Source organism: Corylus avellana, chromosome ca2 (assembly GCF_901000735.1).
Source record: "Corylus avellana chromosome ca2, CavTom2PMs-1.0".
Classification (NCBI taxonomy): domain Eukaryota; kingdom Viridiplantae; phylum Streptophyta; class Magnoliopsida; order Fagales; family Betulaceae; genus Corylus; species Corylus avellana.
Window position 1 is genome coordinate 12,196,201 of NC_081542.1, and position 68,544 is coordinate 12,264,744.

Sequence of the window (68,544 nt, forward strand, 5' to 3'; positions counted from 1 at the left end):
GTGTTTCTTTCCAATGTGCCCTTGATGTAGCCGTTTACTCCATTGGATAATTGGCGCAGTATGTGATATGGAAAATTAGTATTGTTTGTGTATCTTTAAGAGAGAACATAATTGGGATTAAGCTTTAAAGATTCTGTTTTGATTAAAATTTGAGGACTAATTTTAGCCTGTATCTTGAAATTTGCCCGTGAAATGTTTACTCATCGAAGTGCCTCCTAGGATCTCCTATCTTCATGAATAATCACCTAAGACTTTGATTTACAGGAAAATCGAGCGATACATGGCTTTTTCATGTTTGTTTTCATACTCCTTGGATTTGGAAAATGAAGTCCCAATTTGTTGTTTTAGATTGAAAAATAAAGAAATCCTTGAAAAATAATATTCAAATGGAATAGTGAAAGTGGATAGTTAAAATGGTGAGACTGCAGGGAATACTTTAAAAAAGTTGATAGCTAAATTAGAGAAAAGTGTACTCTTAGTTATTTTGGCTAGTAGAATTTTGTGAGGCTACTAAAGATGCTCTAACACTAAGTACACATTACCTTGGGCACAAGTCTTCGAAACATTTTTGTAACACTTTGTTTTTCCAAAAGGTGTGAGAGTCATCCTCTTAGGGAAAGCTCATCCTACGCTACCCACCTTCTTTGTCTCTCTTTATCTCTGTCTGTAGAAATCTAAGCTGCAGAGCAAATATTTGATTCTCCACTGGGTCTAGGCTTCAAGGTAACACCAACTTGTCTTTCTCCCCCATCTGTGCAAGGCGCATTTGACACAATTAGAGTCATTTTACTTGTATATTTGAGCATAATTTACAGGAAATCGCTTTAATTTTTGGTTCAATTTTCAAATTTATTGACTACCCATGTTTTCTGAGGTCGAATTCCAAGTGGGTTTTATCTTAACGGTGAAGAACTGTAGTTTTTGTCTTCGTTAGAGGATGCTTTCTTTGTAGGCTAAAAGTGTGGGTTTGATTTTCATTCTGTGGCTATGCTTTTTGATTTTCTTGTGTTTGAACACGAATTGGTCAATAAACTGGGCAGCAGAGAGCTTCATTGTGATTGTAGAATTTGATTAACTATGTGCAGCTAAATGAATTCTTGTTGCTTTATTGCCTTTATGTTTCCTTGATTTTGAGTTACATAAGCATAAATGCATGTGGGTTTTACTTGAAAGGTAAGAGCTGTATTGACAATCTTAGTGCTTTGGGCATGGGTCATGTGTCAATAGAGACAGTTGATGTTCTTTAGTCAAATTGTCGTGTTTGTCTCCTTAGGTTGTAAATTTTTTTTAATTTCTGAATGACAGGGAAAAGCTATCACAGATCTCATGCTGTTGAGTTTTTGTTTTTAGCGACTTATACTCATAGAAATATATTAAATAAGTGTCATTTGTTGAATTACATGGTGTGTTCCTCTCAACCCAAATTCTAGTGTCAAATATTGAAATCCCATTTCTGGAAATTTGAGTGTGGAATTTGAGAAATGAGGTTGGCCTGGTGTTGATGTTAGGCATAGTTGTCAAAAGACCAATCATTTCATGTATTGATTTATTTTTTTTGTATTGTGTATCCTTAGATACATGAACGCTCAATAAAACTGATAGAAAAAAGAATATACATGCATACATGAAAGCAAGACATCCAATAAAATTTATGAATCACAAACTAAAAATGAATGGTCCAATCCAAAGTCTCTAGAAAACGCCAAATATGAAGAACAATAACAGAATATCTTCCATCTTTGATAGCTTTTGTTCATGGGACGAGCCATAAAAGATGTTTGGGGACCCTAAAAGATTTAACTATCCAAGAAAAACCAAAAAAAAAAAAAAAAAAAAGATGCATTTTTTTTGTGTGTGGATAAAAGAAAGCCGTGTATCACACAATATGTGATAATTCCCCGATTCAAAACGGTTTTCACAGTACACCTCAGTACGACTCGTATGATCTAATAGCCTTTTTCAATACTCCCCAGTGATTTGGAACTTTTTGCGAACTTTTTGCAAACGAATACTCATCCAATTCGTATTGGATGAGTACATGGTATGATTCATCCAATTCTAATAACTATGGTCTTAGTTTCAGATCTGTACCAATTCAAAAGGGTTTATTGTGACGTTTCTGCAGTCAATTACTTATCAAAAATCTGCAGTCAATTAGCTTTTTCTTCAGTTGGGACTAATGTTTTTGTGGATCGTTATGTAATCCTATGTAAGTTAATACCATCTAAATATCCTTTAATGTATTTATTGGACGTTAGGTGGACAGCCAACATAAAAGTTTTAGTCTGAAAGGCTGTTATAGAATCAACAACTCTTTTGAAAATCATTGATGGGCCTGTTATATATGGATGTTCATCTTCTCATGCCATTGTTACGACAAAAGGATTTTATTCTACACTCTACAGAAAATGTAAGAAACAGCATGTAGGCATGCTCATTTTTAACTTTGTTTCTCTTTTACAAATCCTTGAGTGACTATGACTTTTTAATCGTGACTATAACATCTTTCTTGTTGCTCATTTGGTTGCACAAACGTTGTCGAATTGTGAAAAATATCGGGTTCTTATCTAAAGTATTTGTTGAGTTTCTTTTCTTTTTCTCATCCGTTGTGAGATTTGAATAGAGGGTTAGTAGCATTTACGGTCAATGATTTAGAAGGGTTTGTTGTGAGTTCCTATATATTAATTCCTTGTTCATAAAGACTTTTGACATTTCCAATATGAAATAGAGATTAAACCTCAAAGCTTTCAATTTGAAACCTTCAGCTTAGTTCTGTTATTCAGAGTCTATATGTCATGGGTTGGCAAATTGAGATCTTATATCAAAAGTCACGTTTCTAAACCTTACCCAATGGACTGCTTATTTATCTTTGTTTTAGTTGTTTAGAAATTTTGAAGCCAAAATTGCTGAGATTGGATCCCTTGCTTTCACAGTGATTACAAGATTGACAGGAAGTGTTGATGTATGTGTAGGTTAGTAGATTAATGATGGACTTGGTCAGGACAGTCGTGGGTTGAATTATTTGAAATAAGGGAAAATTTGATTTTCATGCGATTTCAATTTAATCCCTTGGTTTCAATTTCAACAATTAGATCCTTAGGTTTTCCTTTGATTTCAACTCCCAACACAACCCCTTAACACTCTCACACTGAAAATGAAGGAGACCCTTCACATTCGGGGAGGGCAATTTGTGAATCAGGTCGGGGTTAAGTTCTGGGAGGTGGTGTACGCCGAGAACAGGATTGACTCACAGGGCTGTACCTGGAAAACAATGATCTCCAGCTGGAGCGTGTCAATGTATACTACAATGAGGTCAGCTGCGGCCACTTCATCCCTCACAACGTCCTCACGAATCTTGAGCTTGGCACCATGGACAGCATCCAATCTGGCACCTACAGACACATCTTCCCCTCCCCCCTCCCCCTGCTGGAAACAATTGGGCCAAGGGACACTATCGAGGGCACCAAGCCACCTCATGAGGAGAGGGACTACCACACCTCATCTGGTGAGGGGCAGCCCTCCTCAACAGTTAGTGGTAGCCGATCAACTCTCTTGAAAAAAAAAAAAAAAATTTAAGTTTTTTTATTTTTTTATTAAGAGTATATTTTTAATATAACGTAATTGTGCCACATGGCACGTATAGTGGGTACATGACGGGTTAAACACGACCATGTGGCATTAATTGATTGATTTGACGTAGCATATCATTAATTAATTGGACGATAAATTGATGGAGGGGCCTTTTTGGAACCAGAGAAAACCTAATGACCTAATTGTTGAAATTGAAAACCTATAGACTAAATTGAAATCGCGTGAAAACTTGGTGACTAAATTTTATTTTTCCCTTTAAATAAACGTTTGTAGTGTAAGATCACAGATTTGAATCCATAGATCTGAAAGCTGAGTCTCTATCCATAGCCTTTTGGGGCTATTATACCTCTGCTAGTGGATTGTTCTTTTTGTTCTCCTGTTTATGTCTTCTCAACATTCTTTTTATTCAGTGACACTGGTTCAATCAATTTGCTTGACATGGTGCATTTGGATTGAGTTTACTTGGATAACTTTTATGATCTGAAAATTTCTATGATCTTTATTTTGGCAGTAAATTTCTGGATGAGTGTATGATGGTTAGCGTTCATATGTATAGTTTAGCATTCCTGAGTGTGGTGTGTTGGACTTTCAGCCCTATGATCACTTTGTATGGCATTTATGGGTTCAAGCCTCTTTTACTTTCTGAAAGTTTCCATCTCTGAGGACTCATAAAAAATAAATAAAAAAAATAAAAAAAAACTTTCATACTGCCATTCTCAAATATTTTTCATACTACCTTTAAGTTAGTTGTTGCTGGAGATTTTATAATCTATGATGGATGGTACTTGCATACAGGTTTTAGTGGTTGTGATATCTTTTTTAACCCCTGTTTATTGAATGTTGCACGCAGCTGCACATGTAAATTCTTTGCCCAAATTAGAAGTCACACTTGCAAGCAGCTGCACGTGTAAATTCTTTGCCCGAATTAGAAGTCACACAGAAACTAACAGTTCCCTTGCCATTGCTGCAGGACCTTTTCCCCCCCCCACAACACCCCTCTTATTTTATTCAGGTCTCTTTGGATGCCTCATGGATGTAAATTATATAATTGTGTATTTGTGTTAGCAAAGGAATTGGAAAAGTCATCTTTCTTCCCATAGTTGCTTTCGCAGGTTCTTTTCTTTTCTTTTTTTTTTTTTTTTTTTTTTCTTTTTTTTTTGTATTTCATGAGATGGTTCAATCTCAAATATACGTTACCATATTTGTTGGTGATGCCTGGATTCCATTTTCGTTAAAAGTCAGTTGTCCTTGATTTGCCATTAATGTTAAAGTCAATAGCAACCACTTTGTTCTCATATATCCATATCCATATATGTGATGTTTCAGATTGCTCATACGAATGGTGCCTCCAGAATAGAAAGAAAAAACCGATGGAGAATCATATGAAACAGATGAAACAGTGATTATTATGTCTGGGTTGATTGAAGGTCTTCCTGACGCTGTTGCTCTTAGGTGCCTTGCACTGGTCCCTTTCTGCCTTCATCCTAAGTTGGAGCTCGTTTCTCGTTCCTGGCAAGCTGCTATTCGTAGCCCTGAGCTATTTAAAGCTCGACAGGAGGTAGGTGCAACAGAGGATCTGTTATGTGTGTGCGCTTATGACCCCGACAATTTATGGCAGCTTTATGACCCTCTCCATGACCTTTGGATTACACTTCCAGTTCTACCCTCCAAAATTAGGCACCTTGCTCACTTTGGTGCTGTCACCGCTGCTGGAAAGCTGTTTGTGCTTGGTGGTGGCAGTGATGCTGTTGACCCATTAACCGGTGACCAAGATGGGAGCTTTGCTACCAACGAGGTATGGTCATACGATCCTGTAACTCGGCAGTGGTCCTCTCGTGCACCTATGCTTGTACCTCGTTCTATGTTTGCATGCTGTGTTTTGGATGGAAAAATAGTTGTTGCGGGCGGTTTCACCAGCTGCCGAAAATCGATTTCTCAAGCGGAAATGTATGATCTAGAGAAGGATGTGTGGATTCCAATACCTGATCTCCACCGCACCCACAATTCAGCATGTTCAGGGGTTGTGATTGGAGGAAAGGTGCACGTCTTGCACAAGGGGTTGTCGACGGCGCAAGTCTTGGATAATGCGGGGCTTGGGTGGACGGTTGAGGATTCTAGCTGGCCCCAGGGTCCAATGGCAATTGTTAAGGGTGCACTATACGTGATGAGTCATGGAATCATTTTTAAACAGGATGGGAATGCAAGGAAGGTGGTGGTTTCAGCGTCTGAATTTCGTAGGAGGATCGGGTTCGCAATGACTGGGCTAGGAGACGAGATTTATGTTATTGGTGGAGTTCTTGGTCCTGATCAGTGGAACTGGGACATTGAACAAATGTATGATGTTGATGTTCTGACAGTGGGGAGTGAAAGACCAACTTGGCGCCAGGCAGCTCGTATGACAAGATGCCATGGAACTATTTTTGGGTGTACACAGCTAAGAATTTAGTTCTCCATTTGTTGTGTTTTTTGCTGTGAAATTGTACTTTGATCCCTCTTTTTGAAAACAATGAATGAGCTATTTGCTGGCTACCTTGTTTTATTTGTAAAGCCATAATCCTTGGCCTTGTTTTCTTCTGCTGCTTTGTACTTCTGAAGGTCTAGCACCAGTGGAATAGACAAAATATTAGTTTTACCTTACGTGAACACCCCACCCCAAATTATCTGCCTCTTTTGAAGACGTACAATTTGTTTGTTTACTGGATTTTCTTTCTATAATGTTTTGTTAAAGCCCATGACCAAGCTCAAAGAGAGAGAGGAGAGAGAGAGAGAGGGGGATAGTTGTCATCTTCGGAAATCCATTGAAAACATTAAAGAGACTTGCGATACTTTCGCCACTATGCCAAGAATTTTTATTTTTTTTTACATGTCTACACAAAAGGGGGAAGAGAGATTAGAATTAGAGACTTCCACATCATGAAACGTTATTCCCAATCGATTGAGTTATCTCTTGGAAACCATTATACTGGGAATTATATAGCCACTATTGGGGGATTGAAAACCTTCTCCAAGGTGAATTTAGGCTCTTTCCGCATGTTGGCAGCCCGAGTGCACTCGATTGCATGGCCAGTGCACTCGAGCGCACTCAAGCATGAGATTTCCTCCTGCAGTGTAGGCATGCTCGCGCGTTGGTGCCTTATCCTTGGGCATGGGTGCGCTCGTGTGCAACTTAGCTGAGCTCAAGCGCAGATGCGCTCGAGGGTAGGGTTGTGCGCTCGATCCCTTCCTTAGTGGCTTTTCTTCCAAACTTTGTATTTTTCTCCTTAAGCCAACACTTTTTCCTTAACAACCTAGAAAACACTAAAATCACAAACTAAAACAAAAGATTAGATTATAATACGGCTAAAAGATTAACAAATGCAAATTAAGAGGCTCAAATATGCAATATTTAGCATTTATCAAACACTCCCAAACTTACATATTGCTAGTCCCTTACCAATACAAAACAAAAAATAAAATGAAAATATGAAACATAAATCCTAAGTCGTGAGAGAGACGATTGCATTTGACATATGCAACAAGTCTTGTAAACCCCTAAGCATCCCTAGTGGACGAGTGAAGTCTCGTGAGGGTTTAACATAAATGTTACCTACAAATATTGTCAGCACTATGTTATTAAAAAGAATAGAGTTTCACACAAACAAATGGTTCTTACCACTGGGGGACTATAAACCTTCTCCAGGATGGATTCGGGCTCAATCGCATGGCCAGTGTACTCAAGCACACTCGAGCATGAGATTTCCTCTTCCAGTGCAGGCGTGCTTGCGCGCTAGTGCCTTATCCTTGGGTGTGGGTGCGCTCGAGCGCAACCCAACTGGGCTCGAGCGCATAAGATTGTGAGCTCAATCCCTTCCTTAGTGGCTTTTCTTCCAAACTTTGTATTTTTCTCCTTAAACCCACATTTTTCCCTTAACAACCTACAAATGTCTATTATAACATAAACATGTACTTATAATATATTCAAACTCTAAACAAATGTCTATTATACAAATAGTCTATCAAAGATATAAATTATAATACTAACATGTATTCTGCTAATAATTTATATATACATATATAAGCAAGTTTATCAAGCCAAGTCGAGCTTATACAAGCTTTGTCCATGAGCTGAGCCAAGTTTTAGCATGTTCAACTCATTTAATAAACAAGCTTAAAAATATGTTCAAGCTCTGTTTGTTTAATAAATGAACCGATCTCAAGCCGAACTTGAGCATATTCACAAATAGCTTTGCTCGCTTACGGTCCTAACAATAATGAATGGTGGGTTTTGTACATTATATATCCAACGCATTTTACTGAGGGACATTGTTATGTGTGTGTGACATCTATGGCCCTATGGTGGAAACTCCTATGGTGACCATCGGATCTACACTGACGTTGACTTTTTATAGGTGGGCTCGTCATCATGTAAATCTAGACCGTTGGCAATGAATGAGCATCAACGTGCATAATAGAGAATTATTGTGTCGAAAAGTAATGAAGCAAGAAAAAAAAAATAGCATGGAGGATAAGTTAGGATTTATCTAGCTGTAGAGTTGAAAAAAAAAAAAAAAAAATGAAGGTTTTACTTTTCTGTGTGCATTTAATGCAACTGCCAAGCCACATGATAGGTCATGTTCATATTCAGCCTTTTCCAACAACCCAACAAGGGAATCGATTCAGTGTGACTTATTCTTGGGAAATTTTTGTGCATTATTTTTGTGGACCAATGGATTTAAGCAAATGACCTCATGACTATTGATTTCAACCCAAATAAACCGGAGTCAGCCATTTCATAGGGCTAATGACAGCAACATGTGAGAATTTTCTCTTACAGTAAATGCCCTATATGTCATTCTCTTCCCTAAATTTAAGAAAATATTCAAAAAAAAATCACAAAAACCTACTCACATCAAATTCTCTACATTTAACCAATCCTCAATAGTTGCTACAGCGTTTCCCAATATGCAATATACATTATTTTAATATAAACATGTCTCTTTCCTCTCTCATCTTTCATCTTTCATCTTTTTGTCTTTAATTAGGAACTGCATTGGGATTTTGTGAAAAATGTAAGTGTAGGTAGGAAATTTGTATTTTACAAAAAAAATAATATTTTAATAGTATAGGGAAAGGTAAGGAAAGTTATTGTAAAACATATTTTTATAAGGAAGCAAGAAATAGTTTTATTCCCTAAATTTAAGGAAAATCAAAGGGAAGCTATTGTTCGTGCTCTTAAAAAACTAATTTTGTGGGCTACTTTAAAATTAACAATTTTTTTTTTGGTAAGAAATTTTTATTGTTTGATTAGCACTAAAATGTATTAATATTTTAACATGATTTTATAAAAATAATAAATTTTTATTTACTACAAAATATAACATAGAAAATTTAAAAATCAATTTATTGATTGGATAAATTGATTTTCTATAAACAAAAAATTGGTGTTTTGCTATAAATTTGGCATTTTACTGATTGATTTAAAGCAATTAAATTGATATTTTTTATTTGAGGGTATCTTTGTCATTTAAAGAGATATAATGTTTAAGAAGAGAATATTTCATCCGATTTAACGAGATTTTCTAACGGCAGGATTTTTGGTAGGTAAATGGAAGCTTGATGTGGTCGGGTGGTGAGCATGGTAGTTCATGAGGGCATATTGATAGATCGTAGTAGTTTATGAGGTAAAATGTAATTACCACTTAAAGCTCTAAAACTTTAATTTGGGCCCTAAAGCTTTTTTTTACTCTAAAGTCTAAACCATGAAATAAATATGCTTGTCCTCTAAAGTTTAAGATCTTCCTAAATTCACATATCCAACAAAGCCTATTAATCAATTAGATTTGTAGACCATACAAGGATATGCTCCACATTATTTTATGAACCATCGTTTCACTAGCATGTAAAACTATTGGAGATATTTTCAAAACAAAACGAATAAACTTCACTTACTCGAGACGTGTTGTAAGTTTTGCAATGTTAATCTTGAATTATCATTGTGGTCTAAACGGGGTTCATTTCAGGTTTAAACGGGGTTTCATTTGGGGTTTAATCGGGGTTTCATTTGGGGTTTCAACGGGTCTCGGGCAGGTCCAGTCTGGTCCCGGTCAAGTCCCGCTGGGGTCCAGGCGAGGTCCCAGTCAAGTCCCGGACGGGTTCCTGGCAAGTCCAGTCAAGTCCCAAGTAGGTCATGGCGAGGTCCTAGGCAACTCCCGGGTGGGTAACAGTCAGGTCCCGAGCGGGTCCCGGTCAAGTCCTGTGCGAGTTCCAAAAATTAAAGAAGAATTTTCGGTCAAAAGGAAAATATTTTCTGTTGACCACTATTTTACGTAGCAATAAACACTGTAAAATGCAGAAATCATTTTCTGTAAACTATTTTACGTCGAAGTAAACGGAGCCTAAAATCACAAAACTAAAACGAAAGGTTAGATTATAATATGGCTAAAGGCTTAACAAATGCAAATTAAGGAGTTCAAATATGCAATATTTGGCACACATTAACTACCCATAAATTCATAGAGTTAGATCTTGTCTCACCCAACCAAATGATTTTTTTTTTCGTTAAGGGTTCGTTTGAGTTTACGATTTTAAAAAGTACTATTTAAAAATAGCGATTTGGAAACATATTTTAAAAATGCAATTAAGCGTTTGGCAAAATTGCGGTTTGACATTTAAAATTTTGCATTTTCAAAATAGCACCTTAGAGCATTCTTAGCAGTTTCACCAAATTTTACTCACCAAAATAACCAAAGTACAATTTTTTTTTTTTTTTTTTTTTTTCCATTTTAACAACTCACTTTGTTAAAGCACCCCAAGAGTCTTACTATTTTAACAATCCACTTTCACTATTCTATTTAAATATTATGTTTCAAATATTTGTTTATTCTTTTTTTTAACTAATTAACTAATAAAGGAAGAGAGAGAAACAAAAAGCAAAAAGAAAGAGAGAAAAATGAGTTGTTTAATTAATATGTGAGTGAACGGTATTTTTTATATTTGGTGAGTACCATTCACTTCACTATATATATATTTTTTTTTGTTAAAGTAGTGAGTCTGAAAAGTAGAGATTTAAGCCACTTTTGTTAATTTGCTTCACCAAAATAACCAAAAAATGGTTTTGGTGAGGCTGCAATGAGTGCTCTTACATGCAATTTGAAAATGCAGATTTTCTACATTTTCAACACAATTATTTTAAAACACAATCCCAAACAATCTATTTTCTGCAATTTAGCTTAAAATCATACTTTTTGTCTATAAAATTGCAATGTCAAAGGAGCTCTATGAAAAAGTTTACATACCCCTCCCCTCAAATTATTATCTAATTGATAATATTCTTTCCAAACTATCAAAAAGTTGTCAATATTCTCCCTCGATTTGGGAGGGAGGAAACCCCACTCTTTCGGGTTAAGTGTGTTGAGTAAACCAACATACCCAATTGATAATTACTTTTATATATTTTTAAAATAAATTTTATACATATTCTTTGTTATGTGAATACGTAACAGGGATAGATTTTAGGTTTTGAGATAACCTAAACCTTTTAAATTTTGAAGAAACCTAAAAAGCTTTTTCAAACGAGATTAATTTTATGATTTTTTATATTAAAATATCATCATTTTAATAAGTACAACGAGTTAGACTTGGAGTAGAACTCCTATACTCACTTGGACATAAACCCATAGAAATATAATTAATGTAATACTGACTTTAAAATACATAATTAGATAATTGAAATACCATGTTTATCTTTAATCTAAAAATACTGATAACAAAACTTGTTAGAATATTTGATATTATTATATTATGTTGCCTTATTTTGTCTAAGGTTTAGTCTAGGGTTTCTTACCCACTACTTCTTCTCTCTCTATAAATAGAAAGCTATGTAATCATATTATTAACAATCATAATAGAAGAGATGTTCCTATATGCTTCCTCTCTCTCTCTCTCTCTCTCTCTCTCTCTTCTCTCTCTTTCTTCTGCTCTCCACAATATATTTAACATGGTATCAAAGCCACCTTCTGTTGCCTCCAATAAACGTCTTTGACGTTTTCCGGCACTCCCTCCAGCAACTTCCCAATTTCGGTCGTCCACGCGCCACCAAGCGGTTTTTCGTTCAAAATCTCTTCCATGCCTTCATCGAAGCCTCATTGGGGAAAATTAATCCCAGATTTATGCTTACGAGGTACAGATCTACAGATCTGTGGAAGATCCATCGCCATTGGCCTTTCCACGCTCCTCCGGTAGCCCCTGCCCGAGCCAAATGCGCCGCCCGCATGACTCATTTCAGCCAAATAACCACCAAAAGTGGTGTCTCAGCCCTAGATCGATGGAACTGTGCAATTTCAAATCATTCCAGCATTGCACGTGCCACCACGCGCCTCCTTGGTGTTCTACGCGCCTATACGCACTGAGAGATCATCACCGCATGCGCCAGCAGCGCCTCCCACGCGCCGGGCACCTTCTGGCGAATTTTTTTCCCAAACATGAGTTTGAGGGGGGATATTTGAGTATTTGAGAAATCATCCGGATCCAATTTTTTTTTTCAACCCGATTCAACGGGTTAGAACCGAGAACTGCCGTTTGCTACTCTGCCGCCGTCCTCCGCCTTTGGCCGCCACTCTCTGCCCACTTTTCTGCAACTTTCTGGCGACAAAAAAAAAAAAAAAAAAATCATTATTTCCCTTTCTTTTTCCCAAAGTCAAGCTTGCACCTTGAGTTTGAGGGGAAATGTTAGAATATTTGATATTATTATATTATGTTGCGTTATTTTGTCTAAGGTTTAGTCTAGGGTTTCTTGCTCACTACTTTTTCTCTTTCTATAAATAGAGAACTATGTAATCATATTATTAACAATCATAATAGAAAAGATGTAGTCATATATGTTTCCTCTCTCTCTCTTTCTTTTGCTCTCCACAATATAAATGATATCTAATTCATATTAAATATAAGTTTACTATAATATTAAATTAATTTATTACAATATTAAATTAATATTTGATATAATATTAAACTAATTTAAATTAATCTTAAATGAAATCTAATTTATATTAAATATAAGTTTACTATAATATAATGTCTACTTTATTGATGTTACTTCCGTAACATTATTTTTATTCCGTAACATTATTTTTATGTAATCGAATGGGATTTTGTACTAGCTTGTGAAACCCCAACCCTCCATCTTCCAAGTTCCTCCACTTTGTCTCCCCAGTCTCTAATCGTTGCTTTGCCGGCCCCTTGTTCACCGATTACTTCTTAGCTTCTAGAATCATCTTCCTATCTTGCCTTCCCATGAGTAAATATACATTTAATATTATATAATTCATTTACATTAAAATAAGTGATTTGTCACCGAAATTATGCCTACTCCATTTCGAAATAAACAAATTTTTATATTGGCATAATAACAGAGGAAGTACAGAACATGTCGTCGAATACCATGATGTTTTTCTATTACCATAATTGAGAAAGGAAAAACTTTACTGAAGGCTCTTTTTCATAGACAAGTTCCTTAATGATTTACTTGTGGACTTGCACAATTATCTTTTCACCAGTGAAACACCTCAGTGTTTTGCTGTTTAGCAAGTTGCTGGTTAGTTATGATATAGTAATGTTTGTTTGAAAGTTATAAGTCTTTGTTGACGATACAAAGCGATGGACCGATCCCCCTTGTGGCCGTTACAAGGTGAACTGGGATATTGCGATTGATTAAAACAGAAATGTATTGGCCTTGGGGTGATTACAAGAGATGATAAAGGGCTAGTTATGGCGGCAATGTGTAAAACGTTGGAGTCTCTTCAAGATCCAGTTGTGGGTGAAGCTATGGGGGCCCTCGGTGCAGCAGAATTCAGTAGAGATCTCGGGTTCGAAGGAGATTCCAAGTCGTAGAAGCCATCTCTGCCAATGGGCCCATGAGGTGCAAATATGGGAACATCGTGGGTGATATTCATGAGGTTTTGAAAGCTTTTAGAAGGTGAGAAATTGGTCTTGTAAAAAGAACGGCAAATGGGGCCGCTCATGGGTTAGGTAAGGCTGCAATTAGGGAGTTAGGCGAGAGGATATGGATAGAAGAGACCCTTAACACCATTTTTGATGTTGTTAAGAAATTTGCTCTATCTGTTTAGAGTTTTTATAGCTCTAGATTTTTACTCTAAAGTGAATAAATTGAATTTTGTTGATTCAAAGAAAAAAAAAAAGATATTTTAGTTTGGCTCAAATAATTTATTTATGTTATAGTATACTCTTATAATTAGTGTTATGTAGTGACTTTAGCTAAGTATCAGTTAATTAATTTGAATGAACTACAAGGAATATTTTAAGTAAAGTAAATTTAATTATTTAATTTTGGGAGCATTATATCAATAATATTAAATTGCCATCGTGTTTTGTAGATCCTCACTTATGCGAAAAAAAGAAAAGAAAAAAGAATTCGATTACATTGATCGATCCTAACCTTGATCATCCTCTAGCGATCAGTCTTTTTGTTGTTATTGTTATTATGCTTAGCCACAATTTATAAAAATTATCATTTTCTTTGAAGATCTAATAATCAACACTGTTTCTTGGTTTGATTAAAAAATATGTTTTTGGGTAAACCAATAACTTACAATTATAGTTTCTTTTTTTAATAATATATAATAAATGAATAATGCTCGCGGGATCCATATTAGTATATTACTCACGTGGCATGAGCTGGGGTAGGCAAAATAGCTACTAAAAAAGTATTTTTTATTTTAGCTACTCATTTTTCTATACATATTCTAACATATTCTCTATTTTACTCTTTATTTTTTTTAAATATTATTTTCTGTGGGAGAGTGTAAAAGAAATAGGAGAAGATAGAGTAAAAGAAAGAAAGTGAGAGACAAAAAAATAATAAATAAAAGGATTAAATACTAAAAAACCCCTAGGGTTTGGACACTTTATTTTTTTTCCCAAGGTTTTGATTTGTATCACAGGAGATACGTTTTTATAAAGACCAAATTGGTCATTCCATCCATTGACCGTTAGTTGACTTAACGGAAGTCCACGTCACTGACACGTGGGCCAATTAACATTCGACACCTGACATAAGTGGACACGTCATCAATAATGACGTGGCCACCTAATTAAATTTTTTATTTTTTATTTTTTAAAAAAAAAATTTAAAATATAATTTTTCAAAAAAAGAAAAAGAATAAAAAAATTGGGGGTGGCCTGGCCGGATGGGGGTGGCCGAGCCACCCCCAGTACCCACTGGGGGTGGTTTCGTCCACCCCCTTGAGCACCAAGGGGGTGGCTCGCTACGGCCACCCCCAATTTTATTTTATTTTTTTTGAAAAAATATATATTTTTTAATTTAAAATAAAAAATAAAAAATTTAATTAGGTGCCCACGTCATTACTGATGACATGGCCACTTATACCAGGTGTCGAATTTTAATTGGTCCACTCGTCAGTGACGTGGACTTCCGTTAAACAACTAACGATCAATAGATAGAAGGACCAATTTGATTTTTATCAAAACTACATGTACCTCTTTTGATACAAATCAAAATCTAAGGGAGAAAAATAAAGTATCCAAACTCTAGGAGGTTTTTAGTATTTAACCCTACATAAAATTTTATAGTGTGAATAGTGAATATGCTAATATGCCTATTTACTGAAAAAAATAAAAAAATAAAAAAAAATAAAAAAATAAAAAAATAAAAAAATAGTTAAGCTGCCTATTCTATTGGAGACGAAAAGGTACTCATATTGACTATTATTAGGAATTTTACTATTCTTTTGGAGCTGCTCTAACTAGTCATTTAGCTCTTAGAGCACTAACAATGACTGATGTGGTCTTTTTGTGTGCAAAAATATCAATAATAAAAATAACCTCGCAATATAACGAATTCTTGTAGGATATGGCTATATTGAGGGTGTCGAACCTCAAGGACTGCACAAGTGTTGTTATCAAGTTTGTCAAGATCAAATATAACTTAATTAAAAGAAGTTTGTTTGATTGTTTTTGTTTTCTAAAAATAAATGCATAACAGTAAAGATAGATAGTAATGAGAAAAATAATAGGGGGTTGATTTCATTGCTAACCGCATAACAATGGTCAATTATAAATTAAGAAGGAAAATTCAAATTATACATAATATAGGGCTCGTCTCACTCGAGTAGACAAAAAAAATACCATAATTAAGAAATAAACATATCCATTTTCGATTGGCACAGACCGTCCACCTAACTACTAAGATGCAGTACAATTTGTCTCCCCTATGTATGAATTATCTAATTTTTTAATAGGCTACACACAATCAAGGGATAAACATAACCTATCTTCGGTTGATACGAACTGTCTACCTAAATTGCACTAAACTATGGTGTAGTACAATCCGTCTTCCCTAAGCATGGCCTATCAAATCTTATTGATCATGTATCAGTTAAAACCGTTGTATAACAATCATTCATATAATCACAGAAAATATGAAGGATTGAGTTCAATCAATATAAAGGACTTTCTAAGACAATAGAAGAATTTCATAATAATTGAATATAAACATTAAGATCAATTTTCACAGTTATACAACCATCATGCATATAGAAAAACTCAAATTAAAATACAATTAAACTATTGTTACTTGGAAAAGGCTACATCAACGCTTTGTTATAGAATTAGTTGCTTATCCTAGTGCTGGGATGGCCCCCTGCCATGTTCCTCTTATCTTCAACTCTCTAAGCCTTCAACAAAATATTTTCTACCTAAAACTAAGTACATTTTTCTCTTGAAGTTTGAGGCCTATTTATAGGGTTTAGAATAAACCCTAGGAGCCCTAAAAGTCCTAAAAAAATCATAGATAATCTCCTAGTTGGACTATGAGACTGAAAACCCTTTCCTAGGTGAATTTGGAGTTCTGTAGCGTTTTGGAAGCCCGTGTGCGCTCGAGCTTAGTGGAGGGGGTGCTCGAGTGCAGTTGCGCTCAAGCCCTCTTGCTTGCGCGCTCGAGCCTAGTGACTTGTGCACTCGAGCGCAATTGCGCTCAAGCCTAAGGCTAAGTGGACTCGATCCCAGTTCTGCCAGTAGCTTCTCAAAGTGCGTTTTAAGCCCAAAATCAATGGTATTTCTTGTATTGTTCCTAAGAACCTGAAAACAATAAAACAATATAAAATCAAACAAATAATAATGCTAAGGAATTAACATATGCGAGTTAAGGGGTTTGAATGTACTTGTTATGCAAATTTATTTAACTCGCAAGTGCACGAATCAATTGTAGTTTAATGGATTGCAAGTGCGAGGTCGATCCCACAGGGAATTATATTTTTCAAAGAGCAATTTATATCTAAACTTATTAAATCATAATCTAGTTCCAAAAGGGTTTTCATTTTTGCGTTTTAAAAATTAAAGGATAAACATAAACTAAATAAAATAAGTAAATCTAAAGATAAAGGTACTAAGGTTTGGGAATTCACACTCACCAAATCATAACAACATACTTTATGTTCATCAATATTAATCCAAAATTCTCACAAATTAAATCATAGATATGTTTTACTATGCTTCAAATAATTAATCAAAACCATCTCATGTATCCATTCATTGACCAAATCACAAAAGGAATCCAAATTCAATTGAAACACCAGATGTATCCGTAGAACAAATCACAAGGGATATCCAATTTTTATGAGCTAAAAGCCAAGCAATCAATCATATGAAATTATCTCAAATCATCACATGTATCCTTGAATCACAAGAGATATCCAAGAATTACTCCATACAATTGATTAGAAGTAAAACAATTGAAATATAAAACCCAATAAAATCAGAATAATAAAAAACTTACATAAAAGTGATGTTGTTCTTCATCGGTGAGGCTTCATCCCCAACCTTAGTTGAGAATTTAGCTCCACATAAAAATAAAATCTAAACCTAAACCTAAACCTAAAGAAAAACTAAACAAAAGAATTTTGCTCTCTGGGATTGTGTGTCTTTTCTTGAATGCAAAGAAGTCTATTTATAAGCTTAGAAAAGTCCTAGAAGCCCTATTAAACCTAGATAATTCGGAGGTCTTTCTCCCAGTCAAAATAGAAGTCTGAAATCGGAATAGGATTCGTCCAGATTTGTGTCCTTTAATTGCGGGGCGATTTTGGCATAGAAAACGTCCGAATTAGGAAAATACTATTTCATAACAAATTGTACTATTTTGAGTTAGCTTTCCAATGCCGTTTGAATCACTTCAATCAGATATTTGAGCAGAGAGTTATGGTCAAAATACTAAGACGTGTGCAGAATCTGAATTTGAATCCGATCCGAAATCTTATCCAATCTGAACTTTAATCTGATTTAACCTTTTCTTGGATTTGGTTAGACTTAACCACATCATCTAGGTCTTCTCAAAGTATGCTTCCTTCCAAACTTTGCATTTTTCCTTTAAAGCTGTAGTTTTTCTTCAATGACCTACAAAATACTAAAAACACAAAACTAACACAAAATATTAAATAATGACACAGCTAAAGGATTAACTAATGTAAATAAAGGGGTCCAAATATGCAATATTTGACACTTATCAATGTACAACATTCGGCGCTTATTAATGGCTTAGCCATTTATCACTTTATCTAAAATAGATAAGCAAAACACTAAAAAACTCTTTACGTCGGATTATGCATCTCAAATGCAAAATACATTTTTGTTGCATTTGTGAATAGTGCACTGCAACATGTAGTGGGTACTGTTCACACATTCATCTCATTAATATACTATTTCTCTCTCCACATCTCTTTTTTTCCAAAATTTTCTCCTACTATTTCTATCTCCACATTTCTTTTTTCCCAAAAGTTGAAAAATAGGATATTTAGGAAAAATACAATCATTATAAAAATAAAATAAAATAAAATGATATAGATCAGAATAAATAAATAAATAAATAAACAATCAGACGCATGGTGTCTTTTAAAACTCATTAGTTAAAATAGATAAAGTGGGTTTTGATTAGCTATTTTGCATAAAATATATATAAACCAATGTGAATGATAAAATGGGTGTAAAAGTCAAATTTATTCAAAAATAAAAAGAGAAGTGCTACAAACATTTATTCAAATAAAAATATAAAATAAAGGACATAAATTTCCTCTAAATCGGTGTAGAGGAAATATCATCCAATCCATTTAAAATAGTACCAAGTGTTTATAAACATTTAAAATGCACATTAAATTCTTAAGGCCATTAATAGCAGTTTACTAACTTAGACTAATGTTTTAAATGTTTATAGACAGTTGACACTATTTTAAATGAGTTAGATGATATTTTCTTCCGACTTATTTAGAAAAAATTTATGTCATAAAATAAATATTAAAAAGATGATGGCCATTCGGATTCTCTTCACAATAATAATAATAATAGCCCACAACCCCTAATTAGATGGATTCCCGAAGCCCAAACGTTCAAAACCCATTTTATGTTTTATTTTCTTTCGGGTCCCGAACCACAAAACCCTGTAAACTCAAAAACAGCGAGGCGCTAAACCTCAAAAAACCCTAGCGGGAATGGAGGACATTCCGATGGAAGAGGGAGAAACCAACAAAGATATCGAGGTAGCTCCGGCACTTATCGCCGTTCACCCGGCCCAGGAATCCGTCGCTGTCGCCGTCGGGTCGGAACTCCGCGTCTTCGACATTCAGTAAGCTTCCATTAACTTTTGCTTTTTCTCTTAGTCTGATTCAATTTTTCGTTGTTGATTCGGATCTGTAAATGATTTCGACCCGAATTAAATGCATTGCATGTTGGAAGTTTGCAAATTTATAAAAGTTTAAGATGCTGTTGTTTGATCGAACGTGTTAAGCTCTGTTTGGTTGCTGAGACAGTTTATTTTATTTTATTTTATAAGTAATCGCCCCAGCGGGAGGAAAAGTGGAGATTTTAACTAGTTGAATTGAGTTTATCATTTCTCGGGATTTAATTTAAATGTTGAAAATGTTAATACTCAAGTTCAGTTTTCTTTTTGTTTCTCAAAATAAAAACTCTTTTCAATCTTCCCAGCAACCTTATGATGCACTTAAAGATTGGATTTAAATCAAGTGTCCATTATTTTATGATTATCCAAAAAAAAAAAAGTGCCAATTTCTCCCTAAACTTTCATTGCTCAAGTTTTAAAGGTATATAGTGCAATTAAGATAATTTGATGGTCATGTTTGCAGATGTGTGAGTTCAATATTTTGCAAAAGCTTTCAACGAGAGTAAGAATGTAACTTGGGTAACAAAATTTAACTTTTTTATTTTTATTTTTTTCTTACAGTGGAGGTAGTGCAGTTTCTTTAGTGGACGATTCATGTGGGCCATCTCATAAGGATTCAATAAGAGCTATTCGTTATGGTGCAAAGGGGAAGCTCTTTGTATCTGCAGGTGATGATAAACTTGTCAAGATATGGTCCACGGAGTCTTGGCGCTGCATTTGTACTGTGTAGGTTCTTCAAGCCCATGAGGCTTTATCTATAGTAAAAATTTAAGCTTACTTGATAGAGGAGATTTTGACAGTTTTTAAGCTTTCATAGAGTTTATTGAATGCTATGTGTCACACAGGCAATTTGTGCAATATATATCATTCAATGCTGTTTCCCGCTGTCCTCATCTGTGCCATATGTATCATGTAACCATGAGTTAATCTATAGCATTGAACCTGCCCCATGTCATATGAAGTTTTCCAACTTTTATAACAGGTCCTCCGAGAAAAGAGTAAGCGCAGTTGCACTGAGCAATGACGGGCTGTATGTCTGTTTTGCTGACAAATTTGGGGTTGTTTGGGTCGTGGACCTGGATGACTTTGATGGAAATCAAGCTTTAGTCAGTAAGAAGGCAGCACCAATGCTTTCTCACTACTGTAGCATCATCACTAGCCTGGTGAGCATTGCTATAATTGATTTTCTTTTTTGTGATTTTTTTTGTAAGTAATGAAAAAGTTATTGCTTACAGTGACCATATTTTTTCCCCCACTGCTTATTCTTCTTTTTCTAACCTTTGACAGCAGAGTAATAGATTATCAGTACATAAATTTCATGGTTTTTTTTTTTCAAACGTTCCTCATTCACTTTTTTGAGACTTTATATGATGTTACTTTCTTTTTCCCTTTGTTTTTGGATTGATTCATTTCCATCTACTTTTGCTCATGTGTTGGTGAAGTTCGTCATAGATTAGGAGTAGCTATAGCCTTTTTGTCTAACTGGTTACATGATTTTCACATATGAGCTGGCTGTGAATACTTTTTGCAGGAATTTTCACCAGATGGGAGGTTTGTCGTTAGTGCTGATCGGGATTTCAAAATTCGTGTAATCAAACTGTACTACCTTTTGAATGAGTGAAAGAACTAATTTAATTTCGCATCTCTTGACACTATTATTCTTATGATAGGTTACTGTGTTTCCTAAGAAGCCTTTGGATGGACTTCATGAGATACAAAGTTTTTGCCTTGGTCATACCGAGTGAGTGGAATTTTATTGTCACGACTGTTACCAAACAAAGAATGCAGATTGTAATTGGAGTTCTAGGCAAAAGATTTATTCTGTTTTCTTATTCAAATTTCTTCTGGATTTACTGATGATTCATGTTCTCAATACCTTTAAGCATTTTTTTTTTGGGTTATGCTAAGTGTTCTTCTAGTGTTCTCCTGGTGTCTTCTCAACTGTGATGTGACTTTTAAAATTATCGTTGAATTTGAGATTATCATTATTGACTTTTAATCTATTGGTGATTTTAAAAGCCACATCACAATTAGGAGGACACCAAAAGAACACCTAATATTTCCCCGCATTTATGTTGAAACATTTTTGCCACTTATAGGTGGGAATGTAACCCTTTTTGAATCTTGATTGCATAAGTCCTTTATCTTTCTTCATGTGCAAGTACTCTTCTAGCTGCTAAACATTCATTTCTCAAACTTTCATGACTATTGTCAGATTTGTGTCCTGCCTTGCTTTTGTTTATACCTCAGAGTACCCCCAGGGGTTTCTCGTCTCTGGAAGTGGTGATTCAACAGTATGTGATCTTAACAACTTTGCATGATATAAATAATTTGCTTTAAGGTGCTGTTTTGGACGAAACATACTTATCAAAAAGTTTTGGACTAAACGTAGATCCATGTTGATTTTGCAGGTTCGATTATGGGATATTTCCTCTGGATCTCTCCTTGATACTTGTAAAGTTGAATCAAAGGTATTCCACTTGTTCTAAGTATCCCTGAGGTTCCAACTGACCTCTTTATTATTCTGAAATATCACTTGCTTTTATTGGAGGGTTGATGTACATAAGTCATATGATTTTTTAAGTAATCGACTTTTATTAAAAGGAAAAGGGTGCAACTCATGTACACAGAAAGCATATAAGAGAGATACCTTAACAGAAAAAGATAAATGATAAAAAGAAGAGTCATTAAAGCTAGTAATATGAAGGCAAACAAAGGCGGCTGTCCAGTGGTATAGGATTTTGAAGTTATGTGAAATTTGTGTTCAGATATTACCATGCTTATTTGTATCTTCAATATTTCCTTGTTAGGGTTCAAATTCCCAAATTACAACTATAAATAAAGTCCTATTTCAAAATCCCCCATTAAGAATCCCCCATTAAGAATACAGCATGGCATAAAAAATAACAGTTGGTGAGATTATTAAAACTCGGAGGTGGAATTTCCCCCATTAGCCTGTCTGTTTACTTACTTTCAATTTCACTTGCTTCCTGAAGGCAGGGCTTTTAGAGTCTAACGGGAGAGGAGAGGAGTGTAATTCTCCTGTTACCAATCTGTGTACCATCCCAGATGGTACACTAATTGCAGTGGCCATTCAAAGGCAAGTCACCAAGCCTTTCTTACAGTATTATATCTTCATGAAGCATTCTGTTTTGATTTGATGTCTCAGTACTTGTTACTGTTTTTGATTGTAGCTTGCAAGGAATAGTGTTGTTGAGCTGTGACCTTTCTGCTCGAACTCTTTCGATTGCAAAGGTAAGGACCTCAACCTCTTGGCAATATTAACACTTGTATTGTGCAACTCTCCAGAAGAACAGACTGCCCTGTGATCAGGCACTTTCAGATACATTAATTTAGGGATAAATACACATCCCCCTCAAACTACATCGTATTGTCAATGTCATCCCAAACTATAGATTGTGTCAATATCCCTCTAAAATACCAAAAAAGTGTCAATGTCCCCCAATGGCAAAAATATCATTAAAATATTTTTATTTATTTTTTAAACAAAAGAGGAGGTTCCAGATATGACGGAAGGGGGTATCTCCAGGTTTTCGAAGAAAAGGAATCTGTTCCTTGCTTGGCCTGTTGTTTTGGTTGTTGATTGTGTCTAGGCAATGACAGGAACTATCAGCTTTAAAACGTAGTGTGGTACTGTCATTCTGTTTCCTCTCTAAATGAAAATTCTGATATGATTTGTGATGGAAGTTCTGCCGTCAAAATGGTATTATTTGTGTAATTGTTCTATACTGTTCCGCCTATTGGCAATCTTTTTGTTTTCACCTGTCAATTTTAGGACTAGATTCCATCCATCTGTTATGTTAGTTAGCATAATGGATATTTCTTGACTCATGTTGATAATTGTCTTCACTTAGTTTTTATAAACTTGTGATTGTCTCAGATAAATATATGATGAATCATACAAAAGTTGTTGATTTTTCTATTTCCAACCTGTTTGATTCTTCCAGGTGGTCTCAATCAAGGGAGAGGCCTTCATTCCTACAAGCCTAAGCACTAGCTCTTCAGGATTATTGTGGATGGTGGCTGGTGTCTCTAACTTGCGTGGTTGTGATCACCCTTCTTTGGCCCGTGTGAGGGTTATCTCAGGGTTTAGGGAAAGCAGTGCCTGTTCTCCAGAGCATGAACAGACTGTCTTGGGTGATAATGAGATTCCCGGCGGCGACAAACTGCTCGAGAAGTTGCAGGGAAGTTTGTCAGTTGACGAAAAGGTATTCCTGGCTGCTGCTGAAGCAGTGAAAACAGCAATGAGCAATTTGTTAGTTAAAAAACAATACTCTGCAGAGAAACGAGATCTTCGAAAGAGAACCAGAAATGATAGAAAAATCAAACAGTGATGAGTTTCTTGCAGCTCTTCTAAAACTGATTTTTTTTTTGTGTTTTTCTTAGAGCAACCGAAATACTAATTATTTGTAGTGATCTTAGGTTCTTGTAATACTAATTATTTGTGCTTGTATCAACATAAAAAGGCAGGGGATATATAGTTGTGATATTTATTTAGGAGGAATGCAGCCTAAACCCCAAACGGAAATGGGTGCAGGCAGGCCTCGCCGTTTTCTGGCTTCCAAACACTAACTAGAAAATGTAAAATTTGTGTTTCTTTCATAATCCTGCATTCTCTTAGGAAGCAAAAGAGAGCAGAATTTAATTAAGTTATCAACCATCTAGAATTTAATGCAAAGAATGTAGTTAACTTGAGGGTAAAATGGTAATTTTATTTTGGCTATAAGTAACCCGTCCTTTCAGTTCTTTTAAACTCGAAATGAATTAGAGAGTATGGTGGTCCAGGTTAAAGGGGCTTTCGAGAACATGGCTAAAAGAGTTTTGCTACGTGTCTTGTGCATATGTGGTCTATTTCTTTTATAAATTTAATAGTTAATTTGTAAAAAAATAATATATAGATATAAAACAAAAAAAATTTAAAAAATTCATTAATTTACAAAAGAGATAAATGGCTGTGGATAAAGAAATGTAAAAAATAAAAATAAAGAATAAAGAATAATAATAATAATAATAATAATAATAAGGAGAAACTTTACTAAGTTCCCGAAGTTTCAGCCAATTTAATAAGTATCTTCTAAATTTTTAAAACTTTTACTTAGGCTCTTTAAACTTTGGTTTGCTCTAAACTTCGGTATGGGATGGCCTAAATGAGAATTTTGGTAGTTTAAGAGGTGCTTGTCAAATTGATTAAAAATTAGGAGAGGACTTACTGAAATTTCTCCCATTAATAATAATAATAAATATCTCTTCTGGAAAAACGATTGGAAAATAAATAACAGTGCAAAGGTGTTGGTTAGTCACATCAAGTAAATGTTTTGGTTGAGATTTGGTGCAGGGCTGTGTTACACAACTTACACTGTTGAGAACCACGCGTGTTGCCTTTTGACTTTGAGTTTTATTATGCCTGTTTTCCTGTGTTCCTGACAAATTGCTTGGACAAAAAACTGCAACAAATTCAATACTTGTTTTTTCTTCATATATATATATATATATATATATGAGAGAGGATAAACAGCACGCCAGACATGTATAAACAGTCATGTACGTCCGACTAAATTTTTTTTAAATTTTTTTTTTTAATATTAAAAAAAAAAAAATTAGTCGGGTTCATGCACGTCCGGCGTGCTGTCAATCATTATATATATATCTTGAGATTCTTTTTGACTTGTTGACTCGTTCCAATATGTTAAGAGTATGCTATAATGATTGAAATTTTTGGTGATAAATGAGGATTTGTTTTTTTATTTTTTTTTATAACAATGCTTCTTTTTTATTTATTTCATAAAAAATAGAGCATGTTACTTTAACAAAACAATATCATAGATATAATGAGAAATTTCTTCTATTCAAATTTGATTTATGTTTTGTTTAACTCTTTCAGTGTCACCGTTCTAATTAGTTTCCAGATCTGCAGCAACATATTCTGCTGAATCACGTTTCTGGCTATTGCCCAGTCCATCACAACTTTCTTAACTAGACAGTCATTTCTTGGCTTTTTCATCTCCGCTACAAGTGCATTCTCAAACGAAGTTTCCTTTGCTGGCTCTACCATTAGTGACAATTCTTTCATATGCCTAATAATTCATCCGCCATCGATCAATTATTTACTTCCATAAAATAATCAAAGAGAAAACAAAAGACAGACCAGAGATCTAAGATCGTTACTCTTAAGGTTTTGTATAAACAAATCCTTAGAAAAACGACTAAAGGAAATTGAAACAGAAAAAACTTTACCACGTATATCGCTGCTAAAAGCAAATCTAGAAAGAAAATAAACAGAAATTGTACTAGAACTTGAGCATCAACAAATTCATCACTGTATTATTCAGAAAAAATGAAGAGTTGGGAAGAAAGGGAAGATAGGAATAAGGTGTTTTGAGAGATAGGAATAAGGTCATTTTGGGTTATTGTTGATCGCCAGAGTATGGTACACAATCATATTAATTCAATAAGAGCACAACGTAGCTCTATCCAACTCTTATAAGCATTTAACACCAAACTACACATTAATCATTTGTCTCCATTTTCTATTTCTTATGCTTTTCTATTTAATTTTTCATTTGTTTATGAAATTATTGACAATATGGTGCATTGGATATCTGTGGTCGTTTAGCATGCAATTTTCAACCACATACAGTAAGAATGGCCTAAAGACATAAGCAAAAAACTGTGCTCGTACAAATTGTTGAAAAATATTTCAAAGATATTACTCTTAGTTGGGACGAAACTACTTTCCAAGAACCTACTCTAACTACTCCTTTTGCAAACAACCAATGACTTAAAGGTGTACAATTAAAGCACCAAAATTCGAACCCACAAAAAAACAAAACAAAACAAAACAAAAACACCAAAATTCGTATGTTGTCCCATATAATCCCATTTTAACCCTACCCTGAAAATCTTGAGATTTAGGGATCATCCTATAGAGATTCATCCTAAGATTAAGAAAAATGTATATGGGAATGCCTGCCACTATTCTCCAACTGTTTCTGCTATTTGGGTTTACTTTAGTAGTATCAAATTTACTAAATTTATGTTAAATCATTATTTATTCTAAAAGTTAAAGCTTATAGAAAATAGTAGATAATAAATTTAATAAAATATTTTAACACTCCTCTCATTTGTGGGATCATATTTCACTTTAATAAGTGAGGTCAACACGTAAAATATTTAATTGAAATAAGGTAAATTGTGAAGTTAGGGTTTAACTCAGGACCTTTAGGCGTTGATATTATTATGTTAAGATTTTAGAATAAATAGTGATTGAATATGGTCTTAGAGCAAAGGTCATGAGTTCGAACATTATCTTTGTCATTCATCATTCATTTATTAAGGAATAGTTTGAGCCCACACGTGAAAATGAGTATTAAAATATATATTAAATTATTAAATTCACCCATTTTTATCCGCTTAAACTTTTAGAATGCCCGATAATTTATCAACTTAACCATCTTTTCTTAAATCACCGTTTGTCCTAAAAATTTAAGCTGATACAAAGAGATGAATTTATATAATCAGTACTTTAATAGACCCTCTCACATGTAGGCTCAAACTCTCTTTTAAAGGGTGAAGTCCTAACACATTGAATATTTGATTTAATAGGGTGAATTGATAGAGTCAAGGTTTGAACTCAGAACCTTTGACTCTAATACTGTTTTAAACCATCGTTTATCCTAAAAGTTTAAGATTATAAAAATAGATGCATTGAATTATTTAATCAATATGTTAACATCTTTCACATTATTTCAGTGCTTTTACTCCAAGTTCAAACCTTTATACATCAATCTGAAAACTAGTCTACAAGATTAACTTGTTAGAGTGGTCAAAAGAGATGATGATTCAAATGGAGTATTTGGGCCTCCAATTCCATTAATCATTTCCCCTTTTTATCCACTTTTCTTGTCGCTGCAACAATTGGGAGAGATTGATTTGGACAACAAATGGGACAATTTCTAGAGAGTTGAAAACAAACATACTCGTCATTTTCATCCTAATCAGTGCCAACACCAACACCACTCAAAATGTATACGTGTAATTTCAAGGTTTTGAAGGGGTGCCAAAAAGTCAACATTTTATAAATTAAACCACTTATCTCATTGCATTTGATTTGCTGTGACTAAACTTAAATTACGTATATATATAATCTTGTTTGAATCATGAAAATGACACTTGGCACAATGATAGGGACTTCCACTTGTTTAAGGCTACGGAACAGGACATCACAAGTGCTCATCTTATCCGGCTACTAATACTTCATTGCCGTGTGGCAATCTAAAACTATGCCACCTACTTCATTTATTTATTTATATATCCATATATTTATATATTTATATAATTGATTTGGTTCAAAGATGTGTGTCCTAACTGCAAAGCAAGTGATTGAATATGTTGAAATTTCTAATAAAATATAAAATAAGAGAATAGTGAAAGTAAGAGAGAAAGAGAATACATGAATTTTTGGTTACACAATTGTATTACGTGGTTTATTTGTAGAAAAATAAAATATATAGTATGTCAATGTGAGTTAGGTTGGGAAAGATACAAACAAAGAATTATAGTAAATACCTATTAAGAAAAACATATTAGGTTAATGTGATCTATATATATATATATATATATATATAAGCATCACTTAATTAAACCCATGAGAAAGCTTGAATTTTGGATAATCAAATTCTAGAGTTTTTCTTTCTTTCTTTTTTTTTAAGCAAAAAGGATAGGAGATGGCGATCAATTTTGACTATTTTACCTGGGCGTGATAATAGTAGTATCTATTCACCGGGAACCAATGACATGAGAGGCTTAGACGGTGAAAAATTGCAAGTGCTCCTTCAAGCTCGGTTGAGTCATAACTTGACCTACCATCACCAAAGCACTAGTGGGACCCAAAGCAACTAACACTAATCAGACTAGTGTGTGCATTCCCATTGTGGGTTTCGACCCACGTCTTAGTGCTCACCCAACTACTTGAAAGTTTCATTGAGACCACTAAACTACAAACACTAATTGTTTCTTGACATTTGATTATCCATAAACAACCATGATAAATACCTATAAAAAAAAGAAAAAGCCAAAATTAATATGAAAAATATCCTAATATATCCTATATGCCACAAGAAAATGAAGGGAAGTGAGATTTAGATGGAAGAAAATGGTGGTTTAATGTGAGACAGATGTAGATAGAGCTTCGAGTACCAAATGAATGTATAAATCGAGCTAGTGTGAGATGATTGAGTTGTGTAACCACTGAAGCAAAGCATCTTTGTAAGAAGCAGAATTTCAAAGGATTCTTTTCAAAGGAGATGAGAACACTTTATGAAATTCCTGTCACGATAATGCCACCACTACTACACGTTGTGTGTTGGAGAAGATGGTAGAATATTATGGCTAAAAGTCGATTTTTCTTCATCTTTTATTTCTTTATTTATTTTTTATTTTTTATTTTTTATTTTTTATTTTTTATTTTTTATTTTTTCTTTTTGTGTACATGTGTGCATGTGTGTCGGGTTCTGCTTGTGCAGGATACAAGGAAGTTTTCTTCTACTTATCATTCTAAAACATGCATTGCCATGTTCAAAGAACCCTAAAAGCATAAACATCATAATTCAGTAAGTGAATGATGGAAGAGAGGAGAGGATAAGATTGTATAAACTGGCCATGAAATAATGTTAGTATCTATCTACATTCTAATAATGGTAGAATATTGGTTAAATAATCTATTTTATATTTGGTTTTAGGCAGAATTGATAGCTTACTACTTTGAAATTTGAACATTGGTTCATTATTTACTTTGTATTTAAGTATTTAAGTTCAGAATGAGAATATTATCATTGAATTTGTGCCGTTCTTCCTTTCCCTCTTTCCTTGTTCCTGTCCCTCTTTCCTTTGGTAGGAGTGCTTGGTGTCTTCTATGTAATATCTTCTGGACTCTGTTTCTAGCGGTTTTGTTTTAGATCTAGTTTTTCAAACTCATATCTACTCGTCTTAATCACCAGCCAAAGCGTGTATTCTCGATGATGTCTACGATGCCGTGCTCCCCCACTGCTGCTTGTATTGGGGATTTTGATTTTTTAGTTTTTAGTTTTTAGTTTTGATTTTTTTTTTTTTTTTTGTTATTTTTGTCTTGGTCTTTGGGTCGAGGGCGTGAGTTGTTTTCCTAGCCTTTTAGGCTAAGGAGGAGTAGATCGGTGCGGAGATTATCTTTTTCGGCCGGATTTCATAAATGTAATTGTACATGGGTTAATGGAAGCTGAATTCATAAATAGTACTTGATTGTAAGAATTTTCTAATTGTATCTATGATTTTGTAATTGTAACTTAAGTATTTAAGTTAAGAGTGAGAGTATTATCATTGTATGTGCGCCGTTCTTCCTTTCCCTCCTTCCTTGTTCATGTCCCTCTTTCCTCTGGTAGCATTGCTCGGTGTCTTTTATGTAGTCTCTTCCGGACTCTGTTTCTAGCGGTTTTGTTTTAGATCTAGTTTCTCAAACTCATATCTACTCGTCTTAATCACCAGCCAAAGCGTGTATTCTCGATGATGTCTACGATGCCGTGCTCCCCCACTGCTACTTCTATTGGGGATTTTGATTTTTTAGTTTTTAGTTTTGATTTTTTTTTTTGTCTTGATCTTTGGGTCGAGGGCGTGAGTTGTTTTCCTAGCCTTTTAGGCTGAGAAGGAGTAGATTGGTGTGGAGATTATCCCTTACGGCTAGGTTTCATAAATGTAATTGTACATGAGTTAATGGAAGCTGAATTCATAAATAGTACTTGATTGTAAGAATTTTCTAATTGTATCTATGATTTTGTAATCTCATAGTTATTTGCTATGATTTATCAGAGCTTTACGCTTTGTGATGTAAAAGCTTTATGTTCTTGATCTTTTATCAATGAAATCTGATAAGATTCCCGTTAAAGAAACAAAAGAGTATTACCATATTAAATTTATCATTTCTTAAAATCTAACATATACTTTTTTGTTTATACAAAATTTTGGATGGTCATACTGGCGATGGGTTATCTGCGAAACAAATTGAAAAAAAAATGACATGGTAATGTCGGCCACCGGAGGAGAACCTTTGATACTTAGTTAGCAAAACGCCTTTTGAAAGAGAAAACTAAACAAAGAGTTTGGGGAAAAGAGATCGTATTCGTACTCGGGGGTGTACTGTTATGTGAATTATTTCGATGCGTGAGACCATGGAGGAGCGGATCTGACGGACTGAAATTGTACCAGTGACGACGTCGCTAATGCGCCAGTGCGTGGGACCCACACACCGACACATGGCCAGCAAATTGATGTATAACGGCCAACGGCGGGGGGAGGGGGGAGAGAAAGGGTGGTCGGTGAGCACAGTGAGCGGTAGCGTAGATAGATGGAATTGATAAAGAAAACTAGTTCTGATTTTGAAGAAACTAGATATAGAAACCCAATCAGATCCGGTGGGATCAATGACAATGGATAGGAAAGAGAAAAGAAAAAAAAAAACAAGAAGGGGAGGGGGAGGAAAGAAGAGGGTAGTAGAGGGGAGGAGGCTCCTCCCCTCAGGAGCAATAGGTTTGTGGTGCTCTCCAACCTAGTTAAGCCAAATTCAATGTATAATTTCCCAAAACTGGATTGATAACAACGTTCGAGCTCACTCATAATATATACCATACCAAGCCTAATGATTCCTGTTGAGTAGCATCATAACAATGTTGATAGTAAGAGTTTTTAAGGTTTGAATTCAGGACATCAACTCTCATATATACTATATTAAATTATTACTTAAAACAAATAATAATAATAATAATCACTAATTATTTCAAAAATTTAAGTCGATAAAAAAGAATAAATTTAATTATTTAAGTAATTTTTACTGTAAATCTTTTTTTTTTTTTTTTTTGACATGTCTGTAAGAGGGGACATGGGCGAGAGATTTGAACTAGTGACCTCCAACTTCATGAGGTGTAATCCATAGCCCATTGAGCTACTCCTTGGAAACACTCGAAATCTTACGAATAAGGATATAATTGATTTGATTATCTTATCTTAATTTAAATGAATTGTTTTGAAATTATTCAAATAACGTGTATATTTCTATAAATATAACTTTGTTCTCAAATAACCTATTGGAGAAAAGATATAGGTAGTCCTACATCCAAATTTATTTCCTTCTATGCTTTTATGTCTTTGTTATGAAATTCTATGTGGTACTCTTTCAATTATCGAGATTTGGCTGCTCCTATCACAAAATGTGTTAAAAAAAAATAAAAAAAAATAATTTTAAAGGTTAAACTGCGTTTTCAAAAATCACATTTTCAAATCGCAGATTTTAAAATCCTTATTTTAAAATCGCACTTTTCAAAATCGCAATCTTAAAGAGACCCTTAGGACCTGTTTGAGATTGCGTTTGAAGGGCCTAAAAATGCTTTTAAGAGTCAAAAAAGTCCGTTTGAAAAAATAAATAAATAAATAAAATAAAAAAATATTCATTTTGTAAAAAAATTAAAAGCGTTTTTAAGAGTTTAAAAAGTCTAAAAATTGTCAAAACGCACTTTTAGCAAAAACTTCAAAATGAAACTTTTGCTTAAAAACTCTTTTTGACTTAAAAATACTATTTTTCAAATACAATTCTAAATAGGCTATTAGTTTACGTCAAATTTTATCAAATGGCCATTTAAAAAAAAAAAAAAAGAGGGTAAAATTGGGTTTGAAACATGTAATGATGGACCGTTATGAGAAGCAGAAAAACCGAATAGTAGCCCACTTTTTCTGTACAACCCAAACATGGGGCCGAAGGTGGGGCCGGTGTCTAGAATACGTTAACAAAGCGAAAAGGACAACGCCGGAGGTTGGGCCCACAAAGTAGCATCCGGATTATGTTTATCTTGAGTGGAGGTCTGAGTGGGTCCCACAACCCCTATCCTACGTACGTGAAGAGTCTGGGATTGTCATGTGTACGTCTCTTGCGCGGCGGGACAGTCCCGCTAATTTTTTGCTTCCCGTTACTTTCGGTGGACCCCACCACCAATCCCACCCATACACTATTTTTATTCTTTTTCTGGGCCCCACCGTCTCACCTTATACAAGATGATATTGATAGGGATTTTTTTTAAAAAAAAAAATTTATTATTTAGAATTGGAAAATATTAAATATAAGAAAAAATTCTTATTAGATCTTTGAGTCTGTTAGTTCTACCAAATTTGATTCTTAAGGCTTTAAAAATATTGTGAAGATTATTGGATTAACTTATACGATTTAAAATTATTCCTATAGTCTAATTGTTGATTTGATTACAATTATCTAATAAATCATATCTAATAATATATTCTAACATAAGATAGTTAGAAGGACATATACATTTATGTAACATATAATCATTGATTGACGGGTGACATAATTAATGACTCAAGCTTTACTATATAATTGTAAAATTACAATTACATAACTAAATAAAAAATAAAATTTAGAAGAAAAAGAAATGATAGGCGAGGGGAAGGGAATCGCCCATGCTCCTCTTATGACAAGGGGTGCCTCTTCTCCATCCGTAAACTTCTATATTCAAGTACACTTTACAATAATTTTTATTATATTTATATATATTAATTAAATTTTCTTTTTTTATAGTGTAGCTCAACAATATATATCTGATAATAATAATAATAATAATAATAATTTAATATTATTCTTTCTCTTTTTTTTGGAATAGAAAAAGTAGATAAATAAATAATATTTGAAATGAAAAAGTAAAAAATGCTTTGAAAAAGAATATAAGTAGAATAAAAAAAAATGTGATTATTTAGTTAAAATTTAATTGAATATTTAATGAGGTGGACGTGAATGATGTAATTAGGCTACCGATTACTAATGGCTAATCGTTTTTCAATCTTGTTTTGTTGGCAGTCCCCGTCTCAGAAGTCTAACGCGAATTCCAGAGTCTAGGTAGGCCGAAGACTTTGTAGGGTGGCGATGTACTTTGAGCCAAATCCTTACTCTTTTACAAAAGAGTAATTAGAGGGTTATAGTAAAATATAAATAAAAAAATGCAAGCAAAATCAAACCTAATTTGGACCCATTCATCATCATCATCCCTTATACAACTTATTTACGTGGCAAACAAGTAAAACATGGCTTGGGCCCACGATCTCTTCTCAATCATAACCTCTCTCTCATTTTTTTTTTTTAAATAAAAAAATTATCATATCCTTTTATGCTTAATACATACAAGTTTTTAGTGCAAGTCCATTGGCAACTGACAAAACCCAAATGCATTTTTCACCCATCTCACATGCATACATAATAAGTTACAAAATTTATAAAATGGTGGAGGGTAGAAATAACGTATAATGCTTCACTCTATTTTAAGAATAATGTAATTTTTAAAATTACTGTCGAGTTTATGATTGGTTATTATTAAACTTTTGATCAAATAATAATTTTAAAAGTCACATAAAAAAAAAAAAAAAACATAAAATAGACTTTTAAAATTACTCTGATGGGAATAATAAATTCTAAAAAACCCTTCAAAAGTCAAACATTTTTCACGTTTGAAAGCAGGGACTTTGGAATGAGACCCTATAACCACTTAAGTCAAAAGTCAATTTCAAAGAATTATTGAGAGTGGAAAAGAGCTCTTTCATTACTTTTTTCTCACTCAAAAAAAAAAAAAAAAATGTCAAAGAGTTCGTGTAAAAACACGATTTTGCATCTACTTCTTCAACAAAAATCACTTTGTCCAAAGTATCAACTTTACATTTTTTTCTCTCCCAAAAATGACATTAGTAAGGGTTCAATGCTCAATGTGTTAAAATCTTTTGTTTTTAATCTAAAAATATAAATATTAGGAAACAACTCAAATACAAAACTCTTTTAAAAACACGATTGACATTTTTTTTCTTCAAAATTTATTTAAGAAAGCATTTACATCTGACTCATCAAATGTTTAACTAAAATTTAGCTAATTAATCTTCTTCTTCTTTTTTTTCATTTTAACTATCAATTTTTTTTTTTTTTAACACGTACATCCGACTCAATATTTTAGCTATCCACTGTCAATTTCTCTTGATCTATTTTCATTATTTTCAAAGATTAGAGAGAAGAAATTGATTTTATTTTATTAATTTAACTTTTACATTGTTGAGCTACAATTCTATTGAATTTACGTAGCAGCTAGTCAAATCTTTTAAACGAAATCGCTAGTAGGATGGCGAGCTTTTTTGGGTAGGCTATTTTGGCTAGCTAGCTATAGCCAAAATGGTTATAGAGAAAAACATTAAAATATATGGGAGGCTAAAATGATTGTCGAAGAGAATAAAGAAATATTTGAAAAATAATATTTAAATAGAACAGTGAAAGTTAATAATTAAAATGTTGAGCCTTATGTAGGTGTTTTGAAAAAGTGAATAGTTGAAATAAAGACATGTAATTTTTTTATATATAGTTAAAACATAGAGTAAATTTGATGAGCCCAATCTGAGTGCTCGAAGGTTAAGCAAACGAATCTTTTGGCTATTTTGACTAGCCCAATATGAGCGTTCTTAAAGCATTTATATTCAGCTCAACAAATATTCAGCTAAATAATTCTCTTTATTTTTTTTTAATTTTATTTTAGTTACTCATTTTTTTAAAGCACATGCATATATTTAGCTCAATATGTTAGCTATCTAATTTTACTTTGCAAATTAAAATATATTTCTTTACCTACTTTTACTATTCTCAATGAAAAAAGAGAACAAGATTAATTTCTGTTATTAATATAAATTTTGTGTTGTTGATGTACAATGCTCAGCAAATTTGTTATAACAGCAGAGCATTATAAATCTATAATCCTTACATATTTTAACGAGTCGGATAAGAACTTGATATTTTGACAATCCCAATATGAGTACTTCGTCCCGTTAAAATTTTTTGTTTTTTATTTTTTATTTTTTCTTCTTTAAAACAAAAATATTAACCAAATTCAATCTAAAAAATCAAAATAATTTTCACCCTTTAGGTTTATAGATATATATATATATATATACTCTTCGTTGCTTAGAAGGACCCTGATTAGGGTGACCTAAGCATTCCCTACAAGTGCGTGCGTTTATTTCTGCATTAATAATAGCGCAGGCTACAGTAAGAGAGATTTCAGACAGTCCAAGAGAGTCTGGAAAAAAGTAGAATTTTTACGTAAAAAGAGAAAAAAGAAAAGAAACTCCCCACAAAAAGACAAAGAGAGGGATAATAATAAATAAGAAAACCAAAATAAATAAGTAAATTACCATATAATAAGCAAATGTGTGCCTTTTAAAATCAAGAAGTTTGAGGCAGCTGTGTTGTCAAAACCACTGATTATCATGCACATGCCTTCCTCAGTCCCTCTTCATCTTCTTCTTTAAAAATGGCTAGAACCCAACACAACTCTCCTCTTTTGAGTTAAAAGGCCTTCCCTTTGTTGTTTTTTTCCTCTTGCCCACTTTCTCTGTTTGCAAGTTAATTCGTTGCGATTTGCAAAGTACTGAGACTGAATAAAGGAGGCCAGGGATGTGACTTGAGTGTAATTGATGGCAGGAGTGAAAAACCCACTACCAGAAAGCAGAGTCTGAGAGAAATAAAGACATCTTTCATTTGGATTTTACTACACAGTATTGATGATGATTGATGAGTTTTCTTTTTCATGGGGTGTTGTAAATCATATTTATGCCATTTCTTTCTGAAATCCACCAGAGAATAAAATTACCCTTCTCCTGCTCTTCTTCTTCTTCTTCTTCTTCAAATGGCTTGCATGCAAGTTGTTATGATTGGAATTTGTTTTTGATCTTTCAGGTGAGCTCTCTCTGTGAGTGTTATTGTTCTTTCTTTGTAAATCAACTTTTCTTTCATCTAAAGCTTACCCGATTGGGCTGAGAATGCTGAGAAACAGATCTAGAGCAGTCAGCGGCAAGCAATCCTTGATGACTGATCACAGCTCTCAACAGCCATCACCCACCCAGAAACGCAGCAGACCTGTTCAATCTTTCTTTGATTCTCCGAGATTCAGAGCTTTTACAGCAAAGGGTCTCTCTGAAACTGATTTTTTGATTAGTCCAACCTCAATTCTTGACACCTTACCATTCTCTCCTTTTGGGCACCCCTACAAAAGCCAACCAGAGTCACCAAAAACTTTCTCGAGAAACAAACACTGCTCGTGGGAAAAAATCGACTCCAAAGGCGTTGGCCTTGCTCTCGTGGATACTCTGATCGCCGATGGAAGTATTGCAGAGAGTCCTTCAAAACCCAGCAATGGAAAGGTCTTCTTTGGCACAAACCTTCGAGTTCAAATCCCTCCTCTGCCACCCTCTGCGATTTCTCCGAGTGATCAGTCTCCAATATCAACGGCCGAGAATTTGCAGCTATCAGAATTCGGATCCCCGCGTGTTGTTGCGGGTAATCTCTCGGTGAGCGAGATGGAGCTCTCTGAGGATTATACGTGCGTGATATCTCGCGGGCCTATTCAAAGAACGACGCGGATATTTGATAACTGCATTGTTGAGAGTTACTGTTCTTTGCCGGGAGAGCCAAACGCTGCGTTTCAGGACTTCCTCAGCCTCTGCTACACTTGCAGGAAGAATCTTGAACAGAGTAAAGATATTTACATTTACAGGTTTGGTCCCTTTCCTTCTCTTTGTTAAATTACCTCATTTTTCTTATATCTTCTCTTTGTTTAAAACATATATATTTATTTTGCTTTATGATTAAATTAAGCTTCTATATTCTTTTTCTAATAATTTCTCTTTACTCTCTTTTTTATACAATATTTTTTTAACAAATATATATATATAAATTTAATCATTTAATTAATAAAATACTCATTCTCATATATCTAAACTCAAAATCTCTCTTAACATATGTTAAATTATTATTTATTTTAAAAATTAAAGCCAAAATTCTTACTAAAAAACCTTATGCTTATCCTAAAATGCATTCTTCTATATTAACTTCAACAAAGTCTCAGCCAGTTTTTATTATTTTTATTTTTATTTTGTGATAAATCTAATCCCAAGTGTTTGTTCTAACAAATATTTCAGGGGTGAAAAAGCCTTCTGCAGTCACGAATGCCGTAACCGAGAAATGCTGTTAGATGGAGTGGAGAATTCTGAGTTTGATGATACCAAATTTTCTTGATCAACCCACTAATTAAGAATATAATAATATTAGTGGTTTTAAAAAAAAAAAAAATCTATTTTTGGCCCTTTTTTTTGGGGTTTTTTCTAATTTTTTATCTTTGTATTTGCATTTTCACCCTCGATCTCCAGTGCAGATAGAGATAAGAGAAGAGGATGAGAGATATTGTAGAGTTGATTGTACTCTCAAGTGACGACTAATTTGATGATTCAAAACTTGGGCAATCTATCTTCTTCTATCTTTTTGTTTTGTTTTGTTTTGTTTTTTTTTTTTAATTCAGATTAATAATCATGGAAACCAATTAATTAATCCATAAAGATTCTCTTCCCACGAGTGACTTTATCCCATTTTGTCCCATCTTTGGTTGTTGTGCTCAACGTATTAAAATTTGATTCATACTGTTAAAACTGACTTTTTCAAGGGAATGCATCCAAGCTCGACTGTCTTTTTCAATGCCACCGCTTCATGACTCCAATCAATTGACTCTATGCAATTGAGTAGTAGTTAAGAATTTTGATACATACTGCGCAGATGCTCCAAAGCTTCAATCTAACCAAGTTGTTTGTCTTGCTTGGACAATTTATCAACTTATCCCATAAGACGTGGCAATTCGAGCTCGAGTGTCGTATTGAGAAATTTGATCCATTTTTTTTTTCTTTTTTTCTATTCAACTTTGGGAAAATGAAAGGGAGATAAACAAAAAAAAAAACACAAAAACAAATTACAAGGGAGGGTCTTTGCAACTCCTAATTCTTAAAGCTGAAAGGAAATAAGAGTTATCGAGAATGCTTCCAAACACTAAGTGGAAAGTTGCTCATTTTGCAACCGAGTGTGCCCGAGAATTGGCACATCTAGAGACCTTTGAAGCGGTCCAATAACTGAAAAAGGAGAACTACTGGCTACAATCGGCAATGACAAGAGCACAAGGCCAATCCGAGAAGAGGTGACCTTGGTTGATGGCCAAGATAGTGAGGAGGGAGTTGCATTCCACAAGAATAGAGGGACATCTATAAGATTTGATCCATTTAATTAAATTGGTCAGACCCTTGAATCTTAATATGTTAATTTCGAGTTGGATTTGTAAGTCGTGTAAAAAATTGTCAGCCCTAAATATTGTGTATTGATGCATGGGTATATGACTATATAGCTCGACCTAACCTGACTTCCCGACCCATTAAATTAAACAGCTTAAACTCCTCAATTCTAACCCGTTGATTCCATGTTGATTTAACAGACCGCATTAAAAGTCCCTTCTTGTCATGAGGAAAACATGATTGAGCTAAGCTAATGGGTCCAAGCAGTCAGGGTCCTATGAAAACAAAGTGTGGTGGCCATTGCCACAGTTGGGAGTTAAAAGAATAATCTAACGTAGTGGTGAAGGGCTAAAGGGATATGTAGATAAGGGATCCTTGTCCTTCAAATATTTGCATTAATTAATAATGTCAAGAATTTTTATGCATACTTCGCAGATGGTCCAAAGCTTCAAATCTAACAAAGTTGTTTGTCTTGGACATGCAATTGATCAACCTCTTCACTTTTACATCATCAATCTCCCCCTCTCGATAAGACGTGGCAATTTGTGTTCGAGTGTCAGGATTGAATCGTATCAAGGCATGAATATAAGACTATATAGATTAATATTAATTGAGACGTGGCAATTTGTGTTCGAGTATCGAGTTCGGATCGTGTCCAAGCATGAATATAAGAATATATATCCATATAGGTTAATCTTAATCTAACCCATTTAATTAGACATGTTAGACCCTTCAACCCTAATCTGTTAATTTTGTACTGGGTTCGCAAGTCATGTAAAAAATTATCAGCTCTAAATGCTGTGTGTCAAGGCATAAGTATAAGACTATATAAGTCAACCCTAACCCGACGTCTGAGTCTGACTTATTTAATTAAACTGGTCAAACTCATTAACCCTAATGTACTAATTTCGTGTTATGTTCGTGTTGAGTAAACAGATTAGGTCAAAAGTTGTCAGTCATACTCTCGATTAGAGGAAAACTTTTAAAAGATTACACCCTTGTATAAGATGATTGAGCAAGCTAATGAGTCCAAGGAGTGATGGTCCTATGGCAACAAAAAGTGGTGGTCTTTGCCACAGTTGGGAATTAAAAGATAAATAGTGTCAAAACTAATCTAACATGGTGATGAAGGGCTAAAGGCATCTGTAGAGAAAGAGGTGGGATTAGTGATTCTTATCCACTGAAAAAGAGTACTTGGTAGTTAAACCATCCATGTCCTTCAAATATTTGCATTGATTAATAATAATGTCAAGGCTAAAGGGGAAAAAAGGGGATTCTGATTGTACATTAACTTGCTTTTGCAAATCACCATGACAACTTTCTAAATCAGTAGCTGATATTTGTATTCTCATACAAGCTTTTCTCTGGTTTTGGTTACTATTTAAACAAATGGATGAGAAAGAATCTAGCCCTAGGTAATGTCTTCACACTATCTTGGCTGATAGGATTTCATTAGCCTATATGTTGCTGACAGCATGGGTCCAAGCCTATCCCAAATTCTATTATCAAAAGATGAAAAAGTTCAAAAAAAAACAAAAAAAAGGTAAAATGAACTTAGCATGGGTCCCAATAACTTACTTGATTTGTAATTAGTTTTTTGTTGTATCAAAATGAACTTAGAGACCCCTTAAGTATGCTAAAAAAATAATTTAGTCTTTACAGCCAAATTTCGTTTACTAATTTAACAAATTCTGTTAGTATGACATTATTCAAATAGAATACGTGTCACAATTTTATTGGCTCTAACATTTAACGCTATTGAAATCTATTAAGTCAGTGGACGAGATTTGACTGTAGGGACTAAATTGTTTTTTTAACATACCTCAAGAACTTTTGAGTTTAATTTAATATATACCACATGAAGCTAATTACAAATTAGGTCAACCACGAGGATTAATTTTGCTTTGGGAAAGATAACATTTATACTTGTTTCTTTTCTTCTCTCACATTCTACTCATGGTTGTTTAATTTCTTATCTTTTCTAACATGACTTCCTCGTTTTACAAGTTTTCCTTACCTTTCCTTCATTGTTCTGAAGTCAAATGAAAAGAAGAGTACCCCAAATTCTAATTTTTTTTTTTTTTTTTTTTTCATTAAGTCTCCATTACATCAAGAAACAGATGAGGTAGAAAAATGATCGATAGGAAAGAAATTCCAAAGGAGTTGTAAAGCACTTGAATAGGTCACAGAAACCTAAGAGTAAAAGCTATAGCCTTTGCTTCAATTTTCGAAGGTTGCATGATAAATATTTCTGTGCAGTATGTCTATCCTTACCAATTACCAAATAAATAAATAAGCAAGTTGAGAGATAAATTAATGCCTAGTTGTGGAATGGTCCAGCAGACAAAGGTTCAGAGGAAGTTTAATTGCTGGTGTTAAATATGTCATGGAAACAGAAGAGTTGGGTTTGAGCTTTTATTGCAGGAAATTCCAAAATCTCAAGAACCCTAATCAATAATGGCAACCTAAAGGTCCTCTTCCACCCAGATAGAGACAAAATCATCTGTGACTCTGCATGTTCAGGCAATGCCAAGATCGCTAGTGTCAGTCTTAGACCATGGTGGTTGGAGGTAGCTTCCTACTATGTCTGCTACTTTGGTGGGCAGCTCTTGCATAGAATCTTGCAGAGACATTTGATAACTTTTTGTTTTTTAGTTCAGAAAGTGTTCATATGTGATTGAAGGTGAAAATAATTTCAAATATTTTATATTTGAAGTTGTTGGTTAATATTAACCCATCAGGATGTAATATGTACAAGTGTATATCTAATGGATCAGATAATGCTAAAGTTGATCCTCATCCAGATACTGCTAAAGATGATTCTCATCACCAACAGATTGGCTAAAGGATGGATGTACAGCAAAGTACTAGTTCTTAGAGCCTAAGGTTTGTGGTATCAGGGAGTATTACCCCTTAGATCTCAAGTTCGAGACTTGCTAGATGCAAACTCTTTCTTGGGACCACATTGTCTGGTGTAAAAAGTTAGTGATTTCCTTGATCTGTATAGAAAAACTTTTAAATGTGCGATGCACGGGTTCGAAGTTTATTCTGTAGGGATAAGTCCGAAGGGCCGTAACTTGTTGAGGTTCCTCGTCATAAAAATAAATAACAATAAAAATAAAAATAAAAATAAATACCGGTTCTTAGCTTAAGATGCTAGCATAGTTGATGAACTCAAACCTCTCCTTCTTCCTCATCTACTCCATACACTTACTCATCACATTACCATTAAACAAAACCGTGACAGAAGGTCCTTCTGTGGAAGGCACAACTTGTTCCTTTTCTGCAAGGTCAGAATTTGTTTGGACATGTTGATGGATCAACTCCCTGCACACCTCGGACTCTGCCTCTGGATCAATGGTAGCCAATCTGGCATACCAAACTTGGAATCATATCACCAAGATAAAAAGTGATTCTTGGTGCTCTCATTTCATCCCTCTGAAGGGGTCTTAGCACATGTTGTTGGCCTGGACTTTTCCCTTGAAGTCTGGCTTACTATATGGAGAAACTTTTCTCCTGTGATCATCCATGGCATGTATAATACAAACCAGGTATCAATCTAGGTCCAATTAAGACTCCTTGAAGAATCCGAGTAATAGCCCTACACCAAGCTGAATTGGAGAAGAATCTCGGGTCCAAATCAAAGTCTCAGTACTCCCACATAAATTTCCATAAGGCCTATATCATAGGTATAAACTTTTGACTGAAATCTTGTACATTTAGAAGCATACACCTTTACTCAGATATACTAACTTAGGCATCGGAGTGAGACCCCGCCGGCACACTTGACAAGCTCCTTTGCTATTTATTATTGTTTTGCAGCGATTGTAGGAGCATTAAGAACGCGGATTGAAGATTAGAAGCACACCAAAGAATGTGCAGTTCACTCCATCCAGAAATTGAAGATTAGAGTCACCAGAATTTTCATTTTTTGTTTTTTTCACTTTTCTAAAAAATAAATAAATAAAATTGGGCCATTTTGGAAATTTTAACAAAAAATGGGTAAAATTAAAAGGAAAAAATTCTTCAGGAAGTATTGATGCTTTTACAATCGAGACATGCCATAGTGCAATAAAAAGACCATTTTTGGCTCATAATAGTTCTAGGTGGTAAGAAGCCACAGGCCTATCAGTGGGTGAGATCACAACAACTATGAATCATAGCCTCGAAGTTTAAAAATTTGTAATGTTGGTATCCCAACAATTCTCCCTTTCAATTTCACCCCACCGATAGAGTTTAGGACTAAATCAATAAATCAAACGGTAAATAAGTGAAATGGCTCTTATACTCCTGTAAAATTTATAAAAATACAAATGTGCTCTTAATTTTTTTTTTTTAAAAAAAAAAATGTAAAAGCAAAAGAAAAAAAATACCTAATGTTCTAAGGTCGTGGGTATGGTGACTAGGGATGTAAATCCGGCTGGTTATAACCGGCCACCAACCGGTAATCAGCTAACCAGCCAATCGCTTTTAAAAGCGGTTGGAAATAACCGATAACCGGTTCGGTTACCTGTTTTTACATTTATATACACCCAGTTATAACCGATAACCTATATATATATATAAAATGAAGTCATTTACCTTAGAATTTTTTTTTTTTTGGACAACCACAACAAAGCCTAGCTTATTAGGCCAAAAAAGTTCTAATTATTAATTTTTTTTAAAAGGCCAAAAAAAAAAGGCTAAATTAAGCCAAAAGGTCTGATACCCAAAATAAGCCCAAAATACCAAATTTTTTAAAGACCCGGTTACTGGTCTGGATAACCAGCGGTTATTACATAACCGCCTACCGTTTTTAAAATTGACCAACCGGTTACCCCAGCTCCGGTTAGTAGTTTTAGCCACTAATCGCTAACTGGAATTGGGTTTACACCCCTACTGTTGACCCATTGCCTAGGCTTAACCGTGAATCAATGTTCTATTTTTTAAGTTTTTTTTTTTTAAGACAATAAAAAAAACATAGGTAGTTTGGAAATTTTGGTATATTAACACAAGGGGTAATAGTGCAAATTTTTAAACTTCGAAAGTATGGTCTATACTTCGAAAGATAAGTGAAGTTTTCCCATGAAATATCAATGTTCATTGTATTTGGGGAATATCTTCGAACACTTGCATGTCATTCTTATGGGAGGAAGTACATGCCCAAGAAAATGTAAGTTGACATGAAACATTTTTCAATAGAAATATTTATAAAGTATGATTCCTTTTAATGTTTGCCCAAAGTTTAAAATAAATATTTAGTATTTAGTTACATCCAAAATCTCTAAGTTGAAACTTAACATAAAAACTTAAAAAAAAAAAAAAAAAAAGAAGGGCCATTGGCACTAACAACATGATTAGATTGGATGTGATAGGATGAAAAAGGGTGGAGTTGGTGGTGTGGAGGAATGTGGGAGAAAGAGGTAATGGCCATGATAATACATAACCAATAAATTTGAATTTTGAATTTAATGGTGATTTAGAGTTCACTATGAAAACGAAGGCTTGGTCTAAAAATAAAGTTTCAACCAAATGAGAGACTTTTCTTTTCCTTTTTAGGTATAATTCTCTGTCAACTATGAAAAACTTTTTCTTTGCTTAACAATTTTTAGTAACATCAAACAAAAGAAAAAGATATTTCCCAAAATAAAAAATATATATATTTTACGGCTAAACAAAAACAAAGAATTCAACCACTTTTGAATTGCCTCAAACACACGGAAACAAAAAAGCAAAAGCAAAAACAAAAAAATATATTGAATTGAAGAATCTGTGGATTGCTTCAACAAAGTGAAAGAGATGCATGGATATGAAGGAACAGGAGCCAACGGCGTCCAGCGGAGGAATGGGGGCGGTGACATTCAGTAGAGGAATTTTGACGATGAATTAAAGAAAAAGTTTGTGTTTTTTACGCCGACTCGAAGAAAAATCCGATGTGTTTGAATTTATCATGTTTCATTCACTCATTATAAGACACAGAAAGCTTGATTTGTGCAAAGTCTATATAAAAGTTATTCCCTACATAATAATAATAATAATAGTCCAACATCAAAACCGTTTTCTTCTTCCCCCTTCTGTCTGGTTTCACTTTTCCTTTCCAACAAACAAAGACAAAGACAGAAAAAAAAAAGTGACTTTGAAAAGTGCGAATGCTAAAGGGCAAAAGCAAGTTTTCCCAGCACAAGATGCTCAAGAATTTGGGCACGAGAAAGGGGAAGCACCAGGACATTATACAAGAGTCTAAAGAATTTATGATATCTTGGACCACCATTTCCAAATTAGCTGTCAGCAAATAAAAGAAACTTGGGCAATTATTTGAAAGCAGGAACTAAAATTCACCTTTCAAAAGTATCACAGTAAAAATTCCCTGGCCATCGACATCTATCAAGAACTTAAAGATAGAAAATCAGTTGGACAATTATCAAGTGAAATTTTTTTCATTTAAAAACATGTTCTTGTAACATTAAAGTAAAAACTATTTTTGAGTTTTTAAAAGTATTTCGTAGTTAGGTTGTTTGGTAAGGTTTTTTTTTTTCAGAAGAGAACAAAAGACAACAATAATTTTAATATTAATTTGAAGATCAACTCTAATATGGTATTAGACAAAATTGGCGTTGTGACTTAAAAGTTATGGCTAGATAGCCTAAGACTTTTTTTTTTTTTAATCAAATGCGGAAAAAGGTTACAAGGGATGATAACCTAAGACTTTGAGTACACTTCTTAAGGTCTTAGGTTTAAAACCCACTAAAGGCTTATTTGGAATTGCGTTTGAGACTTAAAAATACGTTTAACACTCAAAAAGTCTATTTGATGAAAAAATTACTCGTTTGATAAAAAAATTAAAAGCATTTTTAAGGGTCCAAAAAGCTTAAAAATGGCCAAAAAAAAAGGTTATTTCTCAAAACGCAATCCCAAACAAACTCTAAGTTGAAACTGCTTATTGGGGCCATCGGACTGGAGGTTCACCACTTAAATTGACCGAAGTGCACTTACGGAAAACTCCTTGTTGAGGGCCTGTACACCCCTGGGATTAGTCGGAGCGAAGTTCCAGATACCCAGTGCCAAATATATATATATATATATATATATAAATTAAAATTAAAAAAATAAAATAAAAAAAGTTGTGGCAAGAAAGTGCCATACCCAAGATTGTGTAGTAGATGTTTTCAAAAAAAAAAAAAAGATTGTGTAGTAGATCAAATTTAATAAGCAAATAATAAAAAAATTAATGCAAGAAACAGTAATATTAATCATAAGGCAGCATGATGACATAAACATTGACATAGATAAAAAAAACATACCGACGTTACAGTCTGATACAACGTGATAAGGGACATGATAACAGCAACTTAGCCAAATACTAACATAATATATAGACTCCACTAGATCAGGGGACTCCAGGAACAACAGACTAAAACAACCAAACATGCATTTTTCAAACAAAAGAGACGACATAAAGAAACTGCACGCAGCTTCTCACAAGACTTACATACAAAACACTAGATCCAGCACGAACAAATCTTACTAGCAAAGCCACCATTGATTCTTCTGTGAATGGCTGGCTCCCTGTTTCACAGATTGGGAAAAAGAGAAATGCGACAGCAGTTAAATTAGTACTACAAAAATATACTTAAAGCACAGAAAATCAAAATTCAAAAGGATATTTACCTAGTGCATGGCTTGGTTCGATCAACAACCTACAAGGAAGATGAACCTTTTCGGTGATCAAGATGGATGCAGCACTATGCTGTTACAAGAAGAAGCAACTACAAGGGGCTTACAACGAGACAGAGCAATACGGATTGAGGCTACTAACTGAAGCAGAAGCAGCAAACTATGACTATCTCCACCCCTTCCCACTTTTCCCTCTTTAAAAACAGGAATGCGGCGAAGGGGGACGAACACCTCGCAGAGTGTACAGAACGGAGTGAGATCCTAACAGAATTAAAAGAAACAATAAATATGAAGAGGGGGAGATGTTGGTAGGTGGGTAAAGAGTTATAGGAAGGCAGATCATCTGGCAGCCGATTGAGGCAACTTTGATCTTTGAAAGAGATTAATCAATGTCAGGCTATGAGAAAGGGTAATAAAGTTAGGCTATGAGAAAGAAAGGATAATAAAATTTAAGAACTAAAGAAGCTGATGATAACAAGAATGAAACAGAAGCCTACGGAGTTTGTGCAAGTAGTCAGTTCCAGATTCTAGAGTATATACAGGCTCTGAAACAAAGACCTAAAAACCTAAACTTAAACCCAAAGCTTGGCATCATAACTTCCACATTCAACTAGAAAAGTTTTTTCCTTCAGGCCCAATAAATTCAACAGCAGTCAGGCATTCCATCCATGCCAAAGAACAGCTCCATCAATCAATCAACCAAGCAAATTTTCATGCTACTTTGCTTCCATCCGAGCCGCAAAACCCCCCCATAATAAGCATACATTCCTCTCGCTATCATATGCCCATGACCAAAATCCAAGTCCACAGCTCAATCCCAACTCCACATCAACCCTTAACGTGCAACCCAGAGATTGTTGACCCACCACAGCCATTGCCCTCGCTTACTGAGCTAAACAAAACTCTAACAGAGTCGCACTACTGACCGATTTATTCACTCTATATACAATCTAACACTAACCCAAGTTTTCAAAATAGATATATTTACAGGAGCCCCAAACTCCAAACCATGTCACTCATCGAGATTAAGAATGCGACGTAAGGTCTTCGTCGCAGAGTCAGCACTACGAAAGATATCCCTGGTAGAACTGTGATGCTCCCTAGTAGGCGATGGGGGTGCAGACTTGGCCATTGGGTGGTGCGTTTTGATCATCTCAGGGGCCGAACAGGGCAAGTCAAGCGACGCGGTCCTCTTTGGCCGGAGCGAGAATTTGGGTATCGGTAAAGAACTCGGCGGCGGCGAGTTCGAGTACGTGGGACCAGCCCAGAGCTCAGAAAATGAAAACCGCTCGTTAGGAACATCCTCGCTAAAAGCCCTCTCTTTCCTACAAGCTTTCAAGTCGATGTTAATGGGAGCGCTTTTCACAGTTGTTTTCGAGTGTGTTTTGCTATCAGAGTGTGTAGGGGATGGTGTATCAGGCAAAGAAGAAGAAGGAGAAGAAAAGCACTGTTTGGCTACAGAAGTAGAGCAAGCCTTCAATGGGGTCGGTAGTATACCTGCGCCGGATTGGTAACTCCGGCAATTGATCCCTCCGAAGTCTCCGGACGGCGACGAACCGAACCGGACCGGCCCACCGGATTTACTTCGGCTGTAGTACTGGTTCCTATGCTGAGCAACCACAAGGGTCTCCATGGTGAAACTCGCTGATTCAGTCACAGTAATCCCACTAGATCCAGTTCTCCACCGCTACAAATCAGCCAAAGATCTCTACCTCGCGCTAAAAATCACAATTTCAGGCGTCCTAACTGCACTGAAACCACTGAAACTCATAGATCTTCGAACACCTAACCCCGCGAGTTAAACAAATCACGGTGCTCGGTCTCTCCGAAACTCAAATGTTATATTCCCAGATCAGAAAACCACCCAAAACCAAAATCGATTCAAAAATCAAACCAGATCTTCCCAGAAAACAACTACAATTGGCTGCCACACAAAACAAAAAGAAAATAAGATTGAGATAGTGAGGAAAACAGCAACAAAAATAAAATGAAAAACCCAGAAAAGCTGAAAGCTTGGGTTTTTATCTTCATAGTGAGATTCTCGGGAAAGCGAGAGTGGGAAAATTACCGGACGGATGCGAGAGGGGTCGTCAGTGAAGCGAAGATGGGGGATGGGAACCTGGGAGTAGGGATTGTTGGATGTAAAGAAGAAAATGAGAATGGTAGCCCACAGCGAGGGTTAGAAAGATCGCTCAGTCTCCACGGATCTGAAATGACTCTCCCACGTCGGATTGAATCACCTGATGGACTGTTTTTTTCTCTTTTTTTTTTTCTTTTTTTTTTAATATGTTATATGATGGAGTTGTTTTTCTTTTTCCTAATATATATAATATATTTGATCGAGTTGTTCGTATAGTTGTTGATATAGTTAAAGGAATAAATAATAATGCTATTCTTTGATGGCATCAAAAAATAATAATAATAATAGTAATAATAATAAAAATAAAAATAAAAAGAGTTGGGGTGAGATGGGTGGCCACCCAAAACCAACTGTTGGGAATTGGGATCAGTACTTTCAACTATTTGGGGCGTTACACACATGGGGTAATTAGTTTTCCAAAAAGTTACGAGCTTGTTCATAATTTTCATGTTTTATCATGTGTTGTTATGATTTAATATGTTTTTAGGGTTAAATACCTCAAATCCTCTTAGGGTTTATTAACTTTATTTTTTTTTCTTTGTGATTTTATTTTTATCACAGGACCCCCTAGAGTTTTGATAAAGGACAAATTTAGTCTATTCGTTAGTTGACCGTTAAGACTGACATGTGGACCAATCAGATGTTGACACGTGGCACCTATTTAATTTTTTTTTTGTAAATTAAAAAAAAAAATGTATTTTTTTAAAATAAAAAAAATAAAAAAGAAAAAGAAAAAGCGCAATTGAAGCCAGAATACCCGAGCCATTTGGGGTGGCTCCTTTGGCGCTGGGGTGACTCCGACCCGCCGCGGGCTCGGGGGGTGGCGAAACCACTACCAACAAGCAGGGGTGGCGAAGCCACCCCAACCATTGCAGTGCCCATGAGGTGCGTTTCCGGCCTTTGGCACATCCCGACTTCCTATATGGGGGTGGCGACCACTTACCCGTGGCCAAAGGGGAGTGTGAGCCACCCCCCAATTTTTCTATGCTTTTTTTTTTTTTTTAATTTTTTTTAAAAAAATTAAATATGTGCCACGTGTCAGCATCTGATTGGTCACGTGTCAGTCCTAATTGTCAACTAACGGATGGACTAACTTGGTCTTTTATCAAAACCCCAGGGGGGTCCTGTGATAAAAATGAAACCCCAGGGAGATAAAAATAAAGTTACTAAACCCCAAGGGGGGTATTTGGTATTTAACCCATGTTTTTATAAGGTTATTATGAACTTTAGTTAAGTTAGAATACGAACTGAGTAGAAATTTGAGTCTTTTATGCATTCGAGCATTCATCGAACTTTCCACTGCTTTTGATCAAACGTTCGACCCTTGTTGGCTAAGCAATCGACCTTGAAGCTGAATGTTTGACAGGCACTAGAAATTGATAATTAGGGTTTTAAATATAGATTAGTGTACCAATGATATGCTTATGGTTTTCATATGCATGCAAGGGCAGAACTACCCCTAGGCTCCAGCCCCCCAAGACAAGGGGTGGTCCTCCAAATTTTTTTTTTTATAAAAAAAAAATACCTTTAAAAATTAGTTTTTGCCCCCTTCCCCTCCCCCATCCTCCTTTTCTTTTCTTTTCTTTTCTTTTTTTAATTTTATTTTGCACCCCACAAACTAAATATTCTAATTCTGGCCCCCTTATGCATGGATTAGAACTCCCAATATATTGTATATAATATTAAAGTATGTTTTGCATTAACGTGGAGTTCGAGATATCTGACTTTGTGGATAAGCAACTAAGATAAGTAAATGCTATGTATGCCTACCACTTTAATATGTTATTACTTAATATATATATATATATATATATATATATATATATATATACCACTTCTATTACATGTTTATGCCAGCTTTAAACAAAATATATGCTTGGTATATGATTTTATGATAAATGAACAATAAATTACATCGTATGATATGGTACACTGGTACGTGCATGTAATGGTTGTGAATTTATTATTATACGAGCTTAACCCTATAGTCACATAAAAATGTTTATGTTTGACCTTAATTCCAATAATTGTTTTGTAACGGGTACACCATGTACAGATTTTATCACTAATATGATTTTATTAATAGCGTGGGCCACTCGAGGCCAGATTCAGTCGAGCAGCTAGTATATGACCGTATGCGGTAATATTCAAGATATCGGTATTATACTACGGGTCTCTCGGGACAACTCTAACCCTACCAAGAAGAGGTTAATGGCCTAAATAGACCTTACAAAAGAATCTATTATATACATATATAACAATCATTAATCATAGCATTATGATGAAATATGTTCGGTAGATCGCTGTCTATTGTTGGCAAGGCGTAGGCGAGTGGGCTGTGGCTCGGTTTGTTTTCAAGAGAAGTAATGGAGAATAGGCTAATGATGGGTTTTTTTAGTTTTGTCAACGAGCGACAAGAAAGTAGAGACTTTGTTTTCACATAACTCTTTTCTTTTTTTTTTTACAAATTTAACGTGTTGTCCCCTTATTGGAGGGCACAAAAGACAAGTTTTGTCCAAAATCCCTATCGAAGTAATTATCTTTAAGTTTACGATTGATACCACATATGATACATTTTAAAATCGAGATTATCATATGATTTAAGCCCTCACTACATGTACTAATTTAGCTTCTTCGGGATTGGGGGTAGTTTTGTTGTTATTATGCATGGTCTCATTTTGCTTTTAGGGTTTTTTTTTTTTAATGTTAAAAAAAATTACAAATAATTCAAAACACAAAAATTATTCAAAATTATTTTTATAATGTGTCACACATAAAAAAAAATAAAAAAAATAATAAAAATAAAAAAAATAATAACAATAAAAAAAAAAACATTGTCAAACAAAACCGAATATGTCGGATTCATACAACACAAGTCATGCTATATGGTGTGTGCTAAGCTAAGCTAAGCATCAGGATATATGATAAAGGTTGGTACAGACACGTGTCTGTTTTCGGGAAGCTAGTCGGTTTTCTTTTTGTTGGTTACTGGGTGACGAAAAGTTGGTAAAGAAAAAGACCAATAGCATCTTCTTCTTTTTTTATTCTTTAGAACCAGATAAATATCTAAAATAAATTATTTTTCTCATGCGGTGGGCCAAACACTCTTTACTTTACACCACTATCTTTAAAAGGTTATATTAACTAGTTTTTGTAATTGATTTTAAAATATTTTCATTTTTATACTTTTATTTATATATTTTTTACTATAACATTAAAAATTATCACTAAATTTTAGATCTAATAATAACTTTCAGTATTACGCCAAGGAACGTAAACTAGAAAGTATGAGAATGAAAATGTATGAAATATTTATTTAAATTAATATATTTTGTTTTTCTCTTCTTCTTTTTTTTTTTTTCCTTTTTTTAACAATAAAATGACAAATTAAGGTAATCATGAATGCTTACTAGCCAATCAAGCATTTAGTGAATTGAGTTCGAGTATAAGGCTCCGTTTACTTTGACGTAAAATAGTTTTTACAAAATGATTTCTGCATTTGACGGTGTTTACTTCGACGTAAAATAGTGGTCAAACCGAAAATAATTTTTATTTGACCAAAAAGCTTTTACATTTTTAGAAAAATAGTTTACACTTTTTAATTTCGTAAACTATTTTCTCCGATCAAGCATTTTAGTTTGTCCTTCAAGCAAACAATATCTCCTACCCTTTTTTTAAAAAAATAATAATAACTATCTCCTACCAAATACCTAAAACAGACAGCCTAACAAAGTGTAAGGAAAGGAAAGCATAAGTTTTGAAAGTCCAAAAAAAAAAAAAAAACAAGGGGCATAATTGGACTTGATTACAAGAAAATATATTATAATTTACTAAAAATCTCCCAGTTGGTTCTTTGCTTGGTGGGTTGGTTTAAAAAGTGAAAAAAGGCAGTCAAAAGAAGGCATTTTACTTTAGTTTGCACGCCGAAAGGAATCAAAGAGTGCATTGTCCAAACACCAAATATGACCCTAATGTTAATCAACTTGATCAATGAGTTATTAACTTGATTTAACGTTTGGGCTGGAAGATCATATTCAATGTCTATTTTTTTTTTTTGGGGGGGGGGGGATAAACATATTTATTGTTTTCTTAAATACGATTTTCTGAAAATCATATGGATTAACAAGAAATTGCTAAGGCCGAGAATAACCGCTAACCGCCCTAACTGCGAATCGTTAATCGCCTAACTACTTTTAGAGGCGGTTAGAAAAAAACAGCTAAGTGCTTTTATATATATATATATATATATATATAAAACAACCTCGTTTTGGTGTTTAAATATGTATAAAACTCTAGAAATGACGTTCTAACCGCTTTACTAACTACCTAGGCAGTTATATATGGTTAGCGGTTTTAGCTAATAATCACTAACTGTAACAGTTTTTTCACCCCTACTGCAAAGTTTAATTGATTTTTTGATCTCTCAAGTTTTAGCTAAACATTTGTTTGACTTTCAAGTTCCTATCAAAAGATTTGTCCCGTGAGATGCAAATTTAGCTTTGAATATTATTTCATGACTAATGTCAAAAACTATATTTCTATCATATAATTATTGTATAATGTTGATATGACAATCTCAATCAACTCTTGGATTAGTTTTTTTTTTTAAAAAAAAAAAACTAAAAAATAAAAGAAAACATCTAAAAATTGATTGGGAATGTCACTCAGTATTACTCTTATTTCATATGGTTTTGCATTGTAAGATTACATTGGTTATGTCCTATTTCCTTGGGGCATTATTGAAATAAAGTCTTAAGCAACTTTATAGGTGTCCTCATCTAGTTGGCCCAAAATGGCTGACCCAACAATTTTGAGTCATCCCAATGGGCTACGGGCGGGTAAAACCATCTAAACTTCAGCATATAGCGCAATTTATTTTGAATTTGGACCTTGTCGTGTTGGACATCGGGTTTGGGTCGACAAACCTCTCACATTTCTTCATCACTTTCTTTCTCTCTCCCTCTTTGTTTCTTCTTCGTTGAACGTTATTTTTCCTTCGATTAACAATTTTTTCTTCTTTTCTTCTCTCTCTCCATTATCAATCGGTCAATCATAATTTATAATCGAGCTTATTTAAGTAAACAGGTCAAACTGTTCAACCATAACTGCTAATTTCTTATTGGGTTCTTGTTTGGTTTGCAATTCATATCGAAAAATTGTCAGCCTTAAATATTGCTTGTCGGGTTTGGGTCAATTTTGGACATAAGTTTAAAACTATATAAGTCAACCATAATTCAACTCATTTAATTAAACGGGTGAGACCCATCAACCATAACATCTTAATTTCGTGTTGAGTTCATAGGTGTGATGCCCTAAAATACTAAAAATCCTAAGAAGAGGATTTATTAAAAACAATCGCTTGTATTAAATCAATAACACCCCATTAATTTATAGAGTTTTAATTATGATCATAAAAGTCCTACTTTTTTTTTTTTTTTTTTTTTTGGAGAAAACCTATATTTGAAAAACAACACCAAAAGCCCAATTTCAGCTTCTCACCGAATGTTCGCTGAGGGACCATCGAACGTTCGAGCCCAACCCTTACAACAAACGTTCACCCAGGGACCACTCTGAACGTTCGTTGACCAAATTGTAAGCTATTGGGCATTGATCAAATGTTTAACCTGTAACCCTAGAACTACTATGCAATAGTACACTAAACGTTCGCACATAAATACCGAACATTCAGTAACAATCTGAAATGTAATTTTAACTCATTATCCATATTTTCAAACCAAGGCACGCCCCTCCCACTATAAATATCCCCCTCCTTACTCCAAACTCCACCCCTACACCAGAAACCCTAATCCTAGAGTGAAAAGAGATTTTAGAGAGAGAGGGGAGGAGATTTTGAGGTGGTTTGCCATCTTTAAGGTAAACCCTTCTGGATTTACTTAGTTTTCATATTGTTCTTATGATTTTCATGCTCTTTACAAAGTCTTAAAATATCATTATGAGTTTGTATTATCATTCTCTTTAAGAAGAGAAAAGGGTTTTCAAAAGTTTTAAAAACATCTCATGCTTGCTTAGATTTGCATACTATTATGATTTGTTATGTTTGCATGTGCTCATTAAGGGTCTAAGATAAGAAGTGTTATGTGATGATTTGAAAATAGGAGCTTTGCATGCATTATGGTCTCTAACTGAATGTTCGCCCTTGAGCCCGAACATTCAGCCGTAAGCCAGAACACTTGCACAATGTCTAAAACGGGTGAAATTAGGGTTTTGTGATCTTAAAGGCTAATTTGCTATTTGATACGGCCTTAAGTGTTTAAAATAGGCACCCTAGTACTACGCATAATGATAATTTATATTTCGTTATAGCAGGAGTCTGAAATGTATGGAGAATTGAGCGAGTGTAAGAGGTAAGTAAATACTTACGACTGCTTGCCATAAAAACGTACGATATATGTTAGCTGACTGAGTACGCATATGTTATGTGCATAATTACTTTTTATGTAACTTGATAAATGCCTTAACAACTGATTAATAAGATACATTGTATGACATGGTACACCGGTACATGCGTTATTCGTGGGCTTATTATACACTTGATTTTCTGGTCAAATATGTGTGTGTTATATAGGCCTTGGATCCAGTGGTTGTTTTGTGACCGACGCAGTTTTGTTTGATTGGGGGATCACTACAAGACGTACACTATTAGTAGCGTGGGTCACTTGAGGTCGAACTCGGTCTGGCTGCTGTTATGGGCAGTAGCGTACAATAGTCAGAGCATCGATACAGGTCCATCTGAACAGTGCTAACCCTACTGAGAATGTGTAACATATCGGGTCGATCATATATGATAGTTATGACCTATCAGAACATTAGTTTACTACATTAAAACATATAAGCGATTGTCGCTGAAATTACACCTACACATCTTTGAAGCCAAAATTATACTTTTACAGTGTAATAACAAAGCTAGGCAACATCCCAATTGCTTGCTAAAACAAATACATGTCTATTATTGCATATAAACCGAAGCTCATTTCATACTTTACTATGAGATTTACTTACTAAGAGCCCGTTTGGTTTGCAAAATAGACCCTTAGAATGAAATTGTTATTCTTATGGAATAGTTATTCTTTTGTTTGGTAGGTGTCTATTCATATGAATAGTTATTCCTGTGGGAATGACGACTAATCCGATACACACAGAAATAGCTATTCCTCTAAAAAATGAGAGGAATAGTTATTCCCTATGAAATGGAATAGATTTTCCAAAAAAAAAAACCCATTATTTTTTATTTTTTTTATTTTAAACTTTTTTTTAAAAAAAAAACTAAAAACTAAAAAAACATAAAAAATAAAGTGGGTGGCCGACCACCGGAATGGTTGGCCACCCACAAAAGAGGCCAGGGGTGGCCGCACCACCTCCGGATGCCTCAGGGGACCACCCCCGAGGTGTTTGGGGGTGGTGCGACCGCCCCTAAGGATTTTTTGGGGTGGCTACGACCACCCCAGATTTGCTTCTGGGGTGGTGCCGCCACCCCGAAGCTCCTCTAGGGTGGCCGCGGCCACCCCTGAAGGCGCCAAGGGTAGTTGCGGCTGTTGTGTCAAAATTTAATACTCGCAAGTGTACAAATCGTTTGCAGTTAATGGATTGCAAATGCGAGGTCGATCCCACAGGGAATTTCTATTTTTGAAAAACAATTATATCTAAACTAATTAAATCCTAACCTAGTTCCAAAAGAGATTTGATTCTTTCTTTCTTTCTTTTTTCTTTTTTTGTGTTTGCAATAAAAAAGAAAACAAAAACTAAATAAAAGGAAAATAAATCAAGAGATAAAGTGCTAAGGATCTGGAATCCGCACTCACCAAACCATAGCAACATGTTCCATATTCATCAATATTATCCAAATTTCTCACAATAAAATCTTAGGTATTTTTACTTTCGCTTTACTAATGGATATGCGAAAGCCAAATTCTACTGTGTGGAATGTTGCAGCTACATTTGGTTGTTTGATTTGATCTCGGTTGCATGATTCTGACCAAGGATTGAGCCATAAAGTATTATGGACAGGGTCGACATAAATTAAAAATATATTTAGATATGGGCCAAAGTATGAATGAAAAATATATTAACATTGAAGATCAAATAAATATATAAAAACAAAATTAGCATCAATTCAGTGACAACCAAAAAATAAATAGAAGAAAAGACACAAAATAATTGTTTCATAATACATTTCAAATTTTAGCTCAAACACCTATCAAAATGAAATTCATTGTTCTTTTAGATCTCGAAAATCCTCTATGATTGAATTTGTATTAAATTTCACAGCAATTTCTCTTTTGATGTACAACATTGAAGCATCCATCAAAAACTCATCATTAATTGCTAAAAATGTTAAATGGGATGGATAAGCAAAAATACAACAACTCAAAAAACAAGTTGGTAATGAATTGAATTTCTAGTGCTAACCAACCATTCAAACAATTCAAAAATATTTTTGTTAACTTGAATGTTGAACTAGATTATGCGTTCTTTTTCAAGTTATACATGCACTTTGCTGAAGTCCTAAAGCTCCAACCCAACTACTCTAGATCATTAATTCAAATTACCCTCAACGTACGGGAACCACTGGAATGGACTCATTGCTCCTGATTACGTATCTTCAACCCACTATGTACGTATATAGCAAATCGGCCGAAAGAGGATCAGGCAAATCTGATTTTTCAATCTTCAAAGCTGAAAATTCTTATAAATTTAAGAGTATATAAATTAATCATAATTTGATCTATTTACTTAATAAGTCAAATTTTACAATTTTAGGGTTCATTTGGGAGTGCATTTTAAAAAAAATAATTTGTATTTTTAAACCAAATCGCAATTTTTAAAATCGTGAAAAAATTTGCAATTTCTATAAGTTGACTATGGAGTGCTTATTTGAAAAAGTGCGAATTTAAACCAAAATCACGATTTCGCTTAAAACAATATTTGACGCAATATTTACCTAGTTGGCTATGAAACCGCAATTATATAATTTATATGCTAATATTATCCAAACACTCACTTGATAAAAAAAAAATACTTCTTACTATGTTTTACCAAACGCCTATGCGATTTTAAAAAGTAGCGATTTCAAAAACGTAATTTTTAAAATCACACTTATTGAAATTGCACTCCCAAACAGACTCTTAATCTACTAATTTTATATTAAATTATTGTCATATTCATATGTGGCTCAAAAATAATCATCCGTAAATAATGGGTAGGTTAAACTCAAAATCGTATAAAGTTAGGCCTAGCCGGGTATATATGTAACACGTGGTGGCATGTCACGCAGCATGACACTGAACTCAACACAAGTGTCACAGAAGCTGGGGCTCAAGAGCCACCTGGCAACAAAAAATTCAAGAATGTCCTTCTCCATCCCACACGTGTAAATTCAAAAAATCCCTGCTGTCAGATTCTCACTAAACTCCAGCACCTCTATATATATATATATACACAAACACATCCACTCATGAACGTTGCACCTCCAATCAACAATCGCAGATTAATTACCCTCTTTTTGCCAGAAAAATGAGCCAGCAGCAGCAGGGACAACAAAGACCCCGTGATGAGCAGCGTTCCCACCAGGAAGCCATCAAGTACGGCGACGTTTTCGACGTCTCCGGATCTTTGGCGTCCAAACCCATTGCACCACAAGACGCGTCCACCATGCAGGCTGCTGAAAACTTGGCGCTTGGACAAACCCAAAAGGGCGGCCCTGAAGCTGTCATGCAATCTGCGGCGGCGGTGAATGAAAAAATCGGTGCCGTTCGTCACCGCGACGTCTCTGATATTGCCAGAGACCAGGGTGTCACCGTTAGGGAAGTTGACGTAGGTGGCACCCGTGTCGTCTCCGAGGAAGTTGGTGGACAGGTAATTTATTTTGCTCTTCAACATTCATTACCTTTTTTTTTTTCGAGAGAAACCAAAGAGCTTAGACAAGCTACTAAATATTTTACTATTCAGGAAGTTGATATAATTTTTCTAAATCAAAAGCAACTGAAAATATTTTAGACATCAATTATAGTAGTCATAACTGTGAGTTTCTATAAGTTGCAAATCGATCACCCGGAAAGAAATTGACGTACAAGACAAATTAAAGTGGTGCTTATTTTGTCTTTTTGGCGTTGTTTGTGAGACAGGTTGTGGGACGATACGTGACCCCAGAGGTGCCACTTAGGTCGGCAGCACCGGCTCTTGGCCGCCGAGATGCGGTAACAATCGGCGAAGCACTGGAGGCGAGCGCTCTTTCAGCAGGCGACAAAACGGTTGACCAGAGCGATGCGGCTGCAATACAAGCAGCGGAGGTGAGAGCAACTGGGACAAATGAAGTAACACCCGGTGGCGTCGCCTCCATGGCCCAGTCTGCCGCCGATGTTAACCCTCGCATAATGCTGGACCAAGCCAAGACAAGGCTCTCTGATGTTCTTTCGGTAATTTTTTATATATATATTTTCTCATTATGAAATATCACGTACGTACGTTCCAAACATGCTGATTATTAAGTGGTTATTATTATTATTATGAACTCTGAACTATTCTGTTTTTTTTGAAGTATATTGCATCAAAAAATTATTATTATTATTATTATTATTATGACCTTTGAATTATTGTGTTTTTTTTTAAAGTATATTGCATCAAATTAAAAATTTACAGATGAAAAGAGTTTTGTTTCTCTTTATTATTATTATTTGTTAATTTCGGCCTTTCTGGGCAGGATGCGAGTCGATGGCTGGTGGCGGACAAAGAAGTGACGCGAGAAGATGCTGAAGGGGTGATTAGTGCGGAGATAAGGAACAAGCGTGATATGAGCACCACTCCTGGTGGAGTTGCTGCCGCTATAACCGCAGCGGCTAGGCTTAACCAGAAGAATAAATGATATGGCCGAAATAATAAATATGTCTACTTCACTATTTTGTGTGTTTTAACTTTCGTATAAGTTTAGTTTTTTTTTTTTTCTTTTGGAGTGGGCTATGGCTTTTAAGCTTCCAAGTTGTTGGTTCTATTAGAGTTTAGTCCTCATGATTACTCTATTTAACTATCACTTTTATACTAAAACTTATCACTTTTATTTGTCTTTTAATTAACTACCATTTTATTTTTTTATGTATCTTAAAAGTTTTAGTTTTGAGACATGCTATATATGTGTACGTACTCTTTACTCGTGCCGGTAAAAATTGCTATTTCATACTATATCTTCTTTAACCAAAGAAGACATAGCTAGGCAACTAAACGACTTTAATTGGCGCACACAAGAAATAAGCCAATTCAGCAGATTATTTCGATTCCATTACTAATGAGGAATTCATATACATAAGCGGCTGGGATGATCAAGGGACTGATCGAGCTTTTTTTTTCAATCTAAACAGTATATTAATATATTAATATATACAGTTGAGGGTATGTGCAACACTTTCTCTTTAATTTTTACAATGTTTCCTAATTGGTGTTGCAATATTACTTTATGTGCCCAAAAAATGCATAAAAGGTAAAGTTTAATTAGGAAATGGTAAATTGGGAGTTCTTTTTTGTTTTTATTTCTATTTTGGGGCATAGAATCTTAATGATAGTTATAAAATATAAAATTTAGATAAATATTACTTAACTAATTTTTAAATATAAGAAAAAATCTTATTTAAAATTATTGTCCTAGTTTTCAAAATTTATGTGGTCTTAAATGTTATATATGAGTCGTGACATCTTCAATTTGAAACATGCATTAAGAGTTGTTTGAGATTGCAATGGGAAATAGAATTTTTTACTATGAGTTTGACTGTGAGCTTTTGGGTCTGTTTGTTATTGCATTTGAGGAGCTTAATAGTGTGTTTAACACTCAAAAAGTTCATTTGAAAGAAAAAAAAAAAAAAAAAAAGTAGTCGTTTGGTAAAAAAATTAAAAGCGCATATAAGAGTTCAAAAGGCTTAAAAATAGTCAAAAAAATATTTTTGACAAAATCTTAAAAATGAAGCTTTTGTCAAAAAACGCCTTTTGACTTAAAAATTTTTTTTCTCAAAAGCAATTTCAAACAGGCTCTTTGTCAAAATATTATCACTGAAAACTGAAAAGTTGTTTACAGGTTTGGTAACTTCATGTTTTAAGTGATTTTTTTGATGTTAATGATGTTTGGTAAAATAACTAAAAAAGTGCTTTTAGTTGCAAAAATAACAATAAAATACATGAGACTTTTTATAATAAACTGCCTTGTTCCTATATATACTTTGTTTTTTTCTGGGTATTTTATGTTTCATCTTTGAGATAATTAAACTATATATACGAGACTTTTTAATTGTACCTAGGGTTAGTTTCAATAGATTATCATTTTATATTAAGAGCATTCCCAATGGAAGAGCCATATTTTTATGTAAAATGGCTTCTCAAAACTCACTTTTATCTAGTTTAGCTAAGCTATTTTTAAATGTCTCTACATCGGATTAACTATATTTTTATTTATTCTATTAAAATATTATTAAAAGTAAGAAAAGTTTTGAGAAAAAGAGAACATGTGAAAGGAAAAATGGAAGAAAAAAAAATTGAGAAAAAGTAGGAAAAGTTTGGGAAAAAGAGAAAATAGGTGAAATAAACAATGAAAAATAAAATAGCTCCCTTGAAAAGTACCGCTATATTTAGCTTTTTTTTTTAGCTTTTCCAATCAAATATTTATTTTACATTTTCTTTTGGCTAATTCAATGTAGGAGCTTTTTTAAACATTTGAAGAGCTATTTTAGATAAAAGTAAAACATTTGGCTCTTCTATTGGGAATGCTCCAACGGATTTGGGGATGTGAAATTACCTTTTTTAACTGTAATTAATATTTGTAGCCTTATTGTGTATTCTTTGTGAGGTCAATTAATAGAATAAATTTGCTGATGTACTTGGGTGAGGTTGAGCAATTTTTTGATTCCATGGCATATACGTTTTGAAAAAGCTCATAAAGAAACCTCTCTTTGATCATATAGGTAGTCAATAGAATAGCTTGCCAGTTGTCGCAATTCTAAGCTTATCTTGAAAGTTTTTGCCTTTACATATAAAAATTTCTCAATATGATTTCATTTCTATTTATTTGTTTACTTATTTGATTTGGACATTAATAACACTTGACCTATATATTAATATTAGGATAAGAAAGAAATCCTATTTGATTTAGATTTCTAATATATTTTGATTTATGCTTATATATTACATATTATATATGTATTTTAAAAATATATTAGGAGACACTTGATATATATATATATATATATATACACTGCTGATGTCGGTTTAAGTCAGAACAAGTTGTGCACTACGTACTGTGATCACATGTGCTCCATGGATCTGCATACAAGTTTAATACTCTGCAGTGTCTCGCTTTCGGGATTGAAAACGACAAAAAATACATTTTATAAAATAAAAAACTATTTAGATTTTTTAAAAATAAAATAAAATTGCCTTACAATAAAAACATTGTTGCCAACTTGTCGTGACCCGGCCAAAACAACGGCCAAGGCTCAGTGACCCAGCCGTACGTGGTTGGAGTTGGGATGTGTTTTATTCCCCCAGCCACGGTGCCAAGCCATGGCTGGGCTGGTCCGGCTAGATGCATGCCACGGCCAGACTTTTTTTTCTTGCCTTATTATTATTAAATGCAGTTTACCCCCTGAAGTTTCAGGAGTTTTTCAATTTTAACTCCAAAGTTTAAAAATTAACAATCTACCCCCCTGAAGTTTAAAAAATTGACAATTAATTTAAACCTTCCGATACTAATTTCCGTTAAATTGGATTGAAATTTTTTTAAAAAAGCCTGAGGGTAGTGATGTAATTTCATATATTTCCGTCCATTTAGACGAAAAAATTAAACGAAGGGTTTAAATTGCCAATTTTTAAAACTTCAGGAGGGTAGATTGCCAATTTTTGAACTTTGGGGTTAAAATTAAAAAACTTCTGAAACTTCAAAGGGATAAACTGCATTTTCCCCTTATGTTTTTTTATATGGGGTCAATAATTGTATTTTCATTTTATTTATGTTACTTATTTGACTAGCTTGAAGAGGAGCACTGTATTTCCATCATGAACCGCATGGGGGAGAGAACACACCTAACTCGGGCACAAAAGGAAAACACAACAACAAAAGATGAGGGAGACAAAAATGCAAGCAAACAACAAAACAAAATGCTTGTTATTTGTTTTAAGAACATTAATTATGTTAATTAATTATTATGATTAGTAACAAAATTGAAGTTTGGAAATTTCATGTGTTACTTAATTAGGGAATATTGCTCATGTCACGTAAAGTGGAGGGCGCGTGGGTGTATTATTAGTACTGTTGAGAAAAAGCATGAAATGAGGTGGTGAGGAGGAGGCCAATTATGCAGAAATCTCATGGATCGATCATCTACTGAGTTAGTCAGGTGACACTGATCTTTCAACTTTGATGAACCAGCTTTGTTCTCTGCCGCCAGTGGTCACATATATTTAGTGCAGAAACCAGCTTTGTTCTCTGCCAGTACTGCTCACATTTATACTGCATGCAATGTCCTTCTCTAAAGGAATATTAACTTATTAAGGCAACAACTCCTTTTATATTAATTTCTGTTTTTAGCAAATTTCACTTGATCAGTTTAGTTACATTTAATTCGAAATTTTCTGATTGGGTTCGGTGTTTGGACTTGTTGTGGGTCTTTAGAAGAGTGAGTTTTTTGGATAGTGTGTTTTTGAGTATATCGTCGTTTGGTGAGTTAACTGATGTGTCTATTTTTTATTGGTGGTTGTAAAAATGAAATTTTGCCGTCCATCCTAATAGTAGGATGGAAAACAAAAATTTGAAAATTTTCAGGAACTTTATTATGATTGAACAAAAAATCCTAACGAATTGGTAACATGACAAATTTTTTAAAGTTGGATGCACTAATAATACTATATCATATTGGCTTTGTACTACTAACTAGGTTGTATTACTTGGTTAATCATTGTATTCCTAAGTTTATTAACCTCTTTATTATATATATATATATATATATATATATACAAGCTCATTCTATAATATTCATAATTTCTAAAATAATTCAAAAGAAATAGAAGTTCACATTTTTTTGTAAGTGAAGTTACTGGCGAATGCATGCAGAAGAAAAGCTTGAATAGAATTGTGATCTACTACAGCTAGCTGCTTGTTAGAGAAGTTCAAATTGGATTCTTGATTGTTCTCTGGTGGTTGCACTGCCCATTGACCATTGTGCCCAAGCCATCCACATAAAGACGCCACGTGTAGGTCACACAGAAAAGTAAGCTAAAATAACGTTTAGAAAGTCTAGCAACTAAATTCGCTTCACAACTCATAATTTGCCTCCACCATTTTTCAGTTCTGTAGCCGCCGATTATATATGATATTTTTGTGAGTTTTTATTTTTTATTTTTTATTTTATTTTATTTTTATCTACAATAGAATTAGCCGTTAAGAAACAAGTAAAATACATATAATTAATTCTTTTTTTATTATTATTATTATTATTATTATCTATATTCTCTTAATAATCTCTACTAACGTAGCAGACTTTATGGATTGGTTATTAATCCAATAAGCTTAATTAGTTTTTATTTAATTTTGACTGATAAGAGTTAGTTAATTTTTTTTTTTTTTTTTTTTTTTTTCACAAATGATTGGAAGACACGGAACCAAGAAAGCCCGAGGGACATGTCTAGGGATCGATTTTGAAAAGGAAAATGCTAGGTGTTCTTCTAGTGTTCTCCTGGTATCTTCTCGACGATGATATATGTAGCTTTTAAAATTACCAATAGATTAAAAGTCAATAATGATAATCTCAAATTCAACGGTAATTTTAAAAGCAACATCACAGTTGGGAGGACACCAAAAGAACACTAGAGTAACACCTAGCATTTCCCTTTTCAAAATTTTCCTTATTTGCGATCTTGAAATTTTATGTGCTTACTGTAATACTCACGTTAGAAACATAAGTAGTTCATATAGCATGAGTGTGGTTTATAAAGACACGCATCAATGCTAAGTCCCACATTATCTTATTACTAAGTGAAACTGAACTTTATAGTTAAGTTATTCTATGAATCGCTAAACAGATCACTAGTCCTTTTGAATATTTATATATATATCGATTTTCCTGAATTATTACAAATAATATTATAAAAGCAACTTAGTAACGTCATGAACTACTTGACGTGGGATTGACAACACATAGAGTATGTGGTTGATTATAAAAATACTTATGGGTGCTAACTTATAAATTGATTATTTGATATTGTACCGTTTTTCCTTAACCGCATGTTACAGTTATGCATCTAATTGGAAGAAGCTAATCCTATAAAATTGAATTGGACCAACAAATATATCAAAGAAATATATATATATATATATATATATATATATATATATATATATATATACGTGTGTGTATTAAATTACTAGTTATCCTAAAAAGCTTAAGCTGATATGAAGAAGTAAATTTAATCATTTAATCATTACTTTAACACTTTTCCTCACGTGTAAGCTCAAACTCTCTTTTAATGGTGAGGTCGAACACGTGAAATATTTAATTTAAATGAGAGGTGAATTGACGAAGTCAAAGTTTGATCACATGACCTTTTTGGTTCTGATACCATATTAAATTATCAGTTATCCTAAAAAGTTTAAGCTGATAGGAAGATGTAAATTTAATCACTTAATCATATATATATATATATATATATATATATATATATGCCAGGGACGGAGGGAGAAGGGGACTAGTATAGGTCATGGCCCCCCTCAACTCTTAAGAACAAATAAATTTTAAGGTGAACAAATAAATTTTTTGTTTTTTATTTTTAGCGAATTGGCCCCTAGCATGGGACCATGTTAGTAGTATCTGTGTTATGAGTTAGAAAAGTGGATTGGAGCTAATTTCTTCGCAACTACCCGGGCGGGCAGATGTTAACAGTTACCAGAATGGGCGGATTGGAGTTTGGAGATGAAATGAAGCAAAATAATGGTAGTTGGAAATGGGCAGGCAGGCATTAAGCTCCGCACATGTGCTAGCTAGGTGTGGCACTTTCCAAGGTTGGTTGGACAATCTCATCTTTCTTTTTCAAGAATATACATATAGAGAAACATTAACAAGAAAGATATCTGAAAATTTCAAATGAAGTTACCTACACGAAGCCTCTAGAGTTTTTTTTTTTTTTTGGCCTAAAAACATAGGAAAATAAGAGATTTGAGCAAGATGTAGCCTTTTGAACTATTCCCATCGAACCACCCGTAAAATCTCTCGTCTTTAAAATAAAAAAGACTCTTATTTATAGAAGAATTGTAGCATATAAGTATGATAATCAAATCAAATAATTTTTTTTTCTTTCTTTTTAATTTAAAAAGGCAGGTGGGTGAGACCAGTTTGTAGCTATTCTACTTGAATGTAGTCATAGTAATACCTATCCGCTGGTAGCTTCACAAAAGGCACTCCCTCAAGTCCCACTAGGATATCAATAGAAATCAAGGTAGTTTACATTAATTAGGTATGGAGATTCTCATCGTGGAATTCGAACCCATGCCCTAGTGTGTATCTAACCACTTTGAAAATTTCTTTTGGCTATTAAACCACTTTGAGAATTTTCTTGATGGGGCCATTTAAAAAAGAAAATCAAACAATTTGATCACTAATTATCCTATAAAGAATAATTACCTATATATTATCAAAACACATCTTATATACATATATATTCTAACACAATCTAGCTAGCTAGCTAGGCCATTTCAAATAACAAAAGTGATAAAATATAGTAGCTAGGATATATATGGCCTTCATTTGCTCTGATCATGAGCTTTGTTTTGAACCTCACATTTGTGAAACATGCTGCAAGTAAAACTTACAAATTATTACCCCATATCTTAATTTCCTCAGCGACGTGGACGCAACAACTGTGTACCATATGACGAACATTATAAAAAATGGAAGTCGAGGGACCCAGTGGAGGACAAGTCCTCCATGGGAGATCTTGTAAAAGCGATAAGATAATCCATATACATCTGTTATATCACTTTCCTATGTATAATTGGACAGTGTGCCAACTATAACCAATCCATCATTTGTTTTAAATAATGCATAAAAGTAATTAAAAAGGTTGCTTTTTTCTTGCATTTAGATGGCCCACAATCTGTGTGCAGATGGTGAGTTCTAACTCAGACGTATGTGCCATGCATGTGGTGCCTATATGCTTTGCTTTAAAACTATCTCCTTCGTCCTTATGGTACGTGCATCATCCTTGAAATCATGCCATAATTAAAGGGTTCAATTTTACATGAATGCCACCAAGACTAAGACCCTGACCAAGACCCTTACTACTTGAGCGGACTCATTAAAGTTTAATAACTAATAAATTTTGAAGGGCATCGGATATTGAGAATCCTGAGTCATTTTGGTTCTTCTAATCTTTCTTGAGTCCATTGCAAGTTTTGTTATACGCGTGGGATGGATATTGTTCGACGTATATATAAGTTTGATCTGAAATTCAGTCATTAATTTGATGAGTAATGTTATTTGATATATAAACTGTTATATATATAATCAAAATAATGTGTTCGGAATTTTGAATTCAGTTGAGTAAAATAGAAAAAAATCGCAAACCCAAAAAAATTAGCCATAAATTCATCGGTCCTTTACCGTTGCCAGTTGTCGCTGAACCAAAAGTGCAAGCTAGCTATAATCAACCCCAATTGACCGCCTACCTTAAGACAGATCTCTCTCTCTCTCTCTCTCTCTAGACAAGCACAATTAACACAATATAAATAAATAAGCACACATAAATAGAGCTTCGCCATGAATCTTTTTCTCCTCCCTCACTAGTACTCCCTGCCTCTTTCTCTTTCTCTTCCAGCTGTGTCTGAACTGAAGAATGCCAATAAGCACACCAGGGAGAAATCTCAAGCTCTGCTTCACAAAGATCAAATGGCCCCTAGCACCCCAATCCCCTCCCATGAGTCCCACCCTACAAAACCCTTCAGATCATGATCACACCCACATAAGAAACTTCAACTCCCTCTACGACTCCACCTCCAAATCCTTCACCCACTCCTCCTCCTCCTCCTCCCTCTCCACCACCACCTCCACCTCCTGCGAACCCGACCCCACAGCCATCCCCGCAGACTTCGCCACCGCCTTCGCCTCCCAACGCTTCTTCTTCTCCACCCCTGGCCGCTCCAACTCCATCATCGAGTCCACCGTTGAAGAATCAGCCTTAGCAGCAGTACCAATTAATGTCGCAGTACTGCCAGAACCGGAGGAGGAGAAGAAGCCTTTCAGAAACAGCGTGGCGGTCCCCACTTACTCGCCGGACCCCTACGCCGACTTCCGCCGCTCCATGCAAGAGATGGTGGAGGCGCGTGAGCCACTGGACGTGAATTCCAACTGGGATTTCTTGCATGAGCTTCTTCTATGCTATCTTGCACTCAACCCTAAGAACACCCACAAGTTCATTGTCGGAGCTTTTGCCGATCTTCTCGTCAGCCTCCTGTCACAGCCACCGGCCGAAGGTAGGCGCCGGGATCCCAAAAACTGTGAAATTTCGCAACGGTGAGATTTAGGATTGGAATCTTAATTACCACAAAAAAGAAAAAGAAAAAAAAAAAAAAAAAAGACGAATTTAAGGACAGTGCATGTACGTAGATGTAACGTGGGTGTCAGATAATGATTAACTATATAATTGTATTTGCGGGGAACCAAGTTTGGTCCATTTTTTTAATGTCGTCCATTATTTCAGTTTTGTCCTTCATGTTCATTATTCCATTTTATACTTCCTGGATATTTCGTGTTATTTTTATTTATTTTTAGTTTATCTTTAATTGGTATGGTATATATATGTCCCAAAAAACACACGTGTTTGTTAAAATTTTAAGTGAAAATTGATAATCAGCTTCAATGGACATGTGAGTCTCACATGTGAAGTAGGGACTTGTATGTGTAAAACATTGAACTCGTTTACCTAGAGAACTAAACATTTTTTAGGTGCCACAAATGACACAATTTTTTTCTTTTTTTTTTAATTAATTTGCAAGAAATTACAAATGATTGAATTGTAATATGCAAAGTTAAGTAACCAATTCAAATGTGGAATAATAGACTAACAATTGAATATTATTGATCACATATCGATCTGCTAATTATTGAGGATCCTAAAGAAGATATAGTGAAAGCAGATGATTACGTTAATTAGAAATAGGTTGGGGAATTATCATGTTAGACTAGTTGTCACTTTAGGTAGCACTTGAGAGCTAGGTATCGGTTGGTTCGGACTGGTTAATGGGTTTATCGATCGGTTAACCAATAAG

The 68,544-nt window shown here is 34.4% G+C and overlaps 6 protein-coding genes across 7 annotated transcripts in view; 5 read left to right on the forward strand and 1 right to left on the reverse strand.

The window, feature by feature from the left end:
* The window catches only part of LOC132170832 (F-box/kelch-repeat protein SKIP30), a 6,596-nt gene extending 373 nt beyond the window's left edge, over positions 1-6,223 (forward strand). The window contains exons 2-3 of one of the 2 annotated variants that reach the window (XM_059581953.1): positions 4,562-4,703; positions 4,918-6,223. In XM_059581953.1, the coding sequence (XP_059437936.1) occupies positions 5,000-6,037 (1,038 nt within the window). In that variant the 5' untranslated portion in view covers positions 4,562-4,703; positions 4,918-4,999 and the 3' untranslated portion in view covers positions 6,038-6,223. The remainder of the gene's footprint in view (positions 1-4,561; positions 4,704-4,917) is intronic. The other variant, XM_059581952.1, reaches the window with a different exon arrangement.
* Positions 6,224-18,980: 12,757 nt separating this feature from the next.
* LOC132170697 (uncharacterized) lies at positions 18,981-23,785 on the forward strand. Its single transcript, XM_059581776.1, has 10 exons — positions 18,981-19,213; positions 19,829-19,993; positions 20,250-20,430; positions 20,799-20,855; positions 20,938-21,008; positions 21,483-21,561; positions 21,679-21,738; positions 22,264-22,367; positions 22,462-22,522; positions 23,236-23,785. The coding sequence occupies exons 1-10, from the start codon at positions 19,080-19,082 to the stop codon at positions 23,620-23,622; spliced, it is 1,299 nt and encodes a 432-aa protein (XP_059437759.1). The 5' UTR covers positions 18,981-19,079; the 3' UTR covers positions 23,623-23,785.
* An 11,761-nt stretch (positions 23,786-35,546) lies between these two features.
* LOC132170818 (FCS-Like Zinc finger 8) lies at positions 35,547-37,650 on the forward strand. The gene is made up of 2 exons (XM_059581934.1): positions 35,547-36,891; positions 37,316-37,650. Exons 1-2 carry the CDS (start codon positions 36,158-36,160, stop codon positions 37,410-37,412), a joined length of 831 nt encoding a protein of 276 aa, XP_059437917.1. The 5' UTR covers positions 35,547-36,157; the 3' UTR covers positions 37,413-37,650.
* Positions 37,651-45,691: 8,041 nt separating this feature from the next.
* LOC132171544 (uncharacterized) lies at positions 45,692-48,373 on the reverse strand. The gene is made up of 3 exons (XM_059582886.1): positions 48,168-48,373; positions 46,094-48,023; positions 45,692-45,991 (listed from the first exon to the last, which is right to left on the reverse strand). Exon 2 carries the CDS (start codon positions 47,730-47,732, stop codon positions 47,112-47,114), a length of 621 nt encoding a protein of 206 aa, XP_059438869.1. The 5' UTR covers positions 47,733-48,023; positions 48,168-48,373; the 3' UTR covers positions 45,692-45,991; positions 46,094-47,111.
* A 9,349-nt stretch (positions 48,374-57,722) lies between these two features.
* Positions 57,723-59,322, forward strand: LOC132172273 (late embryogenesis abundant protein D-34). Its single transcript, XM_059583748.1, has 3 exons — positions 57,723-58,112; positions 58,382-58,672; positions 58,957-59,322. The coding sequence occupies exons 1-3, from the start codon at positions 57,771-57,773 to the stop codon at positions 59,116-59,118; spliced, it is 795 nt and encodes a 264-aa protein (XP_059439731.1). The 5' UTR covers positions 57,723-57,770; the 3' UTR covers positions 59,119-59,322.
* Positions 59,323-66,943: 7,621 nt separating this feature from the next.
* On the forward strand, positions 66,944-67,976 carry LOC132172067 (transcription repressor OFP16-like). Its single transcript, XM_059583500.1, has one exon. It carries the CDS (start codon positions 67,113-67,115, stop codon positions 67,791-67,793), a length of 681 nt encoding a protein of 226 aa, XP_059439483.1. The 5' UTR covers positions 66,944-67,112; the 3' UTR covers positions 67,794-67,976.
* The last annotated feature ends 568 nt before the right edge of the window (positions 67,977-68,544 follow it).

Excerpts from the sequence above, each read along its gene's own strand:
- LOC132170697 (XM_059581776.1), top strand. The coding sequence starts at position 19,080 with ATGGAGGACATTCCGATGGAAGAGGGAGAAACCAACAAAGATATCGAG. Across the intron at positions 21,739-22,263 it reads CTTGTAAAGTTGAATCAAAG|GCAGGGCTTTTAGAGTCTAA; the intron begins GTATTCCACTTG and ends TGCTTCCTGAAG. Across the intron at positions 22,368-22,461 it reads ATTGCAGTGGCCATTCAAAG|CTTGCAAGGAATAGTGTTGT; the intron begins GCAAGTCACCAA and ends TTTTGATTGTAG.
- LOC132170818 (XM_059581934.1), top strand. The coding sequence starts at position 36,158 with ATGCTGAGAAACAGATCTAGAGCAGTCAGCGGCAAGCAATCCTTGATG. Across the intron at positions 36,892-37,315 it reads AAAGATATTTACATTTACAG|GGGTGAAAAAGCCTTCTGCA; the intron begins GTTTGGTCCCTT and ends CAAATATTTCAG.
- LOC132171544 (XM_059582886.1), bottom strand. The coding sequence starts at position 47,732 with ATGGAGACCCTTGTGGTTGCTCAGCATAGGAACCAGTACTACAGCCGA.
- LOC132172273 (XM_059583748.1), top strand. The coding sequence starts at position 57,771 with ATGAGCCAGCAGCAGCAGGGACAACAAAGACCCCGTGATGAGCAGCGT. Across the intron at positions 58,113-58,381 it reads CCGAGGAAGTTGGTGGACAG|GTTGTGGGACGATACGTGAC; the intron begins GTAATTTATTTT and ends TTTGTGAGACAG. Across the intron at positions 58,673-58,956 it reads GGCTCTCTGATGTTCTTTCG|GATGCGAGTCGATGGCTGGT; the intron begins GTAATTTTTTAT and ends CTTTCTGGGCAG.
- LOC132172067 (XM_059583500.1), top strand. The coding sequence starts at position 67,113 with ATGCCAATAAGCACACCAGGGAGAAATCTCAAGCTCTGCTTCACAAAG.